Here is a 72,089-nt window from a genome sequence, read left to right on the forward strand (position 1 = left end):
ATGAGAAAGCTCTGCTAAAGGACGCTTCCTTCTGTGACTAAACTCTCTTGACCTTGTTTCCTCTGCTCCTCTGGAATGCACGAGAACATTTAAAAAAGACAAAAAAAAAAAAAACTGTTAAATTGAAAATATAAACTCTGCACAGTTTATTAAGTAAATGTAAGAAATCCACCAAAGCACACGGTGATGAATTGGTTAGAAATGTAATGGTATAGTCGACAAGAGCATGGCCAAAATTACCGCGACCATGTGCGAAGAAAGCGTTTTAATAGAGGTATTACACAGTTGTACTTTTTTCCTCTTTAATTTGTTGAAATCGTAGGCAATGTGTTTACCCTAAGGTATTTTGTATTATATAATTTTATATTATTATATATTGTTATATTGCATTATATAGCCTATAAAATATGCCTGCCCTGAACAATAAAGAAATATCTGTTTAACTTCGAGTGTTTCTTTTCCTCGTTTGCAGCCGCTTACTAACAATCATGAATTAGGATACGGGCCTAATGTGTGAAGAAATTATCATGAAATAGATTGCTTTAACATATTTCACTTTTAAAATGGAGTTGAGTAAAATGTATATTTTTTAGGCTATAAGGATTGGCCAGTTTTTCAAAAGACGATTCACAGCGAACCTACTTTAACCCTCAGACACGGTGTTATAAATTTGCTGTTGCCAGAATGGCAATGACCAAGTCGTAGTGCATTACTCAAGGCCCTGTGTTATGTCATATTATAGTGTAGTACGGTAGTTAACTTTTCAATGACTATTACAGCGTTCCACTGGTGGAGATATAGCGCAACAGATGTCGCCACGACAGCGTGGCTGAGCCATTATCAATGCTGTGTGGAGATGAACCGTATTGTTTTGCACCAGCAGTTGTAAAATAGCTTGGTATAATTCCATGTACAATGCAGGAATATTCGAATTATATTTGTTAAGGGAGTGTTGAGGAACGATACAACACCGCATAGCTCGAGCACTCGAATGTCGAGATGTAGGTTTTATTGCGTTAATCAAGCCGACGTTGCCCCCTACTGGGCATAACAGGACATAGCTGGAAAGCTACCTCTACAATATCACAATAGGTTAAGGCCGACACAGGCTACAGAAGGCCTAATTAAAATAAAAAAATAAATAAACTTTTTCCCGGGATTCCCGGGAAATGGCTCGTCATTTCCCGGGATTTGATTCATGTCATTTTCGGGAAAAATATTACACCCTAGGACGCACCCTCTTGCAACTGGTATGCAAAATCAAAAAAATGAATAAATAAATTCAAAGTAAACCCCTGATGACTTTTTTCTAGTTCCAAGGAGGCTGTCCTATTTTTACTCTAGTGCGAGTGAGCCATTAAGTTGGGTTTTGTTAATTGGTAGTTCTAATTTGTGTATGTGAAAGTGTGTGATTGCACTATTGTGTTGGACTGGCAGCCTGAACTGAATAAGCGGTTAAGAAAACAGGTGGATATCGGAGCATAATCAGGAAAATGCCACTGAAATATTATAATAGTAAAAGTATTTAACACAGTCAGAAATATAAAGGTTCTTAAATGATTAAAAAAACTCTTTGGTTCTTCAAAAAGTTGTTTTTAGTTGTTGCTTATTTATTCATCTGGGGCCAGAATTTTACTTTCATTGCTATATTGTTTATTGTTTTGTTGTTTTATATTTTTTTGTGCATTCTTCTGATTATTTTACTGATTAATTGATTAATTAATATGCCCAGCATGAAACCTGAATCTCTCACGTATATGAACAATAGTTAAAAGAAGACAAAGGAGAAACAACAAAGGTAAAATATGTTATTGCTTTTGGATAAAAATAGATTTTAATTATAAAAAAATTGAGATTTTATGAATGGTTTTTTTTTTGTTTTGTTTTGTTTCCAGTTTATAAACCAATTAGTAACTAAAGCTGGCATTTAGGTGTATAAAATAATACTTGTTTAAAAATAATACTAAATGGGTCATTCTCTACAACTGGAGGATAATTTAGACTTCAAAAATTGTAAAAAAAAATTTTTTTTAAATGACCTTTTATTTTAGAATTTTCTGTTACATGTTTAAGAAACTCAAACAATAACTGCTCTAAATATGGGATTTGTCAAGCTCAGGCATGAAAGGTAAACTTTCTCTGAGATAGTTTAATTTTTGTGTGCTGTGCTTGGAGCAATACTGTTACCAATACTGCAGAACCTGAAAATGTAGATTTTAAAAATATTGTTTAAAAAATTCTTCACCATTGACTTAAAGACAGTCATCCTCATACTGAGTACTCATTCACTTTCAGAAAAGACTTAAATTAGATTAATTTAAGCAACTTTTGAACTCTAACTTGCCCAACTTTTCAATAGTCGCACGTGATTTTTGAAAACAATTTCCGTTATGATTTTCACATTTTGATTTATATAATCATTCAAACTATTACAGAGGCAATAGATTAAACTCTTGTGAGCTCAGAAAAACATTTATGACTATTTTATTAAAAATCATGTGGTAACAGAGTAACAGGGTTGCAGATTGCACCATGAAGTATCTGAATTGTCAGCATTTAGCAGTGGTGTGAGGCAGAGCTCAGACTGGGTGAAGGCGGCACAACTTTATTCAAAGACAGCAATTAAAAGAGCTCAAATCCTGCAAACATTTACTAGTCTACTGATATGCAATGATAGAAGATAAAATGCTGCATTTGAACTCGGCGTAAGATGTAGAAATGTCAAGAAAATGCCTTTTAAAAGTTCCTGTATGTGTAGGGTTGATCCTAAAGGATTAGGATACACACACACACACACACACACACACACACACACACACACACACACACACACACACACACACACACACACACACACACACACACACAAGAGATAAATACCATAGTTGTAGGTTCTCAAGAGTAGTTTTGTATTTTTAATCATTCTAAATAACTTTTTTTAACAACTGCATTTACATTTTGTCTCAAGACAACTGTCATTTACACAACAAACTTTTAGTATTTTGTACACGGATTATTTTCAAATTCATGGGTGGGACACAGAATGGCTCAGGCGCTTCACATTCCTTCACTGGAATCTGGCATGAAGTAGGCGAAGCACCGCCCGCCAAAGGCAGCCCCGTATGAAGAACCGAGCTGACTTCAGTGGATGTGAGTTGTGAGTGGGCGACACTCCCTCACAGCTGCCCCGGCTGGACGGCTGTGAAGTCACACAGAGAGAGCCACACTAGAACCGGAAGCCAGACGAGGTTAACTTTCAAAGTAAAAGAAAAGAGTAGCGGCAGTCGAATGGTCACGCATGCTTTGCGTTTTCTTGCGTTATGTCTGTGTCTGTGAGATACATTAGTTTAACCCCTTAACTGGCAGCAAAAAAATCACCTGACAAAAACTACATAACACCCTCTGGTTATTATTGGCTCTGAACAACCCATTTCATAGCCTATTAACTGGCTGCGTCTGGTCCGCCGGCCGAATGAAGTGCATTTATATGGCAGGCTAGACCCGCCCATTTTGACTGACACCTCATTCGGCCAATCATGTTAAGAAATGGGTTTCCCAGAGCCAATAATACTCAGAGGGCGTCACGTAGCTTTGTCAGGTGATTTGGTGCAGCCAGTTACATGATTGGCCGAATGACGTGTCAATAAAAATGGGAGGGTCTAGCCTGCCATATAAAAGGGACTACAAACGGCCCGTCACCGGGCCCTTGCCAGTTAAGGGGTTAATTACAAAATGAGTTCGCCACAATTTTTGACTATTTCAAATCAGTTTTAAGGGTAAATACCCTATATTTTCTCTCGATTTTTAGTTCAGTCTGAGGTTCCCTATAGTTTTTTGCGAAGTCCACTTTGAAATTATTCTTTAGCAAGCTCTTGGTGCCTCTTCAGTCTGTTATGATTTTTATTTTGTACGCCTTGGTCTCAATTAAGTCTTTTCTTTTATATTCTAGTCTTTTATTTTTATTAATCATTTATAATGAGACAATGCGGGGCACATTTTGACATGTTATATATTAGTAAAAACAAACACAGAGTATGCAGAAAACATGTGAAGGTCCAGTATAGTGTATTTGATTTGAATGCAAGTTTCCAAACGTTTTATGAGGTTTGATTGAAAGCTGAAGTTTGACTTTTGATTTTAGGGACTTACGCGATAGTATTTTTCCACCTTCAAAGACTTGAAAGTCAAGCGTGTTTACAAAAACTAATGCAGATATAAACAATGCTGATCAGGTCACACTGTTTTCAGCCCACTTAACGTACCTTTCATCTTTAGAGTTTCAGTCCACCCCTGCTTTATTCTCCCCCACTATCCATCCTGCCTTGTATCAGTGATTCAGGCTGGTGGCAATGGTGTAAAGGTGGTGGTGGTGGTGGGGTGGTCCTGAATAAATTTAGACATGTGCAACCACTTCTTGTTTTTAAAGTCATTAAACTTGTATGCTGTTCAATCATTCCAGGCTGGAAAAAGAACAGCTCAAATAAATCATTAAACGCCCCCAAACTATGACGTTCATGCCCATGATGAGTAAACCTCAGACCACAAAGTCATATTATTTTGAAAATCCATCCCGGAAGCGCCGTCTGTCACTCCGTGTACTTTGCCAGGTTAATCAAACAGGGGCAGAAAGCTCTCCCGGAACTCTGCAGCCGCAGCGGCTCTGATTATTTCACCATCGGGGTTCGGTCCAACATGGCGGCTTACGGATGGAAATACTGATGACAGTCCGAAAGATCGCCTCGATTTGTACGATGGTAAGGAGCCGAGTCCGGGCTTTATCTCTAGGGCGTTCATGCGCTGCGCCTCTGTCCGGTCCCCGGGACGCTAGGCTACTAGCTGCTCCGCTAGCCTGTTCGCTAACCTTACAGACAGGGCAGCACGATAACACACAAACAAAACAAAACAATAAAAACAGTGTTTCTCTGGAAAGTTGTAGAGCCCGTGAGGAGCGGCTGTTTAGCCATGCTTATCCTCCACCTCTGGGTGGGAAAAGGAGAGCTGTTTGATGAGGAAACAAAGCGTGTGCGGCAGTTTAATAATAGCCAGCTTCGGTTTGTTTACGCGAGAAGGGCGATAACTGGCTAGCTGAGCCTGCTAGCTCTCACGGCAGCTGCCTACGGGTTTGTCTAGATAAAGTTATTGGCTTTCAAAATTTAAAAAAAGTTCCGCTTCTTTTTTGTCGCAGAGGTGCGTAAGTAGACATGGGTGGATGTAAACAGCTCAGCCAGCTGACTCTGCTGCCTGTTCGTGTGTGAATGGTGGAAAATTTCCAGCAGTTCCTGTCATGGGATACACCCTGAATGTTTTCCCCGTGGACCCGCTAAATTCTCTAAATGCTTAGTTTTCCAATAATGTGTCCAGTTATCCTGAAGATGCCGCAACAGGGCACAAGAGTCAGGAACCAAAGTTTAAGAGGGTTTTTTTTTTTTTTTTTTTTTTGGGGGGGCTGTGACTGTGCAATTTCTTTACCTCCCTCTTTATCACATTTGGAGTCATGTTTTTGCACATGTAATGCCTTTAAAGAGTTAAATGATAACACTCAGCCCTTAAAGTGGCTTTTTTTTTTTTTTTTTTAGAGGGGACGGGCACTCTACATGTTAAAGAGAGGCTGAAGGTGGAAAAGTGAGACATTAACACTGCTTTGCTTGATTTCCTGCTAATGTGGCGGCTCTGTCTGTGTGTGCTTCAGGCTTAAAGCTTGAAGATTAACCTCTGACTGTAACTTATCCTGTTTGCACCTGCTGCACCTTTCAGACGCAGACAGATGGTGACACAGATGCTGTGGAGAAGCTTTCTGCAGTCCTTTTCATTCGTTGGCTGCTCCTTTTTATTTATTTATTTATTTATATATATATATATATATATATATATATAAGCTCTGTTTACATGGCCACGTAAACCCCTTTAAGTGTGGAGGCCCGGCATCTTCAAGACAAAAACAAGCAGGGCTGAATGTTATCAGGGGGCCGGCGAGTTTGTTCAGTGTGTTTACCACCTTGGCGTGCTACCAGGCGCTGGCTGGATGGTGTTTGTTTTCGCAGAAGATCGATTGGGCTCGTGGAAAGCGTGAAAGCCACAAACGAAGTCTGCACAAGCAGCAGCCGAGCGCTGCCCAACTCAAGTCTTCATTTGACACTTGACACAACTTATTTTTATTTTTAAAATCATTTCTGCATAAGTGGACCTTTGCATAGGGTTGCAGTGGCTGATTCTTCTGTCAGGATTATATAGCGAAGATTATGAAAACAGGAATAACAAAAATTGTCACAGGGAGTGTGCTGGCGTTTGGCTCGTTTAGTTTTGATGTTTCCTCCGCAGAGTGGTGAAGTGCAGCTTTGAAACTTAACTGCCTTTTACTTCCACCAAAGTGGGCGACTACACTACAGTGGCTCTGTAGGCACTCTACATGCCTACAGTGGCTCTGTAGCGTAGTGGTTTACACATTCGCCTAACAAGTAACAGATGCCTGGTTTGATCCCAAGGTGAAACGCAAATCTCCTTTCAGGTTGGGTCGGGAAGGGCTCACTACAGCGACCTCCTATAAATAAGGGAGTAGCAGCAAATGACCAGAAATATCAGGAAAATGGAAAAAAAATAATTGAACTTTTATTCAACTATGATAATATTACTTCAGAGATGTAAAAAAAAAAAAAAAAAAAGAGTTTCCTGACCAATCAGCAGTAGCTCCATAGGCTGTACACGCAGTAAAGATACACGTATGTATATCAAATGGAGCCAGTAAAGCCTAAAACAGAGTATACATCATTGTCTCAGGCCAGAAAACAGGGGTTGGAATAGTCAGGCAAAACATCAGGACTGTACTAGAATTTACTAGAGATGAACTGACTCATCTATAATTGTTAATTAATGGAGTAGCAATAATAACCCATCAGATTCTCTCATGCCCTAATGACAGAGCTGTCATGCTGACGGGTCTGTTAAATAGGCCCGTCAGTAGCTCTTTTCCAGTCTAAGTGACCAAAAAGCTTAAAGCTAATACTAAATTACTGCATTGTACTTTTTGTGTTACACACACACTGCTGCTTTCAGTCTGTATTGTGTGTTTAACTTTGTCATGTTTTTCTAATTTGTGATTGGTCAGATGCTGCTCGTAGCTAGATTGAAAAACCCTGGGTTGAGGTGATGACCATCTTTGTGTGACCAGAATGTCTGAAAGATATCTTGGGTGTATGGTACTGCTCAGCAGTACAGGGCCCTGATCACCTAATCACCTTAATTGCATTCAGTAAGAGCACCTACTTGAGTTCTAGTTATTTTTTTTGCAGCCGATTCCAGATTCAGTGCTAACTTTGAGGACGGCCAGTGAAGGAATGAGTCTTGGGAGCAGATGCAGAAGTTATCACACTTTTCCACTGATCCAAGCTTGAGTGACACCTTATCTTTGCCTCGCCTGGTTTCCTGTCACTGTGTGTGGAGGAGTTGCTTGAGCCTCGCCTGCAGTGGAAGTCCAGCAGAGACGCAGCGCCAGCAGAAATGAAGCAAACGAGTCATTTTCTTTTTAAAACTGAAAAGCCTCCAAACAGCAGACACAGTTTCTCACTTGGTCACAAGTTATTTTGCAGCATTAGTTTAGGAAAAAGCAGACAGACTAATGCTCTTCTTCCCAACACCCCCCATACTGATCGTCACTAATAATAAACCTAATCAGTGTCTGAAAACAGCATCAGTGGAAACTCTGTAACAGCCTTTCATGCTGCCCCGAGTTCACTTCACTTTCATTTCCACCAGTTCAGGAAACGCACCCATTTCAGTCATCGCTTCAGACACCAATAAAGAAAAAAAGCATCATTTAATTAAAATGTGTGATTTTTTTAGCACCCATTGAGCCAATCTCACCCCACAGACAGATAATTGCCTTTCTCTTTGTTTGCCTTCCTCACGTCAGTGAGCTTGTTTTTGTGTCTTGCTTATTTACAGCCCCCATGCTGCTCGGAGGTCATGTTTGTTGGTGACTGTACAAAGCGAATGCACACATCTTATCAAAACAAAATTGGTCTTCCTTATTCACCTAAATTCAGTGCTTCTCTTCGAAGAAAAATAAATGAAAACTTCTGCTAAAGCTAAAAAGCACAGAGTTAAATAAACAGGGTACTGCTTTCACTTTTAGATTATTCTGCTTTCCTGTTAAATATTCTTTACAGACAAAAAAAGGTGTTTATTCAGCTGATCGAAGTAGAAGCAAAATATAAAGTGTTTCACTTCATTTGTTATATCTGCAGGAATAAAGCTCATAGCACAGAACTCAACAGCTGTGAGCTCTCTCTACATTTCTCCTGCGATGTTTGGGCAGGTTTCGCCGCTCAGGTTGACCATTTTCCCAACACCCTCATTACTCGCCGTGTTTAGTGGACACACGTTTGGTCACGTGTGATGGTGTTGGTTATTTCAGTAGGTCTTTGTGACCTGGATGGATACGCTGATATGCTGTACAGGCACCCGTCTATGGGCGCCTGACTCGGTGTTGGAGGATTCATGTTAGCAACCACCGCATTGGTTTTTCTTGGCCTTCATGCATTTGTCAAATACTGCACTTTGTGGTGTGTTTTCAGGTGATTGAATAAGTTAGTTGTGTTGCTTGGCAGTGCAGACACAACTCTACAACACTTGCTGCATTTGTTCTTGGTTAACATCACTTCCCATAAATTCAGAATTCAAAGTACTTCAAACAACGGTTGACGATCCGCTTTGAGGGACAAGCTCTCCATCTTCTGCTGTGCCAAACATTTGAGTGTTTTGCGTGTGTTATCTGTAGGAAACCACTGCTGTCGAGTGCATCCAGTTCAAGTTGCACGGTGCAGGGAAGGGCTGTGATTGGCTCATGTAGGTGTGTCATCAGGCAGTGATTTAGAGAGCGCTCGATTATTTTGTATTCTGCTGGTGGAGGCCACTTTTTTGGGATCGCTCGATGGTTTTCATTTAATTGCTGGGAGGCAAAATTGTGATCGACATTAAAATTTGATTAATTGTGGAGCCCTAGTTTCTAGACTTTTAGACCAGAGGGTTGAACTATGAAGTGAGATTAATGGCTTATGGCTCAGTCAGAGTAAAAATAGGACAGCCTCCTTGCAACTAGCAAAATTGGTGATTGCACAGTGATTGTGGAGGTTTTGGCTGGACTTTGAACTGGCTTGCTATCTAAAATAAGGTTGGAGTCGCATATAAGTGACTGTGGAAAATCAACAAATCTAATCGCCATGTAATTGCAAACATGTCTTAATTTAATTACAAACTGACTCCATCTTTTATCCCTGTCTTGATGAGTGAAAGTTGCTTTGAAGACTGCGGTTGACTGCAGGTCGTTGCAAACCTGGTCCCCATCTTTGAAGCAACCATTGCAAAGGCAACGAGATTGCAAGTTCACTGCACAGGTCAGAATCTTCAGTGTCAAAAAGGTGACTGTCTTTTTTACCTGGCTAGATTGGCATGGCAACTAATGCTAAACACATTACCTGGTTGTGGTCAGGTTAAGCCACACATCCTTCTCTGCTGAAGGAATATGTTATACTCACAGTAGACAACTCTCACATTTTGGGTAACAATGAAACTACTTTTCAGCGTTAGCATATTTTTGAGTAAATAAATATATTTAAACATGATTAATGAGGTTTATCAGTGTGCAGAAGAAAACAAAACGCAGAAAATGAGGATACGAAGCAAGAAACAGCTGCAGCAAACAGATGGCTCAAAGTCCAGCAGAGCAGGGAGAAAACCGAGCAGGAAAAATGGGAAACAATGAAGAGGAAGTGAAGGACAAAGGAGGTTTTTTTTTAATGGATATTTAAGTGAAAGGGGGGGGGGAATGACTGTATGTTTCAACTCCACTTACGTGAGTGTCCTCGAACACAGAGCCCCTCCTGAGTGATGTGAAAATGTTTGAAAACCATATGAATTGTTTTGTTTTGTTTTTTTCTTGCAGGGCGCCAATGCCTCTGCCTTGGAAAAGGAGATTGGACCGGAACAGTTTCCCGTAAATGAACACTACTTTGGCTTGGTTAATGTGAGTATCTGTCATCGTGCTGAACTTCAGTAACACTGATGGGCCGCGCACCTGTTTACCTGCTGCAAACTGCAGAGCACAGCCACAGCTTTTGATCGTGTCAGGCTGATTCAGAGCTGATCTTTAGTTGTCAGGTCATTTCTCTTGTACTGCTGAGCCTTATTTGGTTTAAACAAGCACAAATCATGCCCTTCTCTGAGTTCCATCTTTCTCTGTGTTCCTTTTTTTTTTTTCTTTTCTAGTTTGGAAACACCTGCTACTGTAACTCAGTGCTGCAGGCTCTGTATTTCTGTCGACCGTTCAGGGAGAAGGTGCTCGCATACAAGGTAAGTAATGAAAGACAGAATCCAAACACAACAAAATGCCTTATTAGTATGAAAACCTGGCTTGTGTTGGAGGACTGCACATTTAGCTTTTCATGAGAGCAGATGTTTGAATTGAGCTGGTGCTTGGTTTGCAGTGCAGTGGTTCCCATAGGTTGTAATCTTGTGTATCCCTAAAGCCTTCTCAAGAACTCTTTCTTCAGCACCACTTCATGTTCACAAATCTGTTAATTTTAGCTTATTTTAACTCATTTTCAATTGGATCTGGACTACTTTTACGTTTTACTCGTAGTGATTACGTTCAGTTTATCTGGTATTTCTAACATTCATCCATTCATCTGACATTCATGATTTTAGTTTCTACTCCTGAACAGCTTTCTGTTAATGCTACAGTCCCACTAAGGAAAACAGTGCAGACCATCTCACATTCCAGAATGATTGCCAGCGTGTGCAATGAACTCACAATCTTGTTGCCTTTGAAACGGTTGCTTCAAAGAAGGGAACCAGGTCTGCGACCACTCGTAGTCAGTTGCAGTCATCAAAACAACTTTGGTGTGTCAAAACACCAATAAGACAGTCAGTTTGGCATCAGTTGGTGGTTACATGCAATCTGTTCATGATAATATGGCAATAACCTGTGATGAGTCAGCAAATATTACAAGTCAGTTTCCATCCACAGAAGTTCATGTGAACTACTGACATTCAGAGAGCAGCCAGTACCTCACAGATCTGAAACAGATATTCAGAGCTTCCTCCACATATAGAGACGTGGTTGCTGCAGCAATCTAACTGCAGAATGTTACGGGGTCTCTGCAACCTTTCTTTTATGTAGGAATAAAACCAGAATGCAACCGGTTGAGTCGAGTCCCCTTTGCAAAGATACACGTGTCACAAACAAGTTGTGCTCAGCAGTGCAGATGGACTCAGATTGATGTTGGCAGATTTTCTGGGTTTATAAAATGGCATTTATTCACAAAACTTCACCAGTCTGTCTTTGAGTGATTGCAGTCAGGACTGCAATTGTTTGGAGACAGGTTGCTTCCCAGGCTCAAGGCAACCTGTCGCCCAAAGGTTCAGAGTGTTGCACACTCACTTGCAATCAGTCCCTGAATGTGAAAAAATTCACTGCAACTATCGATATTTTGTAGTCAGAAGGTCACAATTAACGTTTTATGTATTATGTTTAGCTAGTATTTACATTTATCCATGTTTCTAGCTAACAAATGCAGTTACTTTTAGAATATTTTCTAACTTTGTCATTATTTTACAATAGTTAAGTATTTCAGTCTAGTACGTTTAGGTGGCAATTTCATTTTCTATAGTTTTAGCTGACAGTTTCAGTTGCTGCTAGCTATTGCAGCTAAAAAACACGGGTGTCACAGCTAACAGTGCTAACAGTCAAAAATGCAACCGACTGAAAGATTTGGAAAAAATGTGGCTGTATACCTGGATGTGCTACACAAGAGTGGCATTTACAGTGTGTTTATGCAGGTTTTATGAGAAAAAGTCTCTTATATTCAGACTGATTCAGATTCATTCGTGATTCATTAATGTGCTGTTGAAGGATCTTCTTCAATAGTTCCTTTAATTGTTGCCTTCTGTCACACCTCTCCCCCTGATTAATGGCTTGTATATAACTTCCATTGCTCATCATTTTCTTGTGTGCGTCATAGTTCACATAACATCACTTTCATAGATTAGATAAAATATCAAGGGTCAGCCTAGTGTAACACGATGAGAAGATGATGTTAAACCATTGCTGGGTTGTTGAGGCCTTTACAGGGTAACAGTGATCTCCTCCTTCTCTTCAGGTGCAGCCTCGTCGCAAAGAGTCCCTCCTCACCTGCTTGGCCGACCTGTTCAACAGCATTGCCACACAGAAAAAGAAAGTCGGCGTTATCCCGCCCAAGAAATTCATCTCACGGCTGAGAAAGGAAAATGGTAGTGAATCAAGATGATGCTGCAGTTTAGAGATGTGACTGTTCATCGAGGTTGAGCACTTCAACTTCGCAGCTCTGCCAGAATGTGCAGCTGCCGTTTGTGTCGGGGCAAAAGCGGAAACGTTTCTCCATCAGTCGCTCATTTTAACCCCAGTTTCTCTCACCGTTGAAGCGCACAGCTGAGGTTGATGAGGCAGAGAGTGGAGAAAGGAAAAGAAGAGAGGGGAAGGGGAGGGGAGGGTTATCGCAGCTGAGGAAATATAATTGTCAGCCAAATACTGAAGGGGAAAGCAGATGAAAAAGAAGCCAGTCTCCTAATTGGCCGTATTTCTCATTGCTAGCACATGCTGATGCTGTTTATTTTCTGTTCTCTTTTCTTCCCACATCTGTTTTTGTCTGTAATTCCTCTTTCCACTTCTCTATTCTTACACCTCTGTATATCTTTATATTTTCTATTTATGTTTCGTTGTGGTTGCTTTTCATTTTCTCCCTCTCAGAGCTGTTTGACAACTACATGCAGCAGGACGCCCACGAATTCCTCAACTACCTTCTCAACACAATCGCAGACCTGCTTCAGGAGGAGAAGAGCCAGGAGCGGCAGCAGAATGGAAAACTGGTGCAGAACGGAGGTGGAGGAGTGGGAGGAGGAGGAGGAAGTAGCGAGGGAGGAGGAGAAGGGGAAGGAGGGAAGGAGACGCAGCAGACCTGGGTGCACGAGATCTTCCAAGGAACGCTGACCAACGAGACGCGCTGCCTCAACTGCGAAGCTGTGAGTGGCTCGGATACTAAAGCTGGACGTAGCTTTAAACCGGCATTTCTTTTCTAATGGCCACCAGCTGGCGGCGACTCTGGTTCCAAAAAGGCTTGACGATCGTCTCCTCCGTTGCTCTGAGACTTCATTAAACACATGTAGCTACGTTTCTGGGAAGGTGCATGTCAGGCTATGCCATAAGCTACTGCGCAGATTTAAAGCAGAAGCATAAACCCCGCTTTAGATTTCACTCCAGAACGATCTGTGTTTGAATCGTGAGATCATAACTTGTACACATTGTAAATCGTGTACATTCATTGGTTCCTGATGTTGCAGGTTGCAAGAAAGGAAAGTAACAAAGCATACAGAGTATGTGGGTTAAAAAAACATGAAGGTGATTTATGTTGTTTGCGCAATAATGAACATCAAACCCTGCAAGACTTTTAGGACTTTTAGATAATGGTTTATTTATAGATGCTGGTTTGCAAACTTTGATCTGATACACAGTATCATGTGTATAAATGTGGCATAACATTTTATTTTTACTATGAGCACACACAAACTTATCAAACCACATAATGTCAGTAAGGTTGCATCGTAGGCTACGTTCTCACTGCAGCCTGAAGTGACCCAATTCTGATTTTTTTTTTTTTTGCCTTTATGCGACCTGTATCCGATCTTTTCATGACAGTCTGAACAACACAGATCCGATTTTTTTCAAATGCAACCCAGGCCACTTGGATATGTGGTCCTAAATCCGATACGTATCCGATCTTTTCAAATGCGACCTGTGTGTGTGTAAACGTCACTATTCTGTGTCCTGTTACGTGGACGCGGGAAAGAAAACAAACTGACTTCTGCAAACACTGAGCGTGCTCGCTACGTGTGATGTTATCACGTCCTCTACTGCGCATGCGGGACACTTTTAGGTTCGTCTGCAGTTCACACACAGATCACATCCAAGTCACATACATTTGGAAATGTGAACGACCACCCAAAAAAAAAAACCTCAGATTTCACAAAAAATCGGAATTGGGTCATTTCAGGCTGCAGTGTGAGATCCTACAGAGGCTGCATCCCTGGGTCCAGAAAGTCCAGACTCTGTTCCCTCATTTTACCCTTTTTAAAGGCCGAGAGTGTGTGTTTGGACTGGTTTATGATAGTCCACATCTTGTATAGCTGCATTTTATCTGCTTGGCATTTGCTATCAGTAGTATATTGATAAGTTGCAGCAAAATCAGTCTCAGCAAACCTCTTTATTAATTGTCCTGGACTTGACTGCAGGTAAAGGTAAAGTGTGTGTGTGGACAACACTGGGCGCTTATTTTAGGTTTAATGTTATTACAGCGCTTGTTGAATTAATCTGGTGATTAATGAGTGTGACCCTGTGCGTGCGCCTTTTGCTTGTGTTTCAGGTGAGCAGCAAAGACGAGGACTTCCTGGATCTGTCTGTGGATGTGGAGCAGAACACGTCCATCACGCACTGTCTCAGGTACACCGTGTTTGTTATTGATGGAAAAGTCTTATGAGGCCAAAAAAAAAAAGCTATTAAAAAATCAGATTTTTAGAGTTAAAATGATGCTGGCTGGTCTTGGTAACTGTGTGTTTCTGCTTAAACAGGGGCTTCAGCAACACAGAGACGTTATGTAGTGAATACAAGTATTACTGCGAGCAGTGTCGCAGCAAACAGGAAGCCCAGAAAAGGTGAGCGAGGTCATCGTTGTGCAGATTTAGAGTCTGATTTTCTTTTGCTCTCACCGTTTTTTTTTTTTTTTTTTTTTTTTTCCCCTACTCAACCCAATTCTAATACTCGACCTGCAGATACCACAGACCTCGTACCAGGAAACTCTTTAACAAAATATAACTTTTTTTTGTTTTTTTTGCAAAGCACGGTAACTCTGGTTGTCTGTGACATTAATACAGGTTTGTGAAACATCATTATAATGCACACTTAATTCATGCTGTAGGATCTGCTGGACTCAGCAGGTATGAGTCTTTCAGATGGTCCTGAGAAGCTACTATAAACAATAATAAAATGCAATGGAGAAAGGCCTCAAACTGCCCAGTGAATTAAAAGTTCAGAAATTAAGTGTCTTGTCTTTACTGTGAAGTAAATGACCAAATATCAGTGGGAGAATTACACTTTAAAACTGATTTTTATTGTTGGCTGTTTTTGGCCACTAGTTGAACAGACTCTGAGTCCTTAGTTTTTTCAATGTAACTGGGTCTAAATGAACAATGATTTAATTTATTCACTACAATCACAACCACTTGCCTAATATTGTGTATGTTTCCCTTGCGCTGTAAAATCAGCTGCATCCTTTAGGGCCGTGGCGCTCCTGTAACCATCGACAGTATAAAAGATGGACGTAGTTACCGTGACGTCACCCGCTGGCTTCCTGTTTTTTAATGTGATCAGAAAAGTCAACAAATGCACTTTAATTCTGAGTGTGACACTGGTTTCCCATATTATTGGAAAATACAGGCTGAGAGCCAGTGTGTGTCTGCAATAGCGCTGCAGGGGTGGTTATCTACAGCCTGTAACTGTCACACAGCTATATGTGCAGCACAACCACTTGAAAGTTTTTGTGAGCGGACAAATTTGTTCCATTAGACGGTACCCCTGAAACCACATTTGATGTTACTATAGCAACCAGCCATTGCCTTCCTGTTCGATTCTGAGAAGTTCGTCATGAGCGTCAATCTAATGCAGTGTCTATTATTAACTACTGAACAGCGGACCCACAGCAGCTGGACGGCACTCTGTCAGTGTTGCTCTTTGACATGAGTTTTCCCCGCTCAGGGTGGCAGCCGTCTACCACACAGGGCTTCTGCTGCCACATGTATTTTTATACATACCAGCCTACGTTTTTGAGAGTCTGCTAAGTGCAACAAGTAACATCCATTAGCTTGAAGGGCCCATGCCAACGCTGGTGTCTGCACCTTGCATTATCACAGAGAAGCACAAACCCTTAAGGTTCGGCCAAATCAGGAGGGACACAAAACACGCTCGTTATTCCTGGTGGGAAGTCTGTGGATGAGCATGGAGCGCTTTTAGCTGCTTGAGCTTTTATCAGGGAGAGATCAGTCTTACTGCATGTCTTTTTGTGTTTGTGTTTTTGTCATTTCTAAGTGCAAAGGTTCTTTTTCTTTTTTTAACATTTGGGTCACCTCAAAGATTTTTCTGCTGTAAAATAAATTTTTTTTTTTTCAAAAAAAAAATCCATATCACTCTTTCAGGATGAGGGTAAAGAAGCTACCCATGATCCTCGCACTCCACCTGAAGCGCTTTAAATACATGGACCAGTTGCACCGCTACACCAAACTGTCCTATCGTGTCGTCTTCCCCCTGGAGCTCCGCCTCTTCAACACGTCCGGGGACGCAACCAACCCAGATCGCTTGTACGACCTGGTGGCTGTCGTCGTGCACTGTGGCAGGTAGGGTTTTTTTTTTGTTTGTTTGTTTGGTTTTTGCAGCTGCAGTCTCACAAAGGTAGAAGACATGCAGACGAGGTGTCTAATTTGTCTCATGTGGTTAAAAAAGAAAAAAAAAAAATGAGCACAGCACACTTATCAGTAATCGTTTTAGTTTGTCATCCTAACAACACAAGGAGCAGAAATTATTCAGTTTATATGTGAATAATTTGCTAAATGATCATAAAACCATTTATCTATTATCACAACTTGATGTATTTCCCAGTAGCATGTAAATGTCACTTCATTCAACCCACAACTTCACTATTCCCCTGGCAATAAAACACTTAACTAATTAATTATCACTTGATCATTCAAGTTAGAGATACCGTGGTCATATTTACCTATTTTCTAGTTAATCTAATGATTATCTAGATACATGTGCATAAAATCTGTTTACAGGTGCTTTGCTATGGGGTGGTGTGGGGAGAACCCAAACTCAGGGTACAAAAAAAAAACAAACAAGAAGGAAACCTTTTAATAGAGTTGGAAAAGTCCAAAAAGCACAGGTCGTGAGACGCGGGTGAATGCGAGTAACCCGTGAAGACATTCAGACAGAAGGGGAGCAAAACCCAAAACAAGACATGAGGGGAAAAAAAACTGCTGTCAAAGTAAAAAACAACCAAAAGACACATCACTGAATATGATACAGAGACAGTGGACCACTGGAGAGACTAAAATAGCAATAAACTCAAAACTGGAAACAAAATCGTTACACAGTCACAAAAAGTCAAGAATAAGATTTAAATTATAACCAATTAGTGGGCGTTTAATGTGAAGCGTGAATTCACCGGCTGTGTGTGAGTGCCAGCAAACTGCTGAAATTTCAGTTTCCCGATCATTAGCTTCTAATGTGAACGTTCTAATGAACAGGATGGAGGCAAATTCTAAAACTCTGAACTGAAGCACATCCTCAAAAAGTCTGTTTGTCATCATCATTTCAGCCGGTCTTTGTGGGGGTCTGTTAAGTGAATTATGTGGCTGTACTGTTCATTATATTTATATATAAAACAATCAGCCAGAGGGAAAGTTCCTCCCTCACTAAAGCCTTACTGTTCTCTCACTCTTTCAACGGTGCACAGATGGTATAAAAGATGGGTAGCTCAGTGGTGGAGCAGGTGACCACACATATATATGGTGCAGGCGGTGCGAGTTTGAGTCCCGGCCTGTCACATGCTTGCCCGCATGTCTCCCGGGCCTCCTGTATAAGTGAATGAGAAAGCGGGCCCTGACCTCTGTAAACAATTTTACTGAGGAGTTTATGGGCTCAGTCACTCGGTTCAGGTCATAATGAATAAAATGTAAAGTCCATTTTGTAAATTTGGGTCATTTTATGTTTAGGAAAGGAGCACTATCCAGGACGTGCTTGTTGGCTAACAATTTGTGATTGCTAAGTCGTTAGCCACTTAGCGTGCAGCTTTACAATCATATTCACTCATTGCTCGTCACATTGTGGCGTTTCAAAACGCCACAATGACCGCAATGGAAATGCTCATCTCAAGGTTTCAAAAATATCTGAAAAGATGTCTGAAAAGTGACTTAATCTTGTGAGAACGACCCTGCAGTTAATGGAAGTGCGATGGTCCCTGCTGTAAGGGATGCCAGACAGCCAAGCTTATATTTCCACACTGAAATAATCACCATTTAAACATTTTGCAAAATGCTGAGTATTGCAATAACTTATACTGTGATTTATCACCCCCCCCCCTTTTTTTTCTTTTCAACTGCAAATTATAAATTTAATCTTTATCTGTTTTATCCAATAAGTTATCTCACTTCAGTTATTTTTTTGGTGCAAAACCAGATTGTCAAGCATACAACACTGTGACCAAAACCTGCCATGAATGCTGCCACAAGTCCGATCAGTCTGCTATCATTCTGCCACTGAATGGGGTCAAGTTGGCAATTACATGCAATCTGCCTGTGATAATACAATATTTAACTGTGATGAACTTCTGAAAATCATATCTGTTGCTGTCTACATAGGGAGAATTTCACATTTAACAGACATTCACATTTAACTATTACATTTGAGCTCGGCAACCTTGCTGTCCTATAGGAATGTAAACAGAAAACGACCAGCTGGCAGCCAGTTGAGTCGAAAGACTCAATCAGACTGACTAACATGTTGGCAAAAGTGGTCGCAAGTGTGCAACACCCTCAAGGTCTGGGCAACCATTTGCAGTCAGTCGTGGAACGGGGAAAACGGTCAATACACTCACCAGACAGAGCCCGTTTAGTATTTATTAATTTTTTGGTAGTTGCGAGGAAGTTGTATTTTTTACTGGTGTGACTGAGCCATTAGCTTGCTCTGGATTAGGAGGTTGCTTTGTCGGGCTCAGTGTTGGATGTTTTTTTTTTTTTGTTTGAGTCAATTTAATGTAAGTTTTTTTCTAAGCTAACGTTACCTCAGGTTGGTGGTGCATAAGAATAACCCTACAGAGTATTTAATTTATTTAATTAATCATCAATATTTGTGTCCTAGTATCAATATAGTATCGCCACACAGAATATTGCAATATTATGCTGTATTGATCCCTCTCACCCCACCATTAGTATTACAGTAGTATTGCGTCACATTTTAATGAGAGTTTAAAATGTAAAACTTTAACAGCGTAAAGTAATTTCTGCTACCCACATCAGCTATATGAACTGTATATACCTGATATAATGTGTTGAGGATTGCGTTGTCTGTTAAAGGTAATAACCCTCTGCAAAAGTAAAGTAAACCCTCACCACCAGAGGGCAGTGTGTTACCAGTGGATTAGTTGAGATATTTTCAGATGCGTGAAAAGAATAACTTTTGATATTCTATCCTCAAGAGGCTTTGCCTTTTGCAGGATGCCACTAAATAAATAAAATGAGCTCCTAATGACTTGCCTGGTTAAATAAAGGTTACAGTGGCTCACTGCACCATCTTGTGGTACAAATTGTTATGACACAAGCAGCCTGCCCGCGGTTCGTCTTCAGTTGATACCTTTTCAACACAATACACAGATATGTTGGGATCTTAGCTGTTGTTTCTTCTCATTTTCTTGATAGTTTTAGTTAATTTTGGGATGTTCAGAACTGTTTGTAAAAAAAAAAAAGACAAAGTTTTACAGAAAGTACTTTTAAAGCTACATGTTGAATTATGCACTGGGTAAAGTGATACAGAAATATGTGCTTTTTGACAATGAAACATCTTATGGTTATAATTAATGTCTCATAATCTTGTTAGAGAGGACGTAATGCTTCTGGACAGTTTTTAGCTTATAACTCGAAAAAAAAAAAGTTGCAGATGAAATCATACATTAAGTCATTCGTCAGATATTTTAATGGATAAAAATAAAGGAGAAAATAAATTTAAAAAATAATAAATCCATGTATCCCCATAAACATGGCTCTGTTCTGGTTTACATCACGCACAGAGACGAGATCTGACATCAGTTGATGTGTAAGTGAGCATGTGCGAGTCGTTAGTCACTCTTAGTCATTAGTCTTCCTCCTGAATTGCAGATGAATTTGATGTAATCTAACACTGGCGCTTTCCTCAGGAGTCATGTATAAAGACACAGGCTGCATCACGCTGTGCAGTGTTAATGTGAGCATGTTTCTAACCACACGCTCTAATCAGCAGGATCAGCCCATCACAAACATGTTTGCCTCTTTGACAACGTAGGGATAGAACAGTGAAGCATTTTTCATAATAAATAATCTAGCAGTTTTTTTAATCAGGCTCGACCTACTTTGCCACCGGTGATAGTAATAATGGCTCTGTGATGTTATTTCTTAATGTGTCTCTGGTCTCTGTTTCTGCACTTCAGCGGTCCAAACCGTGGACACTACATCACCATCGTCAAGAGCCACGGCTTCTGGCTGCTGTTTGACGACGACATCGTAGAGGTGAGATGATCTGGTTTGTTTGGCCTTTCTTACTGAGAACCATGTTCACTCTAAACTTTCTCAAACCCGGGCTTCATGTTTTACTTTGCAGGAAATCAGATGTCTTGAAGTATTTAGTCCTTTTTTAACACGTTGCAGTCTTTTAAAGGTTCAGTACCCAATTTGTTTTTATGAGTTTGAATAAGGAAAGATTAACTGCTATAATTTCACTGTATGCCATATCATGCTTATGTAGAAAAGAATCTGATCTAGGTTTTTCCATTTTACAACGCTGTTTTTATCAGTATTTTTCTTGTTTTCATATTTTTATCTTTTAAAACGATCTTGTGACATTTGTGCAAAAAATTACAACCAAATTAAGAGACACCATTGATCGCGGCTAGACTTTCAAATATTGAGGCGATAAAACTATGGCGCTGGAAATGAGCATAATGAGTCTAAGAGACCCCCTTTTAAAAAGAACAAACCAGTGTAAATTGGGTAAAACGGCTGTAAACCTTTTAAATTGAGCAGAGTTTCGGCTCACGTCAGACTGAGCACTGACTGAAACATTAAAATCCCCATCTCCACATAAGTTTCTCATCTAATCCAAAACCAGACAGGAATTCCAGACTTACCGTAGATCCTGGCTGTCCCGAATGTTTTGTCTGGGCTGCCTGCAGCGAGCCGACCTACATACCTGAACCTGATGAGGAGCTGAAATTGGATTTAGTGATCAGGATAAATAATAGAGGGTGGCTGAAAGTATCCATAAAGGCAAACTGAAAGGAGATAAGAGGAGAAGGAAAGCAGAGATGGGAGCATACCTGCTTTTTATTGGACATTTATCTTTCTCCTTTCTCTGTCATGGTCAGTGTACCATCTCTTAATTGAAATAATTCTCATCTCAGATTTAGTATTATAAACTTAAGGGCTCTTTGAGGATGACGCAGACATTGTTTTTTTTTTTTTTATTGAAAATATGAGAGACTTCTTCTCTGTCTGCTCCAACCCTCATTCCTCTTTTAATTCTTACCATCTCCGAGCAGGTGATGCTGACTGAGGCTGAGCTTCTGACAGACTTTTTGGTTATTTTATACAGCAGCTAATGATTTCACATTTTTTCCCATAGTTGTCGTGAAATTGCCATTCTGATGATTCCCCGGGAGCTCCTGCTGCAAAACCATCAGTTTTCCCTGCCGATGTTGTGATCGTGTGGGTGGGTTGGGGGAGATGCGGTTGTCTACATAGTAACAACAGTCTGACATCCTTGTACCATGTGTGAGTGGTTTCCCAGTTCCACTCAGCACGCTGTGATCTGCACTGTAGCTGACATGTCAGCAAGGAAAAGCTGTAGCAGCTTGTATAGGATAGTGACAATGTGATGTCAGTCCAAACATGGAGATCTGTCAGCATCTCCGTCCCTGCCATATATTAAATATGAAGTTCAAAGTATAGGTCTGCTAGTATGCAGTGTGAGCCAGTGGCCTGCTGTAGCTCTTTAGTGATTTGGCAGTACCCGGCCAAAGCCTCGACATGCTGCTGTGTTTCAGAAAAGTAACCTTTCAGTCTGATATTTTTCTTTCTTCATGCCAGAGAGAACGGTATGCCACAGCAATCAAACCATCAGCAGTTCGCTGGCTGTGCAGTCATCATAATGAGGCGTTCCAGGGCTTGCTGACGTTCAGTCTGTAGTTAGGGGTAAATGGGTTCTTCTGATTCACATGGCTTTTTTTTTTTTTTGAGACATTTATCTGTAGATATACAGTCCCTGCATCCTTTCTCAAATAATTACCGCAGGACTTTCCTGTGAAGAATAATATGTGCACTAATTACAAGTAAAGCATTTACGTTGCTGCATCCCCAGATAGGGTGTCTCAAAATAAAGGTAATTAGACCAGCATGCCTGCAGACACTCGCATGTTTTTGTGGGTTCTTCTGTATTTTAAGGCCACCTCTATGCACCCTCCTGTTTTGTTGAATTCAGTAAGTTTCAGTTTTAAATATATTTTTGACAGATTTCTAAAATATTTGTTTTTTTTCCTTTTTTTTTATGACTGGTGGTCTAATAAATTTGGCAAACATTGTAGGTACAGTTATGTTTAAAACATTCATTTACTGTAAAGCTACCTTTCTGATGTGATCCAGAAAATGATTGACTTACCCACTCTTCACTCTTACAGAGACGTTACTGGTGTGCTTGCATACTTTATTTTATGTCTATTCCACATGTGGGCTGAGATTTTTCAGTGTTTATTTTACAATTTCAGATTATTTGTGTAGTTTTTCAGTAGCTTCGGGCAGCTTTTGGTGTACATACGTATCCAGTTTGGATGGAAATGAGTTGCCATAATCAAAGAATGAAAATGTTAAGTTATAGTTGTATCATTGCCCAGTTTAAATTCTTAAACGTCTGCTCTGCATTACTGCCTTATAGTAAAGAGATGGTGGAATAATACATGATTGAGGAATCTAAAACACATCTCCACTCGCTGTGCACTTTATGAGGTGAAACGGTATATTTTTATGCAGTTCAAGACACCTGCTTTGCCAGAAAATCCACTTTTATGAAGCCTGTAATGTTCCGGACATAGTCACAGAGGTGTTGACTTGGTTATATTGTAACACGAGAGGTTATGGGTAGGGTTTTAGAAAATGCTTTAAAACATTTCGAGGTTATTTTAAACACACGTTTTCCTCTCTGTGCAGTTCCAGTTCGGCCAAATTAAATGTCAAACACACACACTGGAGGGATTTCTTTGCCCAGTTAAAATGGTTTATTTTGCTTTAAGTCTCCTCGGCAGTAGGAGACATCACCCTGCTGTTTGCAGGGAAGAGCTCAGTCAGTCATCACGGACTGATGTTTAAAGCTGATATAACCTCCACAGTATTTTTCCACTATGGCGGGACGTTAGCCCACTCAAACATCTGGTCTGGAAGATTCTGCTGCGTTTGCAGAGAAGAAACATTAACTTTTTTTTTTTTTTTTTGGTTTGTGGAGATTTGCTCTGTGTGCCTCTCTGTTTTATATTGTAGCTTGAAAACTTTGATGTTATTTTGACCTTTTTTTTGGGTGCTTATTTCCACTGTTCGGCTGTTTCCTCCTGAAACTGAAACTTCTTTAGTGTCTCTAAAGTTGTGAGACACTAAAGAGTTCGAAAATGAAATTTTTATTTTTTAGTTCCCGTAACTTCATATGAAACAGGAAACTGCTGCATCGATTAGGAACCAGTCATCCAGACCAAGTCTCAGGATATATGTCCATACTATCTTCCATACTCAATCTATCTTCGGCTTATCCAGAACCAAGTTACGGGGGCAGCAGCCTGAGCAGAGAAACCCAGACCTCCCTCTCCCCAGCCACCTCCTCCAGCTTATCCAGGGGAACACCGAGGCATCTTTGCAGCTCCAGCCCCAATCCGTCGGTCAATCTACCGCTTCCATCTCCCCTCACTCGTGAACAAGACCCTGAGATACTTAGACCTGAAAACGTTCTCATGTATATGGGGTATTAAACTCCTCCATTTGGGATAGTAACTTGGCCCTTTTCCGACTGAGGATCATGGCCTCAGACTTAGAGGCCGGAGCCCAGAGCCCATCCTGGCTACCATAGGGCAAGAGGCGTACTGACTTTCCTAAATCTCACCTCTGGCCCTCCATACAATAATACTTTAAAAGACTAAACATTTCCAACCAATAAAAACTAATCTGAAATGAGTAAACCCACTCTGGAAACTAAACTAAATTTAAAAACAAAAGGTCAAAATGAAATGAAAACACAAACCAATCAGAAAATACAAAACTGTATTAAATCTGGGGTGTTGAGAAGCTCCTCCCACCAGAGCACTACACAAATGTCATGCTAATTCAAATCCAGTTGAACACACAAAATAAAACACGCTCATATTTACATCTTTGCAGCGTTAATTGCAGACTGGGACAATAATGGGCAGACATGCCCACCACCACACAGTGGAAACTGTGAGTCAGTTTAAAAGGCAGTTGGCTCATCTATTGATTCTCTCTTTGAATGCAGGAATGGGGAGAACCAGATCCAGGTCATTGTGCCATGTCTCCTCCTCATAATGTCTTTGATACAGATTCCAACCTCTGTCTTCTTCTTCTCTTGCAGAAAATTGATGCGCAGGCAATAGAGGAGTTCTATGGTCTGACCTCAGACATTTCCAAGAACTCGGAGTCCGGATACATCCTGTTCTACCAGTCCAGAGACTGAACCAAGGCAGCGGTAAATCCCCCCAAAGACTGTCTCTCAACAGATGGGGAGGGGCTTATGGAGGCCACTGCCCTCACTTAAATATCCAGGCTTTTTTCCCTGTAGGCGGAGCTTTGCACTGGAGCGCCACTCAGGACGGGTTGAGACGTGTGCGACAGGTCTCACGGCAGCCTCCTGGATTATTCAAATCCTCTGTGTCCACACTGCAGCGGAGCACCTTAAAAAAGAAACAAACAAAGAAACAATAAAAAGAAGAATGGCTGATTTTACGACACTCGCTTTGCACTGTGGCATCAGCTAGGCAGACTGACCAATCCCACCTCTGCATGTCCAGACTGACGTGCAGAGGTGGAGACGATGCGGCGTAACCAATCAGCTGTTTTGCAGCTGGTGTCAGAGGACGTCAGTCCTCGCTGTCACGATTACCACTGAGGACATTTTTTGTGTGTGTGCAGACTACACTATGCTAAATTAGCCTTTTTGAGACTTCACTTGGCACAAAAGCCGATACACAACTCCCCCAAAGATTCCTTTAACATCTGACGGCACTGTTGGAAGTCCCACCTGTCACAGCAAAACCACTGACCACTGACACGTGCTTGAATGTGAGCGCAGCGCTTTGATGCTAGTTTGCAGTGTTTGCATTTTGACGTTTTGCCAATAACATCCTGCATAGTGTTGCAGGCAGTGGTTGAAATGAAAAGCAGCCACCAGGGAGGTGTTGATGGATCCGAAATGAGTCCCACTGTTTTTTTTTTTGTTTTTTTTTAGACTTAAGTTAAAAAACAAAATAAATAAATATTTTGAATATTAGAAAACAATTTAAACCAGTTTAAAAATTCAAAAATACAATTTCCGTATATATATGATTAAAAATCTACAACTGTCCCGTTAAAGAAAGATCATTTAACACACATACTTTTTAATCCAATCTCTGGAGCACCAACAGTCTGCTCTAGTTTCCAGCACGTCTGGCAGTGAGAGTGGCTGGTGATTCCTTTTAAACTTCCTGGTGTGTTGTGCCATTTTTAACCACTCCTGGTGCCACAGTGGGAAGGGGGGAGGAAGGTCAAAAGGAAGTATTATAACAGCATAAGCTAATTTTTAAAATGCCAGCTTCTCATGGTTTTGACAGCAAGCACACGCTCTCAAGGATTTGCGTTGTTTTAATGTCTGACTTTTTTAAAGATGTCACAATATGCACATTTGTACCTTTTTTTTTTTTTTTTTTTTTTTTGTTGTTGTTGTTAAAGGGACGCACTAGGAGCTTTGTCAGTTCTGACATCCAAATTAGACACTACATGCAGGGTTGAAGTTTGTCTTACAGATGCCTCCCTGCACACACACACCTACCTTTCTGCAGCTGGTTCACCTCATAATTTCAGCCAATTTTGACTCGAGCTTAAGTGTTTCTCGTGCAGCTGTAGCTCTGGCAGGCAGTCAGAGGTTTTTACATAACGTGTTTTCCACTCCAGAATCATAAATTGCAGCCTTCAGTAACACTGAGCGATGCTAAAGGTCTGCTGATGTGGTCCGCTGATGCCCAGCTACACGGTTTATTTTAATGCAGTAAGACCGTCTCTTTCTGATGTTTGCGTCAGCAGCTTTAAAATGGCTTCTTCTTCTCAGCAACAACAGCAGCTTCTGGTTTAATGGCAACTCATCCAATTAGTTGATGTTCATCGTAGCTGTCTTGCTGTTTCTGAAGTGATCAGATAATTGCAGAGTGGGCAGTTGCATTAAATTGATTAACTTGCATCTTAGTGCTGCTCCAAGACGCTGAGCTGATCAATCAACTGAACATTTTGTCGTTCCAGTAAGAAGTCATTTCAACTCATTTATCAATTAAAATGGGTAGTGTTAGGCAGGATTTCTTCTTCTTTAAAAACTTGGAAATGAGTTAAAAATGTGGGTTTAAAAATATGTTTAACACTTGCAGTCTTTCTTTAGAGAGGTTCTATTATCAGAAGTGGAAAATTCGGATGCATAGCAAATTCTTCAGCAGTATAATCAAGATTTTTATTTGCTTTCTTTCACCCTTCTTTCTCCAGAATATCACAGATTAATCTTAAAATTGCTGACAGGCTATGTTACCATGCCAGTGATGCAGATTTCAACTTGGCAAGGCTTCAGTCACAAAAAATAAAGTTTATTCTGCAACCATTTGGCAAGTGGTTGCTGGCTGTTGCCACGTGAAACTGTCACAAAGAGGCCGCTGCACCAACAGCCTCCTTGTGCTTGCTTTGGTCACTAGCAGGTTGCTGCAGTTGCCCATAGTTTGCATGAAAGACGCCAACTTGTCTGCAAACTGTAGCGAAATTTTACTTTCACGGTCTCCGTTTCCGAGTTGCATTGCTCTTTTTATAGTTTCACTAACAGTTGGCAAGTAGTTTAAGAGTGTTTGCAGACAAGTCAGCCAATAACAACTCACCAACTGGTATACACATTTCTGCCTAGCAACCAGTGGTTGCCAGATGGCTGCCAACTGTTCTCTAGGGCTGTGTCCCCAGTGCAGCTGCAACAGCAAAAATTGTGTGTTGTGGGGGAGTTTGTTTTGTTTTATTTAAAGAAGGTAAGTGTCCACTGCACTTTGTGAATGTTTCACGTGACATCTTTCAGTTGCTTCCAAAACAAATCCCCCAGTTTAAGATTTCAAGGGCCAAAATCTTGGGCATGTTTGCTTTACAAATTAACTTAAAGGTTCATCAAAAGAAATAAAAATGTACTGTGTATGAACAAACCTGACTACCTGTTTCAGCTCGGGTCTGCAAATTACCACCTTCTCTAAGGGTGGGAAAAATTGCCACCTTTGAGATAAACAATTAATACCTACAGGATTTGATTGAGCTGAGTTGAGGAGAAGCCGAAGCCATTTTAAAACCTCAGTCTCGTTCTGCTGTTCGTTAACAACCTTTACAACCTCTGTTATTTTCTTATTAATTGCACAAACCAAATGTAGTTTGTTGTGTTTTCCTTCTGGTTTAATTGTGTGTCCTGCATTATATTTTACACTGCCAAGCTGATGAGGCTCCGCCCCATCACTCCTTTGTAACAGAGCTGCAGCAGATGCAAAGTGGATTGAAAAATGCTCTATGCAGCCTTTAAGGTGTTCATATTATACAGCCATTGAGTTTTGCCAGGCAGTAGGTTGAATGATTTTTGAATGTGAACGTGTACAGTCAAATTATAAATAGGGCTGTTGCTTGACCTGTGACGTGTATTTGGGTGCATCTCAACATCCTGAAGTCGCCGTCTCTGCTGTTAAAACAGAAAAGCACTTTTTTAACACTTGTCATAAAGCTTTTCATTTTGCCTTTAAATCACGTAATTCAGTGAGAGTAGCAGCATTCATGCATGTGGGTTGTTCAGTGTTTTTACTTTACCCTAATTTAGTACTCAGCATCCTGTAATCCTAGCTCCCAAAGTAAAAACAAATGCAATGGGGTTCAGATTGAGTCTGAAGGCGAGTGAGTCTCCAAAAACACTGCAGAGTAATTTGCATTTCGTCAAAGAATGATTTAGCTGCCCTGGATGGTTACTAAGTGACACTTTTGATTATCTTTTGATTTGATGTTTGCATTATAGAACAGCCAAAATCCATTACAAAATTATGTGAGCTTGTGGGTTTCTTTTATTTTTATTTTTTCCACAGAACAATCTTTTGTTTGTTCTGCTAGCATGAGAAAGTCTAAAGTCATGCAGCCAGAGCCTCTTAGATTATATTTTCCAGCGTGTCCTCATCCAGATGCATTGTAATGGATGACCGCTTGCTAGTGCTAATGGCCGCGCCCGCTTGCAAACTGTGGCGATAGCGATCTGTTCGGATAGCTAACAGCTGACATTCTCAGCCCGGCACAGTGCCGGGTGATCAACCGCTAGCTAGAACCCTGCAGTGTGCATGAATACCAAGAATACCAGTACATACATACTTCCATACAAGCTTAACTAGGCTAAGTTTAGGGAAAATTCTTGATTCGAGTTAAAACAGTTCAGTTCAGGTTTATTTATATAGCACCAGATCACAACAACAGTCGCTTCAAGGTTCTTTATATTGTAAGGTAAAGACCATGTGGTAGCTCTCCATAGAGACCATTGAGGAATTTTGGAGGCCTAGATATGACGTCTGCAGATTGAAAAAGTGTGTGGCTTCCTATGCCAGCATACCAAACATAGGTTTGAGGCCAATGGGTGGAAATGGGGTTGGATCTTGGTATTATGGCCCTGCTTTGCATTTCATTTCATCAGTATAAAGTTGACCAAGCAACATCTATGGTGTCCATTAGGGCAGCATGTTGTGGTATCCTGCTCAATCTTCATGGAGTTCATCTTTGTCCATGACATAGTAACCAAGCAAGGTAACTGCTATTGGCTTAATTGGTTTCAACATAATAGCAGTGTAAATCAACATGAGCACTCTAAATCAGGGTAGGTAAGTTAAAACACTGACAGCCACTTCCAGAGTCATTCTGTCCATTTAAAACAAACAAAAAACAAAACAAATGGTTTAAGTGAATAAATACATCATTTGGCTCAAAGTTCTCAAATCAGTGTAATGACAGGGAGGAGACTGAGCGACTAATTTGACGATGCATCCTAAACACTTAATGAGTCAAAGCTTCAAAGTCAACACTATTTGTCTTTCATGTCTGTGCTGCTCTTTAATCAACTTAAAGGAAATAATCTACATTAAAGGACTGTAGCTCAGTGTTTTGGGTGGGAGTTTATTTCAATTTGTTTCCAGCAATTGTACAACTTTTGGATGTCTGAAGGAAGTCGTTATTGGCTGCGAATGACTTGAAACACCAACAGAATCTGTGGACTCGTAAAGTCGCTTTCATACATACCAAATGATGTTTATATTTTAAGCTTTTTAAACAAAATGTACATGTACTCAAGGTGTAAATAAACACAGACAAGCACAAAGGCACATTATTTGGGAGAATGACATCCACAGATTCAGTTGGAAGCAGTTTTTTCTTTTCTTTTTGTTTTGTTTTTTGAAATATGAAAATCCTCAAAATTCATTGAAACCTTTGGCTGAACAAAGTGTTGAAGCAAGGCTCTTTTTATTTAAATATTGATATTATTGTGAATGTCCATGTTAACTTTTTTTCCTTTGTTGTTCAGCGTTTTTTTGTTTTTTGTTTTTAAAATGTACTAATTTTGCTAGTCTACCATTTGTGTGTAGGCAGTTCTGGAAATCTGAGGATTTATTTTGGTTTAATTTGGGGAGTATGAGATGAGATATTGTGTACATAAATACAGATGTTATTATTGGAATATAAATAATTGCTTGCTTGAAATAATCATCAAACCTGGATAAAGAATATTAGTCGGTATTATCTCTCAAAAATGCCTTTATTATGGTAGAGACCTCGGGATGCCCATTGCTTAAAAAGTAGCAAGCCCCACTCATCTGGCATGCCAAGTAGCCAAAACCAAACAAACCCAAATATTAGGACTGGTCACATTGAAGCTGACTTCATTAACATACACTCACTTTGAAGACATTCTCTTGTTAGAAGTTGGTGTGCAGAAAATAACTGACCAAAACCTGACACGATCACTGCGTTAAAGGAAAAATCCACTTTAAACTACATAACGTTTTAAAATAAATCAGCAGTTGGTGTTTGTATTCCTGATTGTATTTGAGTTCTGATCATGATCAAAATGTATAAGAACACTACAAAAAGAGTGTACTGGCTTTACAGAAACTTTAAATTCAGAGTATATTATAGGATTGAGTTTTGAATAGTTTTCAAACTATGTAACTTTAAAATGTTAGATATTTAATTGCAGATGATGTTACTATGTCTAATGCAAAAAGACCTCAATTGCACAGGCCTAGAGACCAGCCGGCTGCCCCCTGGCAACCTCTAGTCGCAAGAAAAGTATGTGTTTCCTGACCAGTTTACGAATGGTTGCTGGCTGCCAATGGGTGACATCAGTTGTAAAGAGGGTGCTGCACCAAAAACCTTGTGTGATTGCGTTGGTCTTTAGCAGGTTGCTATGGTTGCATAGAAGATTCCACCCTATCTGCAAACACTTGTCAAGTGTTTGCAGACAAGTTGGCATCCTCCATGCAAACTACGGGCGACCGCGGGATTCTGTCCATTTTCAGTGCAGCACTGTGCAACCAGTTTCTCTTAGGCTACGTTCACACTGCAGCCTGAAGTGACCCAAAGCCGATGTTTTTTTTTTTTTTTGCCCTCGTGTGACCTGTATCCGATCTTTTCATGCCAGTCTGAACAACACAGATCTGATTTTTATTTTTCTTTATTTTTTCAAATGCAACCCAGGCCACTTGGATATGTGGTCCTAAATCCGATACGTATCCGATCTTTTCAAATGCGACCTGTGTCTGTACGGCCAGGTCGCATTTATCCGACCTGCACATCACTGATACTCAACAAATGTCACTATTCTGCATCCTATTACGCGGACGCGAGAAGGAAAACGTGTGACTTCCGCAAACATTGAGCACACTCGCTACATGTGACATTATCGCGTCCTCTACTGCGCATGCGGGACACTTTAAGGTTCGTCTGCTCTTCACACACAGATCACATCCAAGTCGCATATATTTGGAAATGTGAACGACCGCGCAAAAAAAAATCGGATTTCACAAAAGATCGGAATTGGGTCACTTCAGACTGCAGTGTGAACGTAGCCTTAGTAACCTCTAGCACACGCCAACCAGTCGAAGAATAGGATCTTTTCCTAGTGACCTGTGTTTGCCACCAGGGGGTAACTGGTCAGACTCTAGACCTGTGTGACTGAGGCCTAATAAACAGTGACGCTGCATCTCAGAATTTAGTTATATTTTACTAAAGTAAAATCTTCCATGGACACGGTTTCTTCCAAAAACGTGTTGTAGGAGTATATAAAAATTAGCTCAGCATATATCTTCCTATCTGTCGCTCTCTTATTAATGGTGGTCTAATAAATTTGTCAAGCATTGCAAAGTAAAATGTCATCAGGAAAGATCGAAAACTTTGATTTTTTTCTTTTTTTTTTTAATGTTAAAATTTAAACTCTAGCTTCAGAGGAGGAAGCAGTGACTGCAGGTGGATTTTTTTTCTTTACCAGTTGTCTCTTCAGAGTTTTGGTCGTCCACATCTCCCCCTTTTTGAAACTCACCAAGATTGTAAATGTCTTTAACACAGTATGTGACGGGCTTAAAGTGGCTGAATGTGTCATTAACACTCCAGTATTGTATGTTTTAAATAAGTGTGCAACAGTGGCAGCAGCCTCACAGACACCAACAGCAAACACTGTGTGAAACTGAAGGTCAAAACAGCTTTGCCTTGAAGTTCATTTTATTTTATAAACTGAAGCAATGCAGACTGCTTAAAACAGCAGAATCCTTTTTTGAAAGGATATTTTGGCACCAATCAGTTTCTTTTTTTAAAAAAATTTGTCAGTTATATGAAGCTGTGCAGAGTCTGGAGCTGCAGACTGATCTGAAGGACCAATAACCAAATCGTCCTCTTGCTGTTTTGTGCTTGTAAGGCTGCTGCTGTCTGAAGTTCATTCTGAATACTTGTGGATGCTGTGAAGTTTGGGAATGACGGCTGGTTCTGATGGTGTCCAAACTGAAATAAAAATACAAACTGGTTTTGAAGAGCTTTCAACTCTTTTCTGTCAGGCTCTCGGGCTCTTGCATTAAGTTTGCTTTAAAAACAAAACATAGTCATGTTTAAAAGAGGCTGATTTTCAGTTCTGTTCCCACACTGCTTCACTAATGATGAGGCCTGACCTGGGGAGGCCAATCCATGACTGATGGTGCTCCACTGTGTGTTTTTCTATCCAGGTATGCTTTTACTGCAGTGACAGTGTGTTTGGGATCATTGTCATGCTGAAAAATGAAGCTGTTACCAAGCAGATACTTTCCAGGTGGTATTGCATGGTGGATCACACTCGGATGGTACTTTTCTGTGTTCATAATTCCATCAATTTTGACAAGATCCCCAACACCACTGGCTGAAATGCAGCTCCAAACCATTGCAGAGGCTCCACCATGTTTTACAAATGGTCGCAGACATCCACTGTTGTACCTCTCTTCTGACCTCCTCCTCCAATACATATTGATAATTTGAGCCAAAAATTTCACATTTGCATTCATCATCAGACCTGTTGCGGTTTTCAGTCCAGTTCTTGTGTAATGCAGCATACCTCAGCCTTTTCTCCCTGTTTCCCTTCCTTAAGAATGGCTTCCTTCCACTGAGACCATTTCTAATAAGGCTTCAGTGAATAGTAGATGGATCAACTGAAGGTCCAGATGCATCTGTCTGGTCTTTGCTGGTGTGGTAACAAAGTGCCTAAAGATGCAATTTAAAACTGGTTCTTTGCTAAGCTGTCTGTTATGTGTAGACACACAACACTGGTTCATCCCTTGAGTTGGGTCCCTTTTTTATGCTCGAATGATTCATAGGTCAGTGTTTAAGTGGCTTAACAAACAAAACATTCCTGTGAAAATGCTCCGGTACAAGGACTGGACTGAAAATGAGTGAAAAAGCAGCCAATGTCCAAAGAAAAACTTTGAAAGACTTTCCTGCAGAACCACTGCTCAAGACCACTTAAAAAAATTAAGACAGTGGAAGCAAAATATAAAGAAATGAGGGGTGGCTCAAGACTTTTACACAGTACTGTACATGTTTTGTTAAGAAATATATTTGTTTTGAAAATGACAACAAATATGAGAGGGCTCCATGTCTGAAGTCAGTATAAATAGAGGATTTTTTTTTTTTTTAGGAGACAGTTTTAAAAATTGTAACAAAATGTAACATTTTAATCCCAGTGACGTGTTTAACAAATAGATGCCGAACAAGTCACAGTATGAAATTAAATGAGCTCCATTTATTCATTTATTGATCAGGATCAACAAGATCAGCTGCAGAATTTCATTTGTATCTGAAAAAAGAAGAGTGGATAGAAATAATTTCAAAATTTAAAACAATATTTTTTTTGCCTTTTTCTTCTCCCCTCTGTGGGTTAACAGTTCATAACTCATCTTCACTCAGCTCCCACAGCCAGCAATCAGGACTTCTTGCTAAAACCCCAGTTTTCCTGAAAGTTTACTTCAGGTTACGGGACTACAAGCCAAAAATGTGGGGAACCGCTGCTTCAAGTTAACACAGTATTAACAGACAGATGGATGGACCTGGATTCACAGTGACGCAGTTTCCAGTCCTGAAATTTCCCACTGAAAGTCAAGTTATAATGTGTGTGTGTGTGTGTCTTCTGACCAGCTCACATTATTGCTTTTAACATGCTTGTACCTCTGCCAGAAGCATGACCACACTCCAGCTCCAAGAAACCCCTGAAGCAGCACACTGACTCAGTGTGTTTATCCCACTTCTCCGGCTGCACAGTGAGCAGTAAACAATGACACAGGAGGCAGTTTGACATTTAATTCTCTGCAGGTAGGTGGTACATTCTCAAACAGCGGGCTCAGACACACACAGTGATGAGTTTTACAACGATACAGAAAAAATAAATGCCTTGCTTCCTTTACAGGGACAGGAAAGGTCACACATTCGCCTGTGGAGGGTGAAGGACGGACTGCACAGGGTTCTGTCTTTGTGGTCCAGAAATTACAACTGCATACAAAAACAATCTATCTTTTTTTTTTTTTAACAAGAAGTCGCTAGTTGTTTGGCACTATTCCCAAACCTATGTTGTTTATCTGTACACAGTGTGAGTGCACAGACTATAGGAAAAACCCATGTGGGGGTTTAAAGTTTGCAATGAAGGGGTAAATCTCGCCCTCTTGTGGTAAAAAGAGCAATTACACCCCTGAAATGCTGCTGAAGAACAAGCTTTGAACTTTCTTGCTGGTTTAGTGCATTTTGACAAATCGTAATACCCTTTAAAGCTGACATTAATGCATCTACACATGGGCTTAATGCAGGTCAGGAGATGTCTGCACCAGAAATAAGCGGTATCTATGTTATAAACTTGTTTCTGCCACTGGGAAAAAAATTTTTTTTGCAATGCATAAGTCAAATTTTTGGGTTATTATCTTAAAATTCCAACTTGTTAATTCAAACGTCTAAGGAAATAACTTGAAATTGAAAAAAACAACTCAAAAATGCAAGTTATCCTCTCAATTTTGAGATCTTTGAGTTAGTAAGTTTTTGAGGTAATAACACAAAAGTTCAACTTTCAACAATTTTTATTCAGCTTCCACCTGATAAAAAAATAAAAGGTATTCATTTAAAGTGCTGCTTCCTCTTCCTGTGGCTGCAAGATGCTCTATAAGAAATAACTTTTTATTACAGCTATATCAACATGTATATTGAACATTGGTGAACCTCATATTTACATGAATACTATTTACAAGCGAGGAACTGGGAATTAGAGTGACTCATTTTTTGATAAGAACTGCTCACAGCTCAAAGGCAACACAACTTGTAGTTATTACAAGCAGACATGGCTTTCATTGCAGGGGTTACTAAAAAAATAAATAAAATCAAATTTACGAGTTTCCGACCTGTCTGCCAGCTTTGGCTCCACTTTTAATGCAAGTCACCAGATTGCTGTGTATTGGGATGTGCTGCCGATAAATGCCGGAGACCCACAGAGCTCCTTAAAACACAGAAAAGATTTCCTAGATTTTGAGTTACGAAGCAGTTTAATACTTGAGAATGCTCTGACAAAGGGGCTGAAACTCTTTGTTTCATACACATGATGAACTGAGGGGTTCCACCAAAGCATTTTCTGCTGTGAATCAAACAGTTATTCCTGCAGAATCCAAGTATAAAAATATGGACGTGAAATAAAAGCATGATAGACAGAGCTTATTATTTTAAATTAAAGAGCCAGAGCTGCCGCGCACAAGTAATAAGAAAATCTTTGCCTGACCCCACTCCCATTGACACGCTTGTTATTAAAGCTGTAGTAGACAGAAATATAGACCCCCCCCCCAAAAAAGAAGACAATCGTTGCTGCAGCTTTCCTCTCTCTGATTAAGTCCCTCCCACCACATGATTACAGGGCGCTAAAAATAGGGCGCTGAATTTTGGCTTGGGTTTGAACCCCACACTCCCAGCTTAAAGTCTTTAGCATAGAGCTTAATTTATACTTCTGCACTGAATCGATATAAAGCCTAAGTAAGTGGCCAACATGGTTGTCAGCATTTTCACTTGTGTGTGTGGCGTGCCTGTACAACTCAAAACACTCATTCTAGCATGATTTGAACCATGGTGGCACAAGATGAAATGGCTTGGAATGCATAGGAGGAAACAACAGTACTGAACAGACCACTCAGGGAGACGCAGCATGAATTATGGCGTAGGCTTTTAGACAGGATTGCAGTTACAGCATACACTATATTGCCAAAAGTATTCACTTACCCATCCAAATCATTGAATTTGAATGGTCACAGTTGTATAAGCCAAGCACCTAGGCATGCAGACTGCTTCTACAAACATTTGTGAAAGAATGGGTCTCAGGAGCTCAATGAATTCCAGTGTGGTACCGTGATAGGATGCCACCTGTGCAACAAGTCCAGTTGGGAAATTTCCTCCATCCATCCATTCACTTCCGCCCATCCTGTTCAGGGTTGCAGGGGGGCTGGAGCCTATCCCAGCTGTCATAGGGCGAGAGGCAGGGTACACATTGAACAGGTCACCAGCCTGTCGCAGGGCCAACACAGAGAGACAAACAACCTTTCACACTCACACTCTCAGTCATACCTATGGGCAATTTAGAGTACCCAATCAACCTAACCCCAGTAACTGCATGTCTTTGGAATGTGGGAGGAAACCCACGCAAGCAGGAGAACATGCAAACTCCACACAGAAAGAGGGAGAGGCCTGGGCCAAGGTGGAATTGAACCCAGACCTTTCAGATGTTAGTCTAACTGTGAGGCAGCAGTGCTAACCACTGTACCACTGTGCTGCCCAGGAAATTTCCTCTTTACTAACTATTCCACAGTCAGCTGTTAGTGGTATTATAACAAAGTGGAAGTGATTGGGAATGACAGCAACTCAGCCATGAAGTAGTAGACCACGTAAAATCACAAAAAAGTGGGGTCAGCGGATGCTGAGGAGCATAGTAAACAGAGGTCATCAACTTTGTGTTGATACAGACCTCCAAACTTCATGTGGCCTTCAGATTAGCTCAAGAACAGCGTGTAGAGACCTTCATGGAAAGGATTTCCATGGCTGAGCAGCTGCATCCAAGCCTTACATCACCAAGCGCAATGCAATGCAGTGGTGTAAAGCACACCACCACTGGACTCTAGAGCAGTGGAGACGTGTTCTTTGGAGTGATGAATCACGTTTCTCCTTCTGGCAATCTGATGGATGAGTCTGGGTTTGGCAGTTGCCAGAAGAACAGTACTTATCTGACTGCATTGTGCCAAGTGTAAAGTTTAGTGGAAGGAGGGATTATGGTGTGGGGGTGTTTTTCAGGAGTTCGGCTCAGCCCCTTAGTTCCAGTGAAAGGAACTCTTAATGCTTCAGCATACCAAGACATCTGGGACAATTTCAATGTCCAACTTTGTGGGAACAGTTTGGGGATGGCCCCTTCCTGTTCCAACATGACTGCACACCAGTGCACAAAGCAAGGACCATAAAGACATGGATGAGTGAGTTTGGTGTGGAAGAACTTAACTGCCCTGCAGAGTCCTGACCTCAACCTGATAGATGGGATGAATCAGGCCTTCTCATCCAACATCAGTGTCTGACCTCACAAATGTGCTTCTGGAAGAATGGTCAAAAATTCCCATAAACACTCCTAAAACTTGTGGAAAGCCTTCCCAGAAGACTTGAAGCTGTTATAGCTGCAAAGGGTGGGCCGACATCATATTAAACCCTGTGGATTAGGGATGTTTGATATGCATGTGAAGGCAGGTAAGCGAATGCTTTTGGCAATATAGTGTAACTATAGCGTAGATTTAACCCAGAATAATTCCTGCACAAATCCTTACACCGCCACATCTTAGCTCCTGTGAAGCCTGTACCTAAAAGCCTAAAAACCCAGAGGGCGAGCCGGCGTATGTACTTGCTAAAAGGGATTATGGAATTGTTTTCCCCCCTCCACTGAGGTAGGGGGGAAAACAGCTTTAATAATTAATTTACAGGTTTTCAGGTGCAAAGATGTCTCAGAACCTCTTTTCTAGGTACATTTTTCAGCATCATCAGGACACCGAGTGAATGTGAAACATCCTAATTACATATTCAAGTATAATAATTGAAGTGCTGCTGTAACCTTTGACCACATTTACTCCAGATCCAAGCACACTGAGCCTTTTGACCTGCAATATTCACTGTGAAAAACCCTTTCTGGCTCTAACTGGAGCTTTTCGTCATGCCTTAAATGCCTTCAGGTGTTTTCGATCACTGCTGAATGATAAGTGGCTGATTCACATTTGCAAAAGCGGCTGATTGCAGGTTGCAGGAAAACCAAAGGAAGCCTGGTATGGTTTCTCTATACAGAGTGTCAGACGATGCAGCTACAGTCAGGTATGCAGTTCTAGTTGGTAGAAATATGAATACATAACATACATGTTATTTACACTGTGATAATTACTGCATCCACTTCCAGATAATCTCATTGATGCCTTCAGTCTTCCTTCATTTCTTTATGTCTGAGAAATTGGGCTTAAAAAGTTTGTCCTTCATTTCTTTCTTTCCTTCTGACCTCTGTCAGCACCCACACACCGTTTCTCCCTCCTCTTCTCGCCTTCCATCATACCATCGTCTCTGAGCCCGACCCTTTCCCGGTGAAGAAGTCCCAGAAATTAGCAGTTGGCGATGGCTTGCTCTCCTCCTGCGGCGTCTGCCTCACCCAGATGCTGTTCTCGGTCGAGACGCTCAGACTCGAGCAGCTTCCTCCACTCAGAGAGAAGCTCAGTGCGGAGCTCAGACCTGGGCCTCGGCGGTCCTGAGTGTCCGCGTCCTGACTGTGGAGCCTGGAGGTGGAGGAGGAAGAGAAGGAGGGCTGGGACAGGCTGAGCAGGTTGTGGTGGGAGTGGAACTGACGCATGTGGCGGATGGATTTACCTGGAGGGACCTCACCTGCAGGACCAAGAACAGGACATTGTTTCAGAACTTGAAAGAAAACAGTATCACTTTTTAATTTATGGGTCTTAAATTTTTAAGACCGGCGATGAGTCTTTTGCATCACTGTGGAGGAATTTTGGCCCGCTCTTCTTTGCAGAATTGTTTTAATTCAGTCACATTGGAGAGTTTGAGCATGAACGGCCTGTTTAAGGTCAGAACATCTCAATCAAATATAAGTCCAGACTCTGACTAGACCACTCCAAAACTTTCATTTTGTTTTAATGTTGACTGCTGAGAGGCAGGGAGACACTTAGGGATCACTTTTTCTGTCAGTCTTTCAGTATCTCAGTAACTGTGCAACATAATGAAGCCTTTGAGGAGGTGACACAAGTTATTTGGAACACTGTTGCTTTTTTGAGCCATTCAGACGTAGACTTACTGTGTGTTTCAGATCTTTGTTTTGCTGCATAACCCAAGTGTTTGTGGGCTTCATGAACTGATGGTCTGGCTGACATTGATGGAACCAAGACTTCTGCTCTCTACCAGAATTCATGGTTCCATCAATATCAGCAAGTCATCCAGACCCTGAAGCAGCAAAGCAGCCCCAGACCATCACCTTTTTATGGAATGTTGTGGTAGTTTTGTTTTTGTCTCTTCAGTCCACAGAATATTTTCCCAAAACTCTCAGGAATCATCAAAATGTTCTTTAGTAAATATGAGAAGAACCTTTGTGTTCTTTTTGGTCAGCAGTGGTTTTCTCCTTGAACTCTCCCATGGATGTCCAGTCTCTTTCTTATTGTTGAATCATGAACTCTGACCTTAACTGAGTCAAGTGAGGCCTGCAGTTCTTTAGATGTTGTTCAGGGTTCTTTTGTGACCTCCTGAATGAGTTGTTGATGTGGTCTTGGATTAATTTTGGTAGGCCGGGCCCTCCTGTGAACGTTCACCACTGTTCCAAGTTTTCTCCATGTGTGGATAACAGCTCTCACCGTGGTTCACTGGATGGCTTTGTAACCTTTTCCAGACTGATAGATGTCCCTGACTTTGTTTCTGAGCTGTTTTTGAGTTTATTTAGAATGTAGCACAATGTGTTGCTCTTTGAGATCTTTCAGCCAACTTCACTTTGTCACACAGGCTCTATTTAAGTTATTTATTGATTCAACATGTCTGGCAGTAATCAGGCCTGGGTGTGGCTGATGAAAGTGAACTCAACTTTCCAAAAAAATCTGGTTAATTACAAATTAAATGCTCAGAGGATCACTGGATTGTTGGGTTTCTACTCATAAAATTGTAGGATATGTTGTGCTCTCAGATGGTTACTGTGGTGATTTGATGCCATATTATTAGAACTGGAAAAATGAATGAGAAATAAAAAGTAATAGTAATAAAAATCTTCATCTCTTGGTTAAGCTGTAAGTTAAAAAGGCCTGCCGCAGCTTGAACGGTTCAAAACAACCTCTACAGCAGCATCACCTGTTGCCGCTAGGTGGGGCTGTTGCCACATTTATCATTTCAACAGGCTCATTCTTACAGGTCCACGTTGTCCAGTGTGATCTGTGTTAGATCACACTGGCTTTAGAGCTTTGTTTCTGGGCTTAAAGACGTCTGTCTCACCCACCATATATAACAGTTTTATATATTTGCTCTTTTTTATTTTTTATTTGTTGTAATGATTTAAAACATGTAGGAATGTTATGTTTTTCATTCCTCTTGGGCTTTAAATAGTCTTATCCGATGGTGTGTATCGGCCTTTAAAAGAATCACCAACTGTAAATGATACATTCCTTCAGGTCTATAGAGCCCCACATTCACAACACACAACCCAACAAGTACCATATCTGGTCTCCTGCCGCTTCCTGTTCTGGTTCAGTTTGAGGACGTTCAGGAAGACCTCGCTGGTCAGGTTGCCCTCGCCGCCGCTCCCATCTGGGGGGAAAAGCGGTGATGGGGGTTCCAGTGGTGACAGGCTGCCGCTGGAGGCTCCCACTGAGTCCAGAGACGCCCCCGTGTCCCGACGACCCCCTGACTCGCTGCTGCTCTCCACCGTCAGGTGACTGCTGCTGCGATTGAGCAGGAAGGCGCACATTTAGCGATGGTTTCTAACACAGCTGAACATAACCAGCACTTTAAACAGGCACCAGATCTGATGACTGCTGAGGGACAGACCTGATGTCAGGGTTACCTGAGTTTCCTACGCAGCAGGTAGTCGATGATGTCCGGGTCGGTCTGGATCAGACTCATCAGGACCTCCTGCTGCAGCTCTGCAGATACCTGCAGGAACACACATCAGATTTAAACATCACCAAAAATAATTTGTTTGTATGGAGCATCACAGCTGGCCGGTGAGGCGGATTAAAGATTAAAGAGTCGCATGAGAGGAAACAGGCCGAGTCAGTCGATCCTGGAAAAACTAGAAAGATCATAAAATCTACTTGGCTAAAAATGTCCACTCAGTCATTACAGCATTTAGCCTGGTAGCAAAATTTTGAGCACCTGTAAAGGGGACTTATTTTGGCACAGATGCCCTGCCATGCCCTGAACTTTATGTCTACGAGGGGCAGCCAATCAGAAGAACGTGAGCTTAAAGGGAGAGGAGCAAAAATAGTTTAGTGAACTGAGGACCTGCACCAAGACCCGGTACAAGATAAATAAGGATTAGTTTGAAGTGTGAATCATGCAAAGCTGCTCTAATAGAGTCCAAGATCATCTGGAAATGACCATAATATAACAGAAGAGTGCATTAGCATTAAAGTTTTGTACTAATTTTCGAGCCCTTCTTCTGAAACCTTTTCACTAATGACGGAGAGGGTGCTGGTGTTTTTCATACCGTGAAGAGTCTCTTGTAGTTCTGTATGAGCACCAGAGTGACGCTGATGATGGCCGTGCTGTCCTCGATCCCCATCGCCTGCGGGCTCACATCTCCTCCACGTTCCTTCTGAAGCAGGTTCGGCCCGAAGATCACGGCCAGGTTAGCAGCCGTCATCTTGTTTCCAGGTATCTGGAGAGAGGAGGAAGAGGAGGCAGTGTTGCAGTAATGGAACTAAAGCATGCTGATATAAATGAACTTTTCCACACTCTTATATTTTTTTAAGTTACTAAGCAACAGCAAGCAGTTTTAGCATAAATCATTCTTGTGTGATCGATTTTTTTCTCCTTTCACAGCTCTTACAGAGTTATGACTCTCCTCCAATTTTATATCCTGGACATCCAATAATATTAACGTGAATTCTTTAAATCTGTTCAAGTGCTTGTGAGAAACATCATTGTGAAACATCAGGGTTATTAGGGTAAAAAACAACTAATGACTCTTTTTGTAGGTTCAGTACTGGTGCTGGACTAGTTCCACTTTGACGCCCGTTGAGAACCAGCCCACAGCGAAATGATAGGTTTAAAGAGTGGAAAATGCTGCTGCTACTACTACTACTAATGATGATGATGATGATGATGATAATAATTATAATGTATAACAGTTATGAAAGCCACAGTTACAAAGTGTTTCCCAGTAAGATGCAATAATCCAGATAAAATGAATTAAAAAAATGCTATAAAATAAATCAAAATAAATCAATTAAAAAGACCTGAGTGTAACATCAAAATAAAGTAAAATTAAACACAGTGACAGCAAAGAATAAATTAAAACCATAAAAAGAGAAAGTTGAAAGAATAAAATGGAGGTAAAGCCCCGGTCTTTGGAGTTCCTCTGGCAGGTAACTCCACAACCGAGGAGCCCCAACAGCGCCTGATCGTCACTTGTCTTTAAATGTGGGAACAGTTGGGTCCATCTGTGCTGTGGTGCTGTGCCTCTACCAGCTTGTACCAACTGTTACTTGTCCTTTTTTCATTGGAAATGGTTCTAGATTTGGAACTATCATTGTATTTGTACAATAAAAGGACAGACACGGCCCTTCAAAGGACAAATTTAATGTGCGCTTCAATACAGGTCGGAGACAGATTACTTCTAAAGCCCCTCAGTGCCTGATGAATGCTTTACATTTGTATTTGTCAGGCCTCAACCCTGATGAGGCTGAGGAGAACTTTCTCAGTCACAGGGCCTACCTCCTCGTCGTTGGTTCCTATGCTGTCCTGCGCGAAGCTCTGCACTGTGTGTAACAAGGTGAGGAGACGCAGCAGCGTGTCGCAGTTACATGGAGGCAGCAGGTAGAGGAGGTGCTGGAGGTACTGCAGCTGGTCTGCTCCCCTCAGCACTACAAGAGGAAGAAGAGGAGGAGGAAGTTAGTTACCTGAAACTCTGCAAGTGACCATCACTAAAGCTGTTTCAATAACTGGGACTCCCATACTGAATGCAGCTTTAAATGACGCTGATTAACCCTATATACAGGTGCGTGCGTGCATATATGTGTGTGTGTGTGCGCGCGTGCATACAGTTGGCATGCAGGAAGGCAGGGTAGAGCTCTCTGGGCAGCAGAGGATCCGGTATGTCCCTCAGAAACTCTTTGAGCAGCGCTGCCACATCGTGGACGCTGTGCTCATCATCCAGTTGGACGTCAACACCCATGTCAAAGTCCTCCCGCAGCTGAGGAGCATGCATACACACACACACATTAATAGACAAAAACAACAACAACAAAAAGAAGTGCACTCAAACTCATGCTCGGGTCACGATGGGGCTACGGTCCCCTGATGGACACATTTCTCAAAAACAGGATCTCACGCATCATCAGCTTTTCACTCAAAGATTATTTTTATATTCCTGCATTTGGCAGAGAGTGACAGGAAACACAGGATGGTGAATCAGGGGACACACACAGACCTCCACTGCTCCTCTCTCGCTGGCAATAATCCACAGTTCTTTCAGGGAAAAATGAATGAAAGCGTTCCTTCACTCAGGAGTAACATCCTCAAATAAGAACGTTAACGTGCAGTCTCCAAAAAAAGATCTTATTTATATAAATAATATTATAGGTTTTTTTCCTTATATACCAGATAGATGGACCTCAAAACAAAACAAAAAACTACATACATAATTGAAGATGTGTTATTTCAATGTATTTTGCATCATAATGTAAATTATTACTAGATATTATTATCATCTTCAAAAGCTGTAGTACAGTGATACTAATGAATCTGTTTTAGGGCTAAAATATGGCTCTGCTACTGTACACACTAAACAACAACTTAGGCATTAGTAGTACTGCATAGAAGTACACTGCTCTGCCAAAAAAAAAGTCACACACTCTAATATTATGTCGTCCAAGCTTGAGCTTTGATGGATTCCCCATCACATCATTTCAATCATTTTATGCAATGTCACAACATTTATTTCCACCCAGAGTTGAACTAATCCTTCATGGAGCTCTTGTACTGATGGTGTGAGAGTTGGATCACTGACTAAAGTCTTCTCCCATTTAAATTTGTAAATAAAGAAACAAAGAAAGAAAATAAATGGGAAAAAACTAACAAGAGGAGCCTGCAATACATTTTACAGCTGCATTTTTTTATGGTTAAATTAACACAAGTATCCTCACCTGTCTCACTCTCTTCTTAGAGCTGCCAACTCGGAAAATACCCACAGTCTGAAGACCTGGGGCAAAAAAATGATGCCACATATAAGTTTTTTTTTTATTCACATGTGAATGGACTCCAGTAAATCACTGTGAAAGGCTGACATTGTGGAGACTTCAAATGGAAAGAATGAAATCAAGTCTCACCGTAATTTTCGATGTGGCTGCAGCACCTCTCCATCACCCGAGGCACCTGTCTGTAGATGGGGTTGAGGCTGAGCTTGGTTTGGGTCCTTCCCTCTGACGAGCTCGGCGACTTGATCAATTCCAGTTCGGCCGGGTGGGAAAGCTGCAACGCCTCCAGCAGGCGAGACTGACTCTCTACAAGGTCAGAGATGGAGTCCACTGACAGACCACCCTGCAGGGCAGAGAGAATGGACTCATATCAAAATGCGCTACAGCCACCTTTTTATCTGCATTTTGAACCTCTCAGTTAAAGTAGTAATAGACCGACATTCACTTCCAAAACCAAAAGCAGTATTGCATGTGCAATATGGTGATGATTAATTATTTATGATTTACCCCATGAGGACAAAGTCATCATCGGTTATATTAAATATAACCCCAATCAGCAAACCTTCACCCTATCGGAATATTTTGGATTTTTTGAAAAGCATTAAAATCTATCTTCGTCTTCCCAAAAAAAGCCCTTTATTCTTTGTCCAAAACATATAAAGGTTAGAGTTGGAACAGTGAGAGGTGGAAGCAGAAATCATTGATATTACTGAGCAGCATAACATTCACTGGGAGTCATGTTCCTGCCTATTATTTACATACAAGTCCAATATTTACTCTCCTTTAGCTCCATTTTTGGTCTCCACCAGTTCCTAAAGGCACCATCTGGCTTATTCATTCCTAATTGTTTTACCATTGCTCTCCAGATGGGTGAACTTTGAGTGCTGTTTGGTGGTAAGGTATGCAGCTTTCTCTGGGTTAACTAGAGCTTCTTCCATTCCTGTGTCCTTGAGTTGAGAGTATACTGCAGGTCACCAAAGCTGAGGGCAACTGCACAATTGGTGATATTTCTTTGTAGATATGTCACTATGAGCCATACCTTTCACCTTACATAGTCATTTAAACTGTTGTTAACGTAACATATCCAGGATTGCAGAAGAATCCAAAAGCTCAGTTTTACAAAGTACTGTGTGAGATAAAGCACAGAAAACAACAAGGAAAGCCAGGCATGTGAGTGAGAAAAGTAAGAGATGCTAAAAGCTGAAGCAAAGACAGATGAGGTGATAAGGGGAAGGAAAAAAGTTTGCAACAGATGAAAACGCAGGAGGAAAATGAGAGGGAATGAGATGGGAGAAAGACGAAGGGACGCTGACAGGAGAAAATGGAAAGTGCATTTCAAGATGGATGGCAGGAGAAGAGGCCAGCAGCGCAGATGAGTCAGCTCTTATCACTCATCTTGATGTTACCATGCAGTAAATGTCAGAGGAGCTGAATACCACAGAAATATAAATCACGTGTCTACAGCCTGCAAAGAGTTTCTGGAGGAACATCAAGAAATTCATAATAGCAGCTCAGTCCAGCAACAAACGGCAGCTCAGAAGTGAGAAGATATTTCCTCCATCTGAACATGATTCATTGGTGTCTTCTACAATAAATGTATAGTTTGGCCTCCTTTATGCATGTAACAGTGAAAAACTTGCTTTACTTGTAAACTTTCATTAGTCATCATACACAGCCCTGTGTAACCCTCTGATATCTAACAAATGGATTCCACATAATCACTTCCGATGCTTCTATATACTTGAAAACATGGACTGTCTACAGTCGTGTTTGCTGATTTGTAGTCTTCTACTGCTTTTCTTTGCATATAACTGCTGCCAACTATCAGTTTAAACCTATCAAGTCCAGTACTTGTATTAGTATTAGTAGTAATTCTATATTTACTAGTTAGTACAGATCAAATGCCCTGCTTGTTGATTAGGAGGATAACAACATTTTTGAGGGGTGGAAACTGATAAACCACAGCTAACGACCAGTGGGTAATTCATTTTCCCAAAGATCCACTTGACAAACTGGGACTGTCGTAGATGGCCGCATCAATGAGTTGAACTCAATTCTGATCAATATTAATTTTATCACTTTATAAGCTTATTAGTGTGGCCCTCCAAACAGTCCCAGTTTCTCATGTGGTCCCCTGAGGAAATTAATCATCCACCCCTGATCTACAGTAAAGAGGAAAACCTGGCAGTATGCCTTCAAGTGGACTGGGACTGTGAGAAGTTGGCTAATGCTAACACGGTGCCAGGCAAGCTAAACTGGTGCTCAGGAACTGAACATCCCTTCTGAGAGAAACTCAAAAGAGCACTGGATCTGAACCAGAGGCAGAAAGCTTGGTGTTTGTGTGTCTAATAAGGTGATGGAGGCAGCTATATGCTGTATTTGCAATGCTAGATTCAGAAGCTGCTAATGTGTTATTAAAAGTGCCTACAATCAGAAGAAGAATTGACACACTGACATTCATACAGGACTTTATTCTATGCCTTGATAGCTAGAAAGTGCTTAAAATACCCCAATGATGCAATTCGGGGAGCAGTGTCTTGCCCAAGAACACTTCAGAACAGGACTGAAGGAGTCAGGGATCGAACCCTGACCTTCTGATTGGTGGATAACCCTCTTCACGTCCTGAGACAAAGCTGCTACTGTGTGCCCTGAGTGCAAATCAGGACCCTCTAGAGTGACCTAATGCCTCTGTAAACCCCTGATTTAAAACCAACTATATTCAGCAGATGTTTTGCTTCTTTCTCACATCAACTGTCTTCAGAAACACATTTTGCTGGACTATGTTTTTTAATACAAGAGAAAGTTTGCATATGACCTGCCATGTCTTTCAGTTTGAAATCCGGGAGACTTTGTTGATTCACGTGCAGCTCAGTGTTTGCACAGTTGCAGGAGGCTCTTTGAGAAACTTCCTGTCTATTATCCATCATAACACTCTGTAATGGCTCACCCATCAACTTTCCATCACTGTCTCTGTGCAAAATAGCCTGTTACATTATAGCATATAGGGTCAGTTCATGGTTGTGGCACTGGAATAATAAATAATATTAGATTAATTGCTATTGATTGCTAATGCATATCTAGTTTTACTAATTTGTAATGCTGCCTCTTGACGTTATCCGTTGGTGTGATCAGCATGCCCCAACATGCCGTGAATGTGAATCTTTGTCTGCTAGCAGTTAAATTCTGTTATTCCGCAATAATTTGCCATTTGGATAATGGCTAATTTGGGCATTTTGTGATGCAAGTAGGTCAGTTTATGACTGTTTTTCCTACTTTTTTGGGGCAATCAACTCAAAGTGATGGCCTTGTCTGCATTTCAAGTTAGGCCTATTGCTACAGGGTATTGCAAGTAGACAGATTATTAGCATATCAGTAATGGATTGTTTGTTGTGGGATTGTTCCATCATAAGGTTTACCATTAGGCTTAACTTGTCCAGGTTTGTCTTTTAGCTGCTCTTTGGACTGCCCCTCTGGCCTTTTGAGATGTTTTATTTGTGTTTGTTTTATATTTTTTGTAAACACTTGTATGGCCTTTTATCATTGTACTGCTGCTTCAGCCAAATACATTGTGCCTTTCAAATGTTTGAAATAATATAAACAATGATAATCAAACTTTTGACTGCCTTTCTTTAATATACACAGTACTTGTACTTTTACTTGTACTTGTACTTTCAGTACTTGAGTAGCAATTTTTGAAATACTTCTACTTGCAATACTTAAGTACCAAAAAAATTGAGTACTTCCGTACTTCCACTTGAGTATGGTGTAGAAAGAACACTTCAGCTTTTACTCAAGTCAATTTTTTGATATAGTACTTGTACTTCTACTCCACTCCTCTACTCCAGTATTTTATACATGTCTACAACACAGTGACAACACCATCGAGCTCCTGCTGTTTTATCATTATCAAGATTTTCAGCTCTTTGGTCAGATCTTTAAACAAAGACCTGCTCCGCTTCCGACATCTAAGTAAGAGGAAAACTTTCCTGCTCTCACTGTCTTTCTGTCCTTTTACCAACCAAACATTTCCATTCCACCATAACTGATCGTCATATTGGAAAATCAGCAGGCTGAGTATTTGTGGTATAGCATAAATTGGCAATTCTACACAAGATTATAATGCTAGAAGCTGGAATTACTTGTTTGTTGACAGTGCAAATCAGTAAAATACTAGATCTGTCTGAGTTTCCTGAAGTATCCCATAGCTGTGGCCACAGTTACTGCATGAACTGTATTAAAAGCCATTCAAAAACAGAACAAGAAGGGAATCAACAGCTGACCTGGTCGTCAGGTCTGTCCTGGTGGGGAAAAAACCCCCTGTGTTAGCAGATTAAGTGGCTGCTCCCGCTGATCGCTGCTATGCCTGATCTGAAGATGTAGCCGCTGACGTCTGCACCAGGAGGAAGCTGAAAGCCTTCCAGTCCTGACTACTTCAGTTTCTTACTGCAAGAAACACCTCCAACAATATGATGCAGCTCCACCGAAGAAACACAAGCTGGTAGGAAACTACAAGAAGCTCCAGGAGAACTTCTGCTCGAATCGTGAGATAATGAAGATTTTTACTGCTGAACATAAAGGCCATGAGGGCATACTCACGGTAGGTGATCTGACTAGTGTGATAACACCTGGGTGTGGCTTAAGTTTATTTTATTTTGTTTAACACTAGCTGATAAAGTAATTTGAAAATGCTAATTTAAGAAAAAGATCATATCCTTGAGTTTGGATGAATTAAATGACCTTATCCACTCAAGAAACCTGATACCAAACAAAGATTGTTTACCAAAGTGTTTGGGTAGAAGAGCTTTGCTAGATAAAAGTGGCTTTTATCTGGCTAATGTTAACTTCCGTGTTAAACCTGACTGTTAGCTTGCTACCCAAGCTGGCTAGTCTTAGCTAAAGCTGATGCAGCAAAATATTACCCAAAGTCTCTGCTGGGCAGAACTGAAACATTAAACTGTAGCACTGAAAGTGAACATACCTCATCACCTTCTTTGGGTTTTTGCAGAAATTATTCAAAATCTTTCACACAGAAATCAAATTTAAGTCAAATTGTTTATCTTACATTACAATCCATTCACAGATTAGCGATAAACAAGCGTTTAACACGTGGAAAATGCAGCATAACGCATGTTTAATGATCAGAAATGAAAGGAATCATCAAAATCTCATTAAAGTCTAATTTCAATGAAATGCTTCCACTGAGGCAGAGCTGTGTGCACCGCTTACCTCAATGACCGACTCTTATGACCTGCACTCAACAGCTGGTTCAGGTTCGATTACTGTTCAGTGGCTATAATGATACTCATTACAAGCTTTACATAACAACTGGTTCATGAAGAGAAATTACAGAGTGTAATGGCCTCTAGCAGAGACAGTCCACACACACACACACACACACACACACACACACACACACACACACACACACACACACACACACACACACACACACACACACACACACACACACACAGAGCAGTTTTTGTGCAAACACACAGCTGTGGAAACATGAAAATCTTTACAGCTGAAGACAGAGTTTAGCGCAAAGGACTTGAGCAAATCAAACCCATGTATTACTCACAGTGAATGAGACTGAATTTGGCAGAAACAACTGTCCTGCCAGTTTTCACTTCACTGGTATCAGAATCAAAAACTCTCCGAAGACTATCGAAGGATTAAGATAAGATAAGATAAGATAAAACTTTAATGATCCCACGACAGGGAAATTTGTGCATTACAGCAGCCCAATACAGAGAAAAAATGAAAAGGATGAGTAAGAACAAATAACTAAACTAAAAACTAAAATAGAATAGAATAAAATAAAATAGCAAAAATCTATACACATATACATAAGCACTATATACATAAATATATATATATATATATATATATATATATATATATCAGTGTCAATAGAGGAATTTTGGTAAAACTGGGAAGTCAAGACTTTTTTTGGCTTCTCTTCTGACCTGATGAGATCGTCTTCCAATCAAAAAACTGTTACGTTTTATTGTTAACTGATGTCCAACACACATTTCAGCAAGCACCCCAAAATGACCAGAAAGTCCTTGTAGGAAGGAGGTTGGGGTGGATGGTTGGGCCACGAAACAAGTTTTTGAAACGTATCCAAGTTGGTTTTGTTGGTAAACCTAACCCGACCTTTGCCATAGGCTTGTATTTCAGTCATTGTAACAGTGTAAAAGTGTCATGTCTTTTGCTGTCACTTCTGCAACAAAAACCTCACAGGTCATTTAAGGTTGGAGGCCTTGAAAAGACAGTTCTGCCTGAATATGTGTCATTTCTATCACATTAAGGGTGTCAGTACAGTTGAAAAACTTGTAAAACTACTCATGCTAAATTAGAAGAGCTGATGCTGATATTAGGTGATTTAAACATCCAATCTTTCAGCCAATATTTTTGTTTTTCTTTCAGACACACAAAACAGATTTCATTTGCTATGTGCAGTTATTTATCGGTCATTACTAAGATAATATGACAGTGTAGGTTAGTTTGGGGGGCGAAGTTCAAAGAATAATCCAATAACTTCCAGGAAAATTATTTTTGCTTGACCCCTACATTGTTGATGCTTTTCTTTACATTAAATGGCTTCAGGCCTTTTTGAAACTATTTCACCATGTTTTGAAACTTGCAGGACTTTAGGATAGCACATCCTCGGCCAAGCCCAGGGCTCTGTTTAGAAGTTTTAAAGAAAGCTGCACAAAAAGCTGCTGTAGCTGCACCACCTTTTAATCACTTCTTTCTTTCAACATGTCCCATCTTTGCACAAAGTTTCATGAAATTTGGCCAGGTGATTTTTTTTATGTAATCTTGTTGACGGTCAATCAAACTTTAGCCCTCACCTTGGTTGAGGAATGTCAAAGCAAACAAAGCAGATCAAGCTCCTGAAACATTAATGTGTAGGAACACCTATATATTTATATGTGTGTATTCATGCCAAACACTCTCACCCTCCTCTGTCCTCTTCCGGTGTTATCCAGAAATGTGGGTGACAGCGGTTTGGTCTGAGTGTCAAAAATTGGTGCGGGTGCCACCGAGTTTGCAGATGGGGAGCCTGGCCCTCCTCCGGTGATTGACGAGGAGCCGACCAAAGGCTTGCTCACACTGAAGAATTGCCGTTTCTCCGCCCTGAATCGCAAGATGCTGGCCTCCAGGTCCAGGCAGTCGCGCCTGCTCTCCTTCAGGGCATCCTGACGCAGCTTGTAGGCCCGGTCATTGGCGATGACCTGGGAAAGCGGGATCCCAAATGCCTTGGGAGCAGATTCTGGGGAAAGAGGAGAAAATGTTTTCTTGTCAGCATTGATGAATACAGAAGAACTACAGAGAAAAAGGGGAGAGCGCAGAAAAAAAAAAAAAAGACAAGTGAGCCAGAATATCCAAATACACAGATATGCAAGAACAAGATGGAAGTAATGTCAGTGTTATTTACTGTAGGTCTTAAGTGTTAAATATTATGATATCCCTTCTTCCTCACTTGAACTAATTCTTTTTGTGCTAAAACAAAGCTTTCAGGATTATTAACTGTCTTGACAAGTGAATAAAATTCATAAGATTAACATTTGTCTGAATTACTATTTGTTCTCCTATACAAACAGAACTGCACATAAATAAATTCTGGTCTGAATGCACTAATGTTGTAAATCCTATCTGGAGCAGAACTGGAGCCTCGAGTGAGCCCTGATTTATTTATAGAACACATTCTTGTCTGCCGATAACATCTGAGCTCCGAACAAGAAGATGATGTGACTCTTTGGGGCGAGCTTCCCAGAGAAATAATGGACAAAGTGGAACTACAGAAGCCTGTGAAGCACTGGTTTCTGCGCCATTTGTACCAGTGTTGTCGGAGGCTATGACACAAGCAAATGAATGCGATATTTTTAGGGATTCAAACAAAAACAAGAGGCTTGCCCAGCTCACTGGCTAAGGACTTGAACTGCATGGCGAACTGACAAGTCGTCAGCCAAAAAACACTCAGCTCAAGGATTCAACACGACCAAATGGTGACGTCATGGAGGCTACGTCCATCTACGTCCATATATCTGTTTATGAAGCTAACAAAGCTTTTGGTATGCAAATAGCATGAGCCAAGCTAGCTGCATATTAGTGACTGTTAGTGAATGTTCATTCATACACAATAAACAATCACGGCAATGATCAACTTCATTTTGATGTCAAACGATGGGGTGTACAATCAATAACTTCGCTGTCACTATATTTCCGTAACACGATTTAATGGGCTACCCCATCAGTGCAAAAAGTAAAGTGAAGTAACACGTCATGACATCACACAATTTAAGCTGAATTAGAGGCACTGAAGCCTCTCGTGTATGTGAATTAACCTCAACAATGGCATTTTTAAGCGTGTTTGTGCCCATTTGTGCAGGTCTTTGGACACAGAGAGTGACGGATTTTGCACAACCAGTGCAGATGTGCTTGTGTGCAGTCCTCCAAAAGACAAATAGCCCAACATGTAGCCCAACAAGGGTGATATGCGCAGGTGGTTTGGTGATTGGTTGAAAAGTTTGCTAGAACAGCAAAAGGAAGGACAACAGAGATTACGACAAATGGGAAGAAGAGCTGAAATAATCAAAATGTTTACAGCTTCCGTTTACTCCATTGCAGAGAATAAGCTAAAAGTCCAACATCATCACAAACGTCAAAAAGAGTAGCTCACAGACCAATTGATCCACATATGCTGCCCCCTGATGGCAATACACAGGTACAACATGACGATGACAGCCTGCAAAAACCACGCTGACGCCTTTAGACTGGGTGGTTAATTCCACCGGCCAAATGTGTACATGTGATTGTGTGCCTAATATCTTAAGAGCTTGAAGAAGATCTTGATTAAAATGCTCAGCTGTTATTAATAAAACACTGATGGATTGTGAGATCGGGGAGCAGCAGAGATTACAGGGATATACTGACTGAGCTTACAGCAGTAAAGACTGACATGTCTAAAAAGGTAACTAAAACCTGTGTTTATAGGCGATGATGAAATGAACTTGTCCGCTTGTGAACGCCGTAATCCCAGAGCTCCTCGCACAGTGGATAAGAGGTTTAAGTAGACAAGCGGTATAAGAATAGACAGAATGTGGAGAGCAGGATAATCCTGTTAGAGCAGCCACAGCCACACAGCAGACATCACACTCAGATTGATACAGGCTTACTGCAGCAGCAGAGACACAGGCTGCAGGTGAACACGGCGTGAGTGAGGTCACTGTCGTCACAGGAGTTTCATGTTCACCAGATCAGCTGAATATGCAAATGGCTCTCTGTGCTACTCAACCCACTCTGGGGGTTGAGCATACACGCTTGTCAGGCACCACACTTAGTGAAGACCCAGTTAGAGAGTCGCACACGCAGTCTTGTTGCTTTATCACTCTTTGATTGGGATCAAGTGGTGATAAAGCAACAATTTAATCAGAGAGATGGACATATTTCAGGGTAAAAAGATGCCTCGCTTAAACGGAAGCTGGATGTTTTTGTGCAAAAGAAAATAAAACCACCAAAGGCACAAAAACTACTCGGTTAGGTTTCCTTTACTTGGTTGCCTCATTCTACAAGTAGTGCCCAGCAGTATAGCAGATGTGCCAATTGGTTGAAAGGTTTGCTTGAACAGGAAAGGGAACAACCTTGATTTCATGCATAATATGAACTTTTTAAATACTGCTACACTTTTGAACAGAGGAAAAAAACTCCCTGGGGCTCCTCAAGTGGTTTTCCATCCATCCGTTTTCTGCTGATTATCTGGGGGTTGGGTAATGGGGGCAGCAGAAGCCCAGACCTCCCTCTCCCTAGCCACCTACTCCAGCTTATCCAGGAGAACACCCAGGCATTCCCAGACAAGCTGAGAGATGTAATCTCTCCAGCGTGTCCTGGCTCTACCCAGGACCTCCGTCCAGTAGGACATGCCAGGAACATTTCACTCTGGAGGCATCCTTGTCAGATGCCCAAATCACCTCAGCTGCATCATTTCGATGTGGATTCCCTCCCAAATGACAACATTTCTCACCCTATCTCTAAGGGAGAGGCCAGCCACCCTTTGAAGGAAGCTCATTTCCACTCTTTTGGTCACTACCCAGAGCTCATGATCATAGGTGTGGGTAGGCACGTAGATCGACTGGTAAATCGACAGCTTTGCTTTCACACTCAGCTCTCTTCACCACAATGGACCTGCATGGCATCTGCAGAAACTGCATCAACCTGTCTGCCAATCTCACACTCCACTCCGAGATACTTAAACTCCTCCACTTGGGGCAACAGCTTGTCTGACCTGGAGTGGACGCTCCACCCTTCAAGTGGGTTTAATGTATCATATTTCTGATCACCAAGAGTGCTGAAGATCACACTGAGAGGGGATCCTGTAGAACTATGCACCCTTCTTAATCATGGTATGAAGCAAAAATTTATATAAAATAACCTACATCTATTCAATTCAATTCAATTCAATTTTATTTATATAGCGCCAAATCACAACAAACTGTCGCCTCAAGGCGCTTTGTATTGTGGGTAAAGACCCTACAATAATACAGAGAAAACCCAACAGTCAAAACGACCCCCTATGAGCAGCACTTGGTGACAGTGGGAAGGAAAAACTCCCTTTTAACAGGAAGAAACCTCCAGCAGAACCAGGCTCAGGGAGGGGCAGTCATCTGCTGCGACTGGTTGGGCTGAGGTTGGGCATCTACCTCTTTAACTGAGCAAATACCATGGCACAGAGATTTGTGAAACTATCTATTTCTAAAACTGATCGCTGCACATTGACAAAATTACTCCTGTGTACAGCCTGCTGGTTAATGCTATCTTAACTAGCTCTGTGCTTCAGTCAAGAACAGTAAAGACAAATTGAGGATAAAGAAAAAGAGAGCAGAGATGCTCCAAAATAACTTGTGATGAGGAGGAGCTGTGTCAGCTACTTTGAAGTTTTTCACTTAAAAAAAATGAAATTGACTGCAGGAGTGAATGGTACTGTATGCAGACATAATAATACTGTGAAACTGCCACACTATGGTAAAAAAAAAAAATACCATGACATAAATGCAATTTGTTTTCATGTACACAAGCAAACAGATCACTTTAAAATCACTTCCTAACAGAGGTTCAGAGGTCAGCAACAGAATACATCTGGATTCAGATTTTATTAAAAGGACATTTCATCAGGAGGTGGCCTCATGAACTTTTAGGTCTTGAACTCTGTCAAGTTGCAACGTAACTGTTCCCGCACCTATATGAATAAATAACTTGATCAGTGCAATATTACCAGTTGCATACTCGAGGAGTATTCAGCTGATGTGTCATTCACATGAACAGAAAGCAGATTATTCAGGTTCAGATTGTTTGAATGGAAGCACATGGACAGCAAGAACTCACACACGTGCACAGTCTCACCCAGAGAGTCCCGAGCAGATCCCAGATCCAAATCAGACTGGCAGGATGCACCGTGACGGCTTAAGGATGCAGGATGGACTCAGCCTGAAATAGCTCTCAGGTTGTGTGAGGAGTTCATTCAGCAGAGCTACATCACTCTTATCATTCACCTCAACAGAGGAAATTACATTTTATATTATTTTAATTTTAATTTTCCAGATGCCAAAGGGCAAATTTGAGAGTCACCAAAACTTCTGATTTCTGTTTAATTTTTACTCAAACTTTGTCCTGCTGTGACCCGGTTTTAAAATGGTTTTAATGCAGTATAAACATGAGCAGCCCTCCTCCACGTGCACCTCCAGGCTCACAGATAAGCTCCTTGATAGGTGCCTTGTTGACCAGCAGCCAGCTACCCTTAACTTGTGGCCACATGTGCAAGCTTATAACAGTCTGGAGTGCCACTAAGAACTAATTAGCACAACAGATTGTGAAGCTACACACATTTGTTTACACAACAGGTCACAATTCACTTAAACTTTAACTTGGTTTTGGCTGCTGAGTAGATATTAATACATGACGGCTAATACATATCTGCTATGTGAAAGAGTCACTCTGCTGCAAAGCCATTTAATTTAAACTTAATCCTTCTTCAAACACAGAGCACCTTTTTATCATTTTAATTTACAATTTGTATAGCCTCTTCTCATCCAGGCACTATATACAAAGGAGATCTTAACTGGAACTGAGTACAGTGCCGCAACTTTATTTAAAATAGCTTTTATTGTTGATAAAGGACATGAAAAAAAACAGCAACATTAGTTGTGCCCCAGATCATTCAGTCATTCACCACTATACAAAGAAATGCATTTTTGTAATTAAAACATGTGTTTACCTGCCATTTTATTAGGTACTCCTGTGTGATTACTTGTTAATGTAAATATTTAATCAGGAAATTGCACAGCACCAATGCAATACATTTAGGCATGTAGGTATGGTTAAAATGACCTGCTGAAGTTCAAAATGGGCATCTAAATGGAGAAGAAACATAATTTAAGTGACTTTGAATGTAGCATGGTTGTTGGTGCTAGACGGGCTGGACCGAGTATTTCAGAAACTGCTGCTCTGCTGGGATTTTCCCACACAACCATCTCTGGTTTACAGAGAATGGTCTGAAAAGGAGGAAATATCCAGTGAGTGTCACTTCTCTGGGTGAAAATACCTTGTTGATGAATGGCTACTTTGAGCTGATAGGAAGGCAACAGTAACTCTAATAATCACCTGTTGAAACCAAAGTATGCAGAAGAGCATCTCTGAATGCACAATACATTGAAACTTGAAGCACGTGGGCTACAGCAGCAGAAGACCATACCTGTCAGCTAAGAACAGGAAACTGAGACTACAATTCATGTGGGCTCACCAAAATTGGATGGAAGATTGGAAAAAAGGCTGTCTGGCCTGATGAACTCCGATTCCTGATGGAATGTTCCTGAATATTCCTGATGGACATTCAGATGGTGAGGTCAGAATTTGGTGTAAACAATGTTAAAGCATTTATACAATCTGCCTTGTTATGGCAGGCTGCTGCTGGTGTAATGGTGTGGGGGATATTTTATTGGCACACTTTGGGCTCTTTAGTACTAACGGAGCATCATTTAAACACCACAGCCTCCCTGAATATTGTAGCTGACCATGTCCATCTCTTTATGACCACAGTGTACCCATCTTCTGATGGCTGCTTCAAGCAGGATAACAAAGCTCAGCTCACCTCAAACAGGTTTCTTGAACATGTCAATGAGTTCATTGTACTCAAATGGCCTCCACAGTCATCAGATCTTAATGCAACAGAGCACCTTTGGGATGTGGTGTAACAGGAGATTCTCATCATGGATATGCAGCTGGAAAATCTGTAGCAACTGTGTGATGCTATCAAGTCAATATGAACCAAAATCTCTGAGGAACGTTTACAGCACCTTGTTGAATCTGTCATGAAGGATTAAGGCAGTTCTAAAGGTGAAGTCTTATCTTTTTTTTTGTCAGCTTGCCATTTTCTTTCTACATTGCAGTCATAGACAGTAAAGAAAAGATGGATGTGGCTTCCAGGTCTGAAAGGTAAAGCCAGTGCGGATGTGTCTTAAACCAGCAGGTGACTGATCTGGTTGCAAAAAGGTTTTTGTTCTCTGTGGCTTCAGTAAACACTTTGCTGAAGATTGAGATTATATTAAATAAAACACAAAGTTCATTTTGTAAATAAACCTTGTAAATAACGCTTAGAGTCAGAAAGGAGGATTATTTAGGATATGCTCGTTGGCTAACGACTTATCAATCACAAGTCAATAAACCAAAAAAAAAAAAAAAGTACGTGGAGTCCTCAGTTTCTCAGACAGATCTGGCCTTTGCTAATCACATTCGGTTTCAGAACACCGAGATGGTAATAGTGAAAACTGAACTTCACAGAGAATGATCATAAACAGTCCCTGGGTAGGGACTTATTCTTTTTGTAAGGCACTGTGGGATAGCCTACTTTGAATGCACTACATAAAAAGGGTAAAGTAATACTTAATGTATTGTATGTATGTATTCAAATATCGCTACATAATGCAATCTCATTGTATGGTCCACTGTATGGTGACATTTTGGTTTTGGTTTCTTAAAATAGCACACTGCAACATGCAAGTGTCATAGTGCAGATCACATTACCGCTTATCACTGACTATTTTCCTCCCCCCACCTCATTTTTTTTACTGCACATATTTAGTGACACTTTGGAGAAAATCAGTTTGAACTCAAACACGTACCATGTAAAGAAACACAACATCCCCAGCCAACAGGAACGAGCTGAGTCCATTGAAAAGATCTGTTGCCTTATGCACTCTTTGATCAGTAAGCTGGGGCTTATTCCTCAGTCCTGACGTCTTTTGGCAGGTACAGTCACTCCTGGCTATGTTTTCTGGTTTTTAAAGCCAGCCATGATGGTGTTAGCAGTTTGTACTGGAAGTGTTTGCTTGTTTAAAGTAAACAGTTGATGATTTAGTAGCATCTGTTGGAGCTGGGAACAGTTGCTTCTCAGAGACATGTCGTCAAGCTAACAGCACATTTAGAAGAGGTTTCAGGGTTTAGAAGAGGGTTACAGAGGAGTGGATTAAAGTATTTGCATATTTTCTTTTCAGTTTCTCAAATCTTCAACGCTCATTAAGTAGCAGTGTCATACAGTCAGAAGTTTACATCCACTAATCAGCAATTGGGGCTTCTAATGATTTCTTTCAACTGTTTTTTTTCCAAAGTGGAATGATTATACAGCATGACATTAAAAAACAAGAACTGGATGCACAAATTTCAATTTAGATTTTCTCTAATCTGCACAGGCTCAAATATATATAGGTGCCGTTTACACGAGACCGTTTTCATTTTGAAACGGTGTCGTTTTGATGCGTTTCGGCCTTGCGTTTACACGACAACGGTGTCGTTTTGATGCGTTTCGCCCTTCTGTTTACACGACAACAGAGTGAAAACGATGTGTTTCAGAAACGGGGTCCAGAGTGGAGCGTTTCAGAAACGCACCGGCTTGCGTTTTCGTGTAAACACTTGAAACCGGGGTGATTTGAAAACGCTCGACTCGCACATGCGCACTATGGTTGCGACGGCCAGTTTTTCGCGCACGCGCAAACTGATAAACAGTACTCGCGGATTCACGAGTGCTTCTTATGCTTTTCCTGTGTTTTTACCGTTTTGTAATTCAGCGTTGTGTGCAGCAGCGATCCAACCTCATCATCGGTCCACACAAAACCTCTCACATTGGCCGTTTTGTAAGTAATGAACAATTTGCCGCACTACCTACTGTGTCACTCCACGCATGCGCGTCTTGAGTAAACAAACTGCAAAGAGAAAACCAACGCCAACTTGTGGCCTGGCATGGGAACTACATCGTTTTCATCGTTTCACATGTCCTCGTGTAAACGCGGATCGTTTCTGAAACGCCATCGTGTAAACGAAAGGCTGAAACGCATCAAAACGACACCGTTTCCAGTGAAAACGGCTTCGTGTAAACGGCACCATAAATTCAGGTGGCTGTGGCTCAGGTGGTAGAGCAGGTCATACTAATTGGAAGGCTGGTGGTTTGATTCCTGGCTGCTCCAGTCTGCATGCAAAAGTATCCTTGGGGAAGACACTGAACCACAAGTTGCTCTCCGATGCAACCGTCAGAGTATCAATGTGTCTGTATGTTCAATAGTAAACACTTAGCTGTAGAAGGAAGTGCTTGTACGAATGGGTGCGAATGAGTAACTGCAAACAGTTGTATAAAGCACTTTGAGTGCTCAGCTAGAGTATATAACCCTGAGAGTATATAACAACTAGTCCATTTACCATATATAAGATTTAAGTGAGTGAGTGTGTGTGTGTGTGTGTGTGTGTTTGTGTGTGTGTATGGATACTTATTCAAGAGGACAACCAAGTACACAGCTACTGGTGTGAGATGGTAAATTCTGGTTATTTTTATTTAGTATGACATTGTCCCATGAAAGTTAAATCACATAGCTAACTGTAGCCAATGATCAAACAATTTGCCTGGAAAGTGTTTTGAAACGCGATCTTTAAAGAAATTTAAATCCTGACTTGCATGCACAGTAAAACAGGCTTTGCTACTTTCCTTATTAAATCATTCTGTAGCCTTTGGGTAGCAAATTTATTAACATTTTTTAACCAGGAAGTGAAACGATTAAGATCTTTTATAATATAGCCCTGGGCCCTCAAACAGAACCCATGCAGGCACAAGGAGAATATGAAAAATCCACACCCAGGGGCCCTTCCTGGGGTCAATGTCAGGACCCTTTTACTGTGATGATTACTGTGATGAGGAGGACAGGAGTGCAGACAGGATATGTAGGATACCAGCTTAAAGAATATTTAGAAAGAAAATTAATAATTGATTCTACAAGTAAACCAGATGTTCAAAACCTTCAGATTTGTAAATGTATCAAATAAATCAAGATTTTGGTTGTTCAGCATTTCACACAGATGTCCTGCATATTAACATACATTCAAATGAAATGACTAAATCATAAATTAGACTTTTCCAGTCTGTAGTTTCCCTGACTATTTGTATTCTGTCACTGCTATGGTTTTCTGGCTTTTGACACCAATCAGTGCAGATGAGTCTGATACTGAGAGAAGAGTATACAGCAGCCCGGCAGAAGTCCTTAATTACACTGAGGAGACTGATAAGGAACATGTCAATGATAAAACTACAAGACAATGACTGAACTGTTGTTGAACTGATCTTGTGCAAGACTCTTGTACTAAATACTGGATCCACTCCATCCCTGCACTCACAAAATGTAAAAATATAAAACCGCATGAGTCCCATCTCCTGGTTAAATAAAGGCTAAAAGGTGAAAAGTCAAAATTAAACACTGAGCCTATGTGCTGAAGGATTGAGAAAAACAAAACTCTCACAGGAAGGGAAATGTTTGTGTTAAAGTATAATAGTTCAGGAATTTCACTGCTCTTTTCTCTTAGTATGTCTGGTACTTAGGTCAGCGTCTGTTGCTTGAAAAATGAAGGAGATATATTTAGTAGAGGAACAGCTGGATGATAATATTGGACCTCCTGGAGCTTTAGACTTTAAAAACACAGGATGTCCCTGTGTAATGCATTTTCCTAGGAAGCAGTAATGTAAACATTGGCAAATTACATTAAAAACTACAGACTCGTTGCATTATGATCAACCGTATACCAAGGCCAAGCAGATTACAGTTGTCACTATGTAATCCATTACCCAACAACCCCTGAAGGCGACGCAGTCCTGCCTTCAGTAGTAGAGGAGTAGAGCCAGTGTGAGAGCTGCCAGGTCCCAATGTTCTGTGTTTTGATTACCAGGGTTAGCTGGAGCTAAGCCACTGTGTGTAAGAGGCTGGAGGCAGGATTTAAAGAGCTGCACAGACAGTCACTGAATGAATGTCGTGTTGTGTTGGGTTTTTTTGGCCTGTATCTTGCCCTGCTGCGATAATCACCTGAGAAAAGAGAACATCTCTCTCTGAAAGGTTGGGCTAACATTGGCACCTGATTGGCCACATGGGTTAGAGAGCAGAGACAGGTAAGAAGAAAAGGAGGCAAAATTTTAAAAAAGAAAAGAAAAGGTCAAGAGGCAAATGAAAGAAAGCAGTGATGAGGGTTCTTGATGGGCAGATTCAAATGCCATCATATGGCAGGAAGAAGATGCCTAAAACAGATCCATCTTCAAGCAAAAGTTCATCTGAAATGAATCCCTCAACAACATAAGGTTAGTCATTAATGTTTGAATGGTTTGGCTATGAAAAAGTCCTAAAGGACTTACTGTTAGTTGGCCTGTGAGTCGTTATTTTCCCACGCTCTCAAGCATTTGGTTTCCAAGGCTATAGTGTACATTGTAGTTTTTAAAAACTCATCTGAATGATGTGCTACACATGGACAGTACTAATAAAACATGGAGACAGAGAATGATGACCAAATAGTGGGCTTGGGTCTACAAGAAAAACTGCAGTGCAGCATGTTAAAAAGATGAGAGCCCAATCTAACGTAGCAGACACTTCGATTTGGAGTGACTTAACAAGCAGATTACCAGTCTCAGGAAATTAAAAGTAATATTTGATCCACAAAGATCAAAGTAAGAGACTCCCAGTGTCTTTAGGTCTTTTTAACAACAACAGCAGGGTTTGCACTTCAAAAGGAAAATAGAGGAAATCAAAACAAAAGGACATGGGACCAATCAGAAAATTCAGAGGCTTAAAGCCAAATCTGAAAATTTACTCCATATCTGGTCAGAATGGAAATCGTGTTTAGAAGTGAGGAATAGCTGATCTGGCAAATATAAATAAATAAAAAATAAAATAAAAAATTTGATTTCATGCTGCTGTAGACCAAAGGATAACTGCACCCACACCCAAAAGGGCAGACACTGGTGACCGGTGTTGGCAAAAACTGATTGCAGCTTCTACCTTGTGACAGGAATGTTCTTTATAACTCAAAATGAATTGATGATGTGAGATAATGTTTGAGATATGCTTGGCAAATTATGGGTCAACAAGTCATTTACAACAATATAAATACCAACAATAATTCTTTTGGCAAATGCCATAAATCACTTTTTGGCAGACTATTCAAATAACAAATTGCTCCACCGCCACTGTGTACACTGTGGCAGTGCAGTACACATTCAAATTAAAATTCAGATTGGTTTACTGCACCCTATAAATTCTAACATATAGATATATATCAGTTATTAGTGCAACAATAGAATGTTTTAATAGATAGGAAAGAGTATATTTGATACAAAGATCTCCACCAGGATGGGTTTTTAATACATTAAAATACCAAAGAACCAGATGAAATAAAATGTCATGAACAAAGATCAACATTTTCTTTGTACACTTTTGGGGAGTGGGGGGCGGGTCTGAAAAATAGTACTCTTTGGAAAATTTTGATAATTGTGAATGACCCCTAAGGTTAATTATGGCGTTCCACAGGGTTCTGTGCTAGGACCAATTCTATTTGCATTATACGCGCTTCCTTTAAGCAATATTATTAGAAAGCATAACATACATTTTCATTGGTATGCAGATGATACCCAGCTTTATCTATCCATGAACTAAAATGACACACACCATTTAGTTAATTGGCAGGAATATCTTAAAGACATAATGACCTCTAATTTCCTGCTTTTAAATTAAGATAAAACAGATGTTATTGTACTCAACCCTAAACATCTTAGAGAAATGGCATCTAGTATCCAACAAGATGTCGCTGCTGAGGTCAGAAGTCATCATAACTGCCCCAACATTGTGTTTGTATATATTAGTTTTTGCCTTCATTTTTGACTTCCACCTGTTCAGTGTCATATCACGTATGACAGACAGACTCTTTTGAACATTGGAATACAGCACTTTGGCTGTATTTGGAGACCTTTTTCTCCTGACCTGGCTTGGCCCCAGGACATCCTGTGCTGGTGGGCCAGCTCAGACAAAGGAAGATGTGGGGACCCCAGGTCACACACAAGGCCCTGAGGGAAAAGAGCCAGCATACAGTAAGAGAAAGGTTGAGGCGTAGAGAACACCAAACAGCACTGCCAAGCATCCTGCTGGCTAATGTCTAGTCGCTGGAGAACAAGCTGGATGAACGCAGGGCCCGGATACAGTTTTAGAGGGACACACGGGATTGTAACATCATCTGTCTCATGGATACATGGCTAAACCCCCTCGTACCAGACCCCACCATACAGATGGCAGAGTTCTTCAGAGTTCATTGCATAGACAGAAGGAGCAAGTCTGGGAAATAAAGAGGAAGTGGTGCATGCTTAATGATCAATAACAACTGGTGTGACAGTAGGAAAGCTATCCCTCTGAAGCAATCCTGCTTGCCTAACCTGGAGCTCCTAACCCTGAAATGCTGTCCCGCGAGTTCACTTTGGTCATCTTCAGCGCCATCCATATCCCACCCCAGGTGGATATGGACAGTGCACTATCTGAATTACATGAGAATATTTCCACCTATCAGGCTTACCAGCATGATGCTGCTCTCATTATAGCCGGGGACTTTAACAGTGCAAACATGCAAAAAGGTGATGCTGGAGTTCACCCAGCACATCGACTGCCCCACCAGAGGAGAGAGGACTCTAGGGCCCCATTTACACAAGAATGTTTTCAGTGGAAACTGTGTAGTTTTACTGTTTTCGTTTTCAAAAAGTAACACGTTCAGGTGGAAATGTTTCAAAAACGATCTCCGTTTACACGGACGCAGGACGTTCAAAACGCTGTAGTTCCCATTGCCACAAGCTGGTGGTGTGGATATAGGAGTCACAACCATAGTGCGCATGTGCGAGTACCCCCATTTTCAAAGAGTAGCGTTTTCACCCGTTTACACAACAGAAACAAGCTTCCATAGTTTTGTGGTCTTTGAATCAATTTCATTTATTTTCTTATGTAAATTTGTGCATTTTGTTTGCTGGCATGTGGCTTCCTGTGTGTTGAATAAGAAAGGCAGTTTGTTCTTCATTGTGCATTTACCTAAAAACTTAATATTTTATTAAAAAAAAAAAAAAACCCTTGCTCTAGACAAGACTTCCAGTACAAGCTTATATTAGTCGTGTGTTCATTCATTATTCAGTTGAAGTTATAACATCACCGGAAAACAGCAGAAACAATGAAGCACAAGCTGGATTGAGTGAACCCTCCATGGTTCAGAATGCAGCGCTGAGCCACTTGTTCTTTATAAACTGCATTTCAAGTATGTGTGACCATTAGTGGTTACTGCTGGTAAAAGCCACAGCATGCCAGTGGTGGTGGTGATGCTGCTTCAATGGACAGAAGGGACATTGTGTTTGATAATAATATTTAGTATAACAGGCTGTGGGGAAACGCTCACAGCTTATAGCTGTGGCCACAGACGGGATCGTGTTTAACCACTTCTGTGGCTTTGGGTTTTGTGAACTCACCTCGCTCTTTCTTTTCCTTTGAAAAGGAGTCAAACTTCCTGCGCAGAGATTTTCTCCGTTTGTGAGTTTCTGTGGGAAGAAAGAAAAGGTCGCAATGAATCCAATGTTTGTGGCGCTCAAGTGTGTGAGTGCTTTAGTTCGAACAACAAAGACTGTGTTCCAATTCATCTGTGATGCCTTTTATTAGTTAAATACATTGCTGAGATGTGCCTGTCATCAACCTTTATCTGCACATGAACTAAATTACTACTGCTTATCCATCCATCCATCCATCCATCCATCAACCGAGGCATTCCCAGGCAAATTGAGAGAGGCCTGTATTTATCAAGAATATACTTACAGTTCAAAATATGCATCACAATCCAAATATAGTGCTTCATGAAGGCGCTTGACCCACAATGAAAATGCTAAAAATTGGTTTAAATATTTGTTAAAACCAGCATGTTAGAAATTATAACAAAATGATTTTGTAAAAACCAACACAGCAGTTGTGATTGTGATGATTATAAATTTTCCTTTTTTTAAAAATTTGGTGTCCCTGAACATGAGTTTTTGTTTGTTTGTTTTGTTTTAAACTGGTTTATCTGGCTGTGCATGTGTTCATGTACATAAAATTAATATGTTCTTCTTTTAAAGGGAGGAAGAACAAACATTTGGAGGTTCAAAGGGTTAAAAGATTTGTACAGTTCATTTGTAATTATTTTAAATACATTAGGAAATATATTAGCAATTTAAAACACTAATTATTAAAAACACTTGGGCTTTAAAAACTACTCAAAGTACTAGATTTAAGCACAAAACACTACAACAAGGACTGCATTGTCTGATTTGCCAGGGTGACACCACCTATAGAGACCCTCAACAACAACATGAAGGCAGGCATGAAATAACTTCTAGATATATACTAGTTTTTGTGATTACTTCACATATGAGACCGAGGTGGTAGAACAATGATACGCGGTGGCGCAAGAGTGTAGATATGTTAAGTACATATAAATAAATCTGAACTTTTAACCCCAATCTTGGAAGCAATGTGTCCTTTTACCAGCTGTGATTTAACTTAATAAGGTCAGTCATGCTTTCTTATTTGAACCAACAGACACCACCCATTCAGCTCATCCTCAATAAAACATCCCTCTTATCTTCTGCTTTGACCTCTTCCTCAGCTCTAAGATGAGAGTGGACCTTTTCAATAGACACAGTCTCTTATGTTTGTTTGACCAGCCCACTCTGCCTAATGGCCCTCGACATGCCAGACAAAGGGAGATGTGTGCATGCGTATGTGTGTGTGTGTGTGTGTGTGTGTGTGTATATGAGAAAAATACAGACAGGGAAGTAAGTAAAGAGAGCACAAATATATTTCAAGGCAAAGCACAAACAGAAGAAAAGAAAACACTAAAGCAAAAGTCAACTTTTTTTTAAAACAAATATATTTTAACGCACAAAAAAGTAAAAAGATCCCAACTGAGTGATTTTTGGAGAAACTGTTGTCTTTTTGGACTTTTAATGTACAACATGTACACATACAGTACATGAAAACATATTTTAGTAAATACCTTAGTGTAAAGAGATCAACTGGTGAGGTTTCATTCTGATATCAATTATCTGTAAAAACTAGCATTCAAGAAAATTTTATGGTATTATACTCAGCATTAAAGAATAGTGTCTGCTCTTTTTGCATATAGTTCACATAGTTACACATAAAGAGCCTGTCCTGAATCCCCTCAGCTATGAACACCAAAGCCAAAAAAACAAAAAAAAAACAAAAGTGGAAAATAGAAAATTTAACAGTGCATGGACAGATATGTTTGCTTTACTGGTATGCCGGATCTGCACCAGACTTTAGTTCTGCTATATGTTTAATTTTTTATCAGCGCAGGCTATTTTAAGTAGATTTTTGATTCACTTGCAAAAACACTGGTAGGATTAATATTCCTATGGTAATACGTGGATACTTTTTTCTCACTATTTTTACCCTCAACTGTGTGTGTGCGCGTGTGTGAGTGTACACAAATATTTTGTGGCAGATTTTTTTTCTTTTTGTCTGGCTGTTGACAGCATTTCTTAATTTATGGAGTTATTTTATGTTAATATTTTCAATTCATTTTTAGAAAACCCACCTTTGCTAAAACTCTAATTTGTCAACAAAAAGAAATGATTTTGACTCTCTCTTTGTCCAATGTTCAAATTCTGTTCTGGAAAGGTCTGTGATTTGATGCATATTTGGATAGATTATACCTCATTTTCATAAAATTTCATAACAAAGAAATCTCAGTGTAAGTAACCAAGCGGGAAAGATTTGTAATTAAATGTTGACCCCGCACAAAATTTTTCCCCTGAATTTTAGTCAGAACTCAAAAAAACAACCACTGCTGACATTTCTGCTTTCTCTTTGTGTTTTTCAAATAAATTCCTGTAAACTACAACAAAAAAAACAAAGCCTAAGAGCAGAAAAGAGTCAGCTGAGGTAAATCATCAGCAGTATGTAATATGACAGGTCATGTGTTTTGGATTTCAAGTCGGATCCTCTTTTTTTTTATATATATATATGTAAGAGCTCCACATCCTCCCCCCTCTGAGCGGGTTTATGTGGATGAAATCTTTGTTTGCCTCAGTGAAGCTGGTGTTTAGAAATCACTAATTCAAAGTTGGGCCTCTTCCCTATTAAGGACTACCTACATGGCAAGTAGTGCTGTCCAACATATTTGTGGTGCTATGAAGCACAAAAATGATTTTTCTTTTTTTTTTCCTGTATTAATAACAAAAAAAAAGGTTGGAAAAAATGAAAATAGCAGGGGACAGAAGAAGTCTGCTGTGTGCTGATGGGATAAAGAGGTCAAATTCTCATGACTGCAGGAAATTAAAGTTTATTTCCAAAGCGCACAGCCCCTCCCACTGAACACACGCTTCATCCAGCTAAGGTTGATCTGCTACTGATGAGTGTGTGCGTGTACATGTGTAACCTCGGTGTATGATTACATAATGCACATTCACAGAGAGTTAAGGTGACAGACAAGACAAAAACAAAGAGGGGAAGACAGCCCTGGCTTACATGTGTAAAAGATTCAGCTACGATACTGCAGACAGCAGACTGTGAATGACGACGGCTGAAGGTGTTTAAAGAAGGAAATCAAGGAAAAGATTTAATGTCAATTACAGGTATTTAACATCTGCAAGCCTACTGTCCAAACTAAATTACACAAGCGAAATTACTTCAGAACCCGGATGGCTCACTATTTCTTTGGATTCAGTTTATTGTTAAATAGGCGTCCTTATTAATTACTGATACATAGATGGATGGCTACAGTTCAACAGGCAGTTCAATGAGTTTTATTCCCCCAACCCCAGTTTAAAATGCCATTTTGGTTTAATTCAGATCTTGTGACATTTATGTTTGTTTGTTTGTCTCTTCACCAGACTGACGTTAACAACCCCCCCCCCCCCCCCCCCCAAGGTCAAGTGTGCCGGATGTAAGGGGGGGGGGGGGGGTCAAGGGACCACTGAATCCTTCCCATCTATTCCAAGACATTTGGTAAAATAATGCGTGCACAAATGTTTGTTTACTTCTTATTTTTGAGTAATGCCACCGTGGCTTTAAACAGCATCAGTAGTAGCAGAACAGACACAGCAGCTTCAGTCACATCACCCCATGGTTAGCTTGTTCTTAGAGCCATAACAAACACATCACATATGCACAGCAATGAACAAGACTGCAATAACATGAATTTTTACCTTCTGTGGCACAAACTGTCCATACTCCAAGTGACAATTCTCTTTCCATTGGAAATAACCTCTTTATTTTCTTACCTCTTTACTTATGAGAAAGAACGACTAACTGCAAGGTTTAAATATTGGCTGGTAACTGTTTCTGTATCAGCACAATATCTCACTTTTAAATCACAGCACCTGACTTCAATGGGCATTTCACACGTTGAGTCAAACCATTTTAAGCTTTGTGTGTATCTATTTACAAAAACATTCCTACACTGTCAAATACCTGCCACTGATTGTGAAGCAGTTGACAGCTGCGACTTAGTCTGTAAAGCCTGCAGTGTTCAACCAGAAGTTTAGCAGTTGAACTCCCAGTCCAAATTTCTCATTTTACTTTGATCCAGAAAAGTTCCTCCCATCCAAGGTGCATGTAACCTGAAATCTGTCCAATCTCAATAAACTTTGAGCCCCTGGCTTTCCATTGGGGCCTGTATTCTCATCGGCTACTTCCAACAGCTCATTGACACAAATATCAGCCACTAAACTCAATCCATTTAGGCATGCAGACACAGTCAAGACGACCTGCTGAAGTTCAAACTGACCACCAAATTGGGGAATAAAAGGTGATTTAAAGGACTTTGAATGTGGCATGGTTGTTGGTGCCAGACAGGCTGGTCTGACTGTTTTTAGAAACTGTTGACCTGCTGGGATTTTCCCACACAACCATCTCTAAGGATTATAAAAATTGGTCAGAAAAAGAGAAAATATCCAGTGAGTGGCAGTTGTCTGGGTTACTTGCTGATGAAAGACTGCTTTGAGCTGAAAGGAAGGCAACTGTAACAGAAATAAACACCTTTTACAACCAAGGAATGCAAAAGAGCATCTCTGAACACAAAGCACATTAAACCTTAAAGCAGATGGGCTACAGCAGCAGAAGACCACACCGAGTGCAAAAAGAGGAAACTGAGGCTCACACAGGCTCATTAAAATTGGACAATAGAAGACTGGGAAAACATTGCCTGGTCTGATGAGTCTTGATTTCTGCTCCCACATTTGAATCAGAGTTTGGCAGAAACAATATTAAAGCATGGATCCACCCTGGCTTGTATCAACAGTTCAGACTGGTGTTGGTGGTGTTATGGTGTGGGGGCACACTTTGGGCTCCATAGTTCGATGGCTGGTTCCAGCAAGATAATACGCCATGCCACAAACCCCAAATCATCAATGAGTTCACTTTACTCAGATGGCCTCCACAGTCACCAGATCGCAATCCAATAGAGCTCCTTTGGGATGTGGTGGAGATTCACGATGCTATCTTGTCAGTGTAGACCAAAATCTCTGAGAATTGTTTCCAGCAACTTGTTGAATCTGCGTCACAAAGAATTAAGGCAGCACTGAAGGAAAAATGGGTTTGACCCAGTAGCAGTAAGGTGTACCTAATAAAGTGGTCCAAGCTGATGACTGTATATTTCTGTTTCTCTAAGCATTTAAAGGTTCTTCGTCTTTTTAATGCATGCTTGTCATAGCTTGCTGTTGTATACTTGACTGACTAGTAACTCGTAATCTCAGTGATTATGAGATTGTAATTTCAACATTTCCCATGCCATGTTTCAACAAACATTTAAAGATTGTAAGCACAGGCCTAACAAAAGGTTTAAAAAAAAAAAAAGTCATATGGTTAAAGTGTAAATATAACAAACTGAAGTGAGCAGAGAAAGTGTTTGAAGGACAAAACAGATGGAAAAGTGAGAAGAAGCCGCGAGCGAGTTAGTCGGGAGTCCCTGCAGAGCAGCGACTCAGAGAACAGGGCATGAGAATGAACTCCAAACCACACCAAATAAGTACAAATCTGTCACACAAATACTGACACATTTCACAAAGAATTCCCTGGACCCTGCCAGCAAAACTAAAAAACACACCGAGGGTGCATGAACACATGCGTGAAAATAAATGCAAAGACTGACACATATACACTGCACAAACACACCAGAAAGCGTTTGTGGGATGGATTCTTCTTTCAGTTCAAGCAAGATGAAGCACCCAGAGAACAAAAGGAGCGGGGACATGGAGAAAAAGTGAGATGAAATGCGAGGAATGAAAACACATACAGAGATAGAGAGAAGCAACAAAACATAGGAGGGAGCGCAACGGGAGGTGATGCTGAGACTGTAATGGCCCTGGTGGCCTGGAGAGATTACAGCCCAGGGGAGAAACCAAGGAGGAATATTCCCACACTTACTCAGAGAGCACTTTGTCTGTGACATGGGCAGAAGAAACTGTCGCTAATAGGATACAGAAAGTCTTTTAAACCTTTGTTGTTCCAATTTAAGCTTATATGGAGCATAGCCCAGAGAAGTTTGGTATTTCAGATCTATGAGAGCTAAAGGAGTCGTTTTTAAGCTTGTTAAAATTAGTTCGTCTGCGTTATTACCAATATTTTCAGCACATTCCTGTCACAGATAGATGGTGGTAGTCTGTTGTTTATTTTCAGATTATGGAATATCTGCATGCATATTAATAACTGCATTACATCACCTCTAAGCATAAATACACTGTGTGCTTTTAGTTCATTTACGCATGCACTTATATGGTGTTTTGTTACAAAAAACCCTTTGTCTGCTCATTTTTCTTTTCTCACACAAACTGCTCTGGTTAATTAAGTGCTTTACATCTGCTGCTGCTGCTACTCATTACCCAAAAGGCTGACTTCATAAAGAAACAAGGAAAGTATGAGAGTGTGCTGTTTTACAAGCTGCACATCCTCTTCCTCTGACTGAGTTTACATACGCTGGAAGAAAGTGTTTGGGTCAGTAAATCACTAAATCAAAGCTGGGCCTGTTAAAGGAACACAAGGCATTCCATACAGCCCAGATTATTTCATCCATGAGGGAAGTCACAACTGTCTCAGCACTGCAAAAAAAAAAAAAGTATGTATATCACAAAACAAGCAAGAAAATGATCCATATAAAGTGGATTACTCATCTTTCCCATCAATGTTCTTGTTTAATTGAACCCTGACCTGATGGGACAAACATACATGAACACAAGAGAAGAGCAAGAACATTTCCCAAAAGCAGCGAGTGCAGGGAGTCTCACAGGATGTGTCATACAGAAGAAACATTATCCACTAATGGTGGAACACAAAATGTGACTCACAACATGAGTAGCACACACTTACACAGGTTTAGAGTCTTTGACTTCCAACAGCTTGAGTAAAATGAGAAGACAGTGGATTAAGTATGCCAGTAAATCTATAACAGAATAAACAAGATCTCAGTGATCTATAGTAAATGAGCAAAAGAAGCTTTTTACTTGTAGATCTCATGATTTACAAGATTACTGGACTGCTTGCAAGAGGTTGTATCTTCCATCAA

General features: G+C 40.7%; 2 protein-coding genes across 4 annotated transcripts in view; one reads left to right on the top strand and one right to left on the bottom strand.

Annotated features, from left to right (window-relative positions):
* The first annotated feature begins 4,619 nt into the window (after positions 1–4,619).
* usp12b (ubiquitin specific peptidase 12b) lies at positions 4,620–25,807 on the top strand. Of its 2 annotated transcripts, XM_030753792.1 has the most exons (11): positions 4,620–4,754; positions 9,938–10,018; positions 10,261–10,344; positions 12,153–12,282; positions 12,779–13,050; positions 14,448–14,524; positions 14,653–14,736; positions 16,273–16,470; positions 20,313–20,391; positions 24,503–24,616; positions 24,710–25,807. In XM_030753792.1, the coding sequence occupies exons 1-10, from the start codon at positions 4,707–4,709 to the stop codon at positions 24,602–24,604; spliced, it is 1,155 nt and encodes a 384-aa protein (XP_030609652.1). In that variant the 5' UTR covers positions 4,620–4,706; the 3' UTR covers positions 24,605–24,616; positions 24,710–25,807. The 2 variants fall into 2 exon arrangements, with proteins under 2 accessions (XP_030609652.1, XP_030609651.1); XM_030753791.1 differs by having other exon boundaries at positions 24,503–25,807.
* Positions 25,808–37,399: 11,592 nt separating this feature from the next.
* arhgap36 (Rho GTPase activating protein 36) overlaps positions 37,400–72,089 on the bottom strand; it is an 80,191-nt gene continuing 45,501 nt past the window's right edge. For both annotated transcript variants that reach the window (XM_030753725.1, XM_030753726.1), the window contains exons 3-12: positions 65,005–65,073; positions 51,122–51,435; positions 44,286–44,496; positions 44,103–44,158; positions 43,000–43,150; positions 42,673–42,821; positions 41,444–41,614; positions 40,799–40,887; positions 40,450–40,676; positions 37,400–38,631 (exon numbers count right to left, since the gene is read on the bottom strand). In XM_030753725.1, coding sequence (XP_030609585.1) covers positions 38,303–38,631; positions 40,450–40,676; positions 40,799–40,887; positions 41,444–41,614; positions 42,673–42,821; positions 43,000–43,150; positions 44,103–44,158; positions 44,286–44,496; positions 51,122–51,435; positions 65,005–65,073 — 1,766 coding nt within the window. In that variant the 3' untranslated portion in view covers positions 37,400–38,302. The remainder of the gene's footprint in view (positions 38,632–40,449; positions 40,677–40,798; positions 40,888–41,443; positions 41,615–42,672; positions 42,822–42,999; positions 43,151–44,102; positions 44,159–44,285; positions 44,497–51,121; positions 51,436–65,004; positions 65,074–72,089) is intronic.

The sequence above is a fragment of the Archocentrus centrarchus genome, chromosome 18 (assembly GCF_007364275.1).
Source record: "Archocentrus centrarchus isolate MPI-CPG fArcCen1 chromosome 18, fArcCen1, whole genome shotgun sequence".
Classification (NCBI taxonomy): Eukaryota; Metazoa; Chordata; class Actinopteri; order Cichliformes; family Cichlidae; genus Archocentrus; species Archocentrus centrarchus.

Bases quoted from the DNA above. Each gene is read 5' to 3' on its own strand.
- usp12b (XM_030753791.1), top strand. From the start codon at position 4,707: ATGGAAATACTGATGACAGTCCGAAAGATCGCCTCGATTTGTACGATG. The intron at 13,051-14,447 runs GTGAGTGGCTCG...CTTGTGTTTCAG, and splicing joins GCTGCCTCAACTGCGAAGCT to GTGAGCAGCAAAGACGAGGA. The intron at 16,471-20,312 runs GTAGGGTTTTTT...TCTGCACTTCAG, and splicing joins GTCGTCGTGCACTGTGGCAG to CGGTCCAAACCGTGGACACT.